Genomic DNA, 72,089 nt, shown 5'->3' with positions numbered 1-72,089 from the left:
ATGATAGTACAGTATATTGATGTGATGGTACAGTTTAGTGGTATGATGGTACAGTATAGTGGTACAATGGTACATTATATTGATAAGGTGATACAGTATACTGGTGTGAAGGTACAGTATACTGGTGTGAAGGTACAGTATACTAGTATGATAGTACAGTATACTTGTGTGAAGGTACAGTATACTGGTGTGAAGGTACAGTATACTAGTATGATAGCACAGTATACTGGTGTGAAGGCACAGTACATTGGTGTGATGGAACAGTATACTGGTGTGATGGTACAGTATATTGGTATGATGGTACAGTATAGTGGTGTGATGGTACAGTGTAGTGGTATGATAGTACAGTATACTGGTGTAAAGGTACAGTATACTGGTGTGATGGTACAGTGTAGTGGTATGATGGTACAGTATACTGGTGTAAAGGTACAGTATACTGGTGTGATGGTACAGTGTAGTGGTATGATAGTACAGTATACTGGTGTAAAGGTACAGTATACTGGTGTGATGGTACAGTGTAGTGGTATGATGGTACAGTATACTGGTGTAAAGGTACAGTATACTGGTGTGATGGTACAGTGTAGTGGTATGATGGTACAGTATACTGGTGTAAAGGTACAGTATACTGGTATGATGGTACAGTATACTGGTGTGATGCTACAGTGTAGTGGTATGATGGTACAGTATACTGGTGTAAAGGTACAGTATAGTGGTGTGATGGTACAGTGTAGTGGTATGATAGTACAGTATACTGGTGTAAAGGTACAGTATACTGGTGTGATGGTACAGTGTAGTGGTATGATGGTCCAGTATAGTGGCGTGATGGCTCGTATCACAGTACACCAGGCAGTGTTGGAGTGACTCCTCAATCTGGAAATTCGCTCCAGTCTGACACGTCATTTGGGTCGTGCTGTGGAATTTATATTAAAAGAATTCTCTACAGATTAATCACCGCCGATCTGTCGCGAGCCATTTGGAGTAACGACTACCAGTCGTCCCGAGCTGCAGTATAAAATCTGCTCATGTTCCACGTCTCTGAGACCCCGTGCAGATGTTCCTCCTCTGGTTAGCTACTCCGCTTCGACTGTATTGCTTCCACTGTTTTTATACACTTTCAGACCTGCATGTGCAGTCCCAGACGGTATCGGGTGGCGAAGATGAAAGCGTGCTCGCGATGGCTGTGTCATATTCTCGCCTCCAGTAATAGACGGCTTTACGAGACTAATAACCCACCAGGAAGACGCTAAATCTTTTTTTAAGCTTTGCCTGAAGGATATTTACACTCCTGGCTCCTCAAAATACACAGACTTCACCTCAAAGAGCATGTTGGAGCTGAAGAAATAAATACTCCATGCTCCATGCTTTCTCCATGCTAATGCATATTATTATTAACGTTTTACTGAATTTATTATTACAAGACAGGATTTCTGCATTTATTACGTATACTGAGATCTGATCTTCATCTGAGGTCTTCTGATAGACTTTAGCGTCTTTAGCCTTTCCAAAACACACATTTATAGCTTTTCATTTGTGTGTCATTCATCAGTTTGGTTTTGGTGATGAAGCTGTACCTGGACCTTCTACCCTAAGATTTCTCCACACAGTCTCATATGAATCTAATGACTCAAGTCCTGGTGCACCCTCCAACATGCTTCACAGATTAAATAGCTGGCGGTCCCGTGCAGGGCACTGGTTTCTTTGGTATGTTTCCATTGAAGCCATTACTGGTGTCACAGGGTTTAGTCTTTGTTTCTGTTTTAAATGTAGGTTTCCTCCAGGTACTCTGGTTTCCACCCTTAAACATGCCCGTGTTGCCACTTCAGCCGAACGTGTTTGTCTATTATTCTGACTGCATTTAAAGTGATTAAAACAAAACAGCAACACGTATTTTGTATAATTGCTGGTCTAATTTTCTGTGGATTTTTAACATACCAGAGAAGCTCAACAGAAGCAGAATGTCGGAACAGCCGGCTGTTTGATCACCTTCTGCTTCCACTTCACTGAACCCACCACAAACAGCAGGTTGCACCTTATAAAAGCTAAAGAAAGGGACGTTATTGTATCCATGCTAACGTGCTCCGCGGGGGGTGTATCAGTGCTCCGAGGGTCCCCCGGTCCTTCAATAAATTTAATTAAGGGAACTCGTGAAAGGTCATGGTTAGGGTCGTTTGGTCACCGAAGGTTGCGGCTCATAGTGCCCCCGGGTGCCAACCAACAATCACGTTCTGAATCTAGTCTGAAAGGCACACGTTTAAATCTGTCCCCCGAATAATGGAACTGATTTACAACTCATTTACACCCCTCGTTGTGATGAAAGCACGACAGCGTTTCTATAAAGACACAGTCAATAACACTTCATTTAATTAAAATCATGACATGTCTTTCTTGCTTTTAAGACGGTTTGATATTTTTAGCTGATATTTGTTTAGATATTAATAATCCAGCTTGATTTTAAATTATTTACTGAACGTTCACCATCAAAATATACATGGACACAGGACACTAGCACTGGGAACAGGACCGGAACAAAAGAACAGTTGCAGCTTAGGATCCTTGGTACATAGGGCAAGCACAGAACTGCAAGAATATAGGGTCCTAAAAATGTAAAGCCCAGGAAGTACACGACCCTGAGACTGTTATCCACTAAGGATGTAGGACCTAGAAATCCTGGAGACTTTAAATATAAATGTTTAGCAATAAAGTTTGGCAGCACATAATTCTAGGAACACAGGAACCTGGGAACACAGCACTGAGAGGGCATAAGAGCCTTAAAACTTAGATTTCTTAAAACCAAACGTCTGTCTGTCTATCAATCTGTCTGTCTGTCTATCTATCTATCTATCTCTCTGTCTGTGTGTATGTCTGTATGTCTATCTATCTGTCTATTTATCTATGTCTATCTATCTATCTGTCTGTCTGTCTGTCTATCTATCTATCTCTTTGTCTGTGTGTATGTCTGTCTGTCTATCTAGCTAATCTATCTATCTGTCTGTCTGTGTGTCTGTCTGTCTGTCTAGCTATCTATCTATCTATCTATCTATTAATGCTTCAGCCTGATTTTGAATCATTTATTAAACCATTTATTTACCATCAAAATATACATGGACACAGGACACTAGCACTGGGAACAGGACCGGAACAAAAGAACAGTTGGAGCTTAGGATCCTTGGTATGCAGGGTCCTGTGAATGTAAAGCACTGCAAACATAGGACTGCAAGAACATAGGATCCTAAAAATGTAGAGCCACAGTTACAGAAAGCCCAGAAAGTACATCAGACCTAAAAACCCTGCAGAATATAAAATGTAAACGTTTGGCATCAAGGTTTTGGCAGCACGTGATTCTGGGAACACAGGAACCTGGGAACACAGCACTGAGAGGGCATAAGAGCCTTAAAATGTAGATTTCCAAAAACCAAACTGCCTCTTGAACTATTTGGCACTGAGAACACCAGCCTGTGGGAACACAGAACTTTTGGAATGTAATGCCCTGGGAATACCAGCCACTGGGAACACATGACCTGGGAACCTTGAGAAAGTTCTACATCGTTCATTCCACATAGGTTATGGTCCTCAAACTAAGCCTTTGCAGTAAGATTTTGGAAAACTGGGATTCTTGGAATATAGGACCTGGAAAGAGGACCCTTGGGATATTAGGCACTGGATAAAATTAGGATACCTGGAACACTAGATCTTGGTAAGAAAGCTCCTTGATTATAGGAACCGGGGAACATACAGGCCAAGAAACACAGCCATGAGGAAGCACTGGATTTTTGGAACCCTGGAAATAAAGAGCCTGGGAACATCGAAGACTTAAGGCAACAATATATGGCCAAAAGTATTTGGACACCTGACCATGAGCTTGTTGGACATCCCATTTCAAAACAAACCTCTGTGTGAGAGCTAGAACAACAGCCACTATTCTGAGAAGCTTCTCACAAGACTTTGAAGTATGTCTGTGAGAATTTGTGCCCATTCAGTGAAAAGATGACAGCAGTTGTATAGCAGGGCACTCAATGATCAGTTGATGTTCCGATTCATTCCAGAGCTGCTGAGTGGGGTTTTTTTTGGTCCCAAAAAGAGGACAAGTCTGGGGAGAAAGAGGACAGACGTATGGACACCCTACAAAAGCTGTTAGAAGCATTTTCCAAGCCCTGTGGGTCACCAGCGTGTTGGTGAACGTTATTCTCATGTTCTTTCCTCTCTCTTGGCGTCCTGCCGCCCTCGGCTGTGATTTGTGTGCTCGGATTTGTGTAGAGGATCTGATAAAAGCATAAACGCATGAACGCACCCCCCTCCGTCGATGCCTCCGCGCTAAACACAATGCAGCAGGGGACGGTGACTTCCTCCATTGTGTGGCGCTGGGTGGAGATCTGTCTCCACAAGGCGCCTCCTTTTTCATCTCAGACGTACACCCACAACACACACACACACACACACAGAATATGAAGTATATGATGCTTAATTGCTAATGCTAATGATTGATTTGCTGATTTGGTTTTGTACTACCCATAATGCAGCACACATGTTAATCAGCGCTGTGTGTTTTTCCTCTCTCAGGTTTATTAGCATTAAAGGAATTTAAACTGCTGAGCGTTTGTTCGTTAATAAATCAAGTGATTAACAACATCAACCAGCGTGCCGTTTTTAGAAGGGGTCAAGTTCTAATAAATCTGCTCATTTTTTATAAAGGTTCACGTTAATAGTAACAAAGTCCCAGTTTGGTTTCCTTCAGCTTTCTTTCAGTACTCTTTACACCGGGTGGCGCTGGATTCCTACACTAACCCCCCACCCCCAAAAAAATGCATTACCGACCACTTCTTTTCACCTGGACTAAGCTGATTCATTTGGAGATCCGTAAAGCACATGGAGAATCATGCACTGATCTCCGTTATCCCCCATCTCCATGCAGTGACATCAATCAGCCAGCAGAGGTTGTAATGGCAGCAGTTATGAGGAATTCTTATAATTCTTTCTCCCTCGAACCAGCGATATAGTGTAACCAGTTAGTCTTCTGCTGCTGGAGGTCCTGATTGCGTTCAAGGAGGAAATATCCTCGAACCCCACGCCTGCAGATTTTCACATGAGTCTCATCCACTTCTGCACAGGCACCTCAGACATGCGTTTGAAGACCCCACCCACTTAGTCTGGTCTTTTCCCACGCAGCAGACTTGGTGGCCAATTTTGTCTGCTGCAGGCGCTGCCAATTGTGCCCGCTAGATGGCGCCCAGCCGACCGGTAGCAGAGCCGAGATTCGAACCGGGGTCTAATCTATCATGCTTTTTAATTTGTATTTAATTTTTTTTTTTTAATTAAAATAAAGCAAATATGTTTGTTATAAAGTTTGTCTTCATTATATATTAAATATCTCATCTATTTTGCTTATTTATTAATAAATTTAAACACATTTGGTGCTTTTGCTGTTGTGTCATACAGACTGTTTGTTTGGAATGATTGTTTGGATGATGACTGATGTCTCTCGACATGGTTTGATGTGAGTGCAGTAATTAAGATAATTAAGGTCGAGTTTCAGTAACTAAAGTACTAAACTGCACCTTTTTTGGGCGTGGCACCCTCAGGGTTTCATGATCTGCAGCTTTAGTTTGCATATTTTGACATTACTAACGCGCCGGTTGAGCTACAGTTATTTAAATGAAGTTCCTCATGTAAACTTTTATAACTGAATGGATTGAACACTAACCCCTGAGGGTCGCGCCACACCCACACCGCTGAGAACCTCCACAGTCTGCACGATGATGAACGGCTGGCTAAACATTTCTAAACATTACTCATGTAGCGCTTCAGACCCCGAGCTACGTCCTGAGCCGTCAGCCGGAGGGGCGAGATGGCGCTGGTTTCATTTTTTTGGGCTGAACTGCCCCTTTATATGAAGCCATTCATTACAATCATGAAGTCATGACGTTAAGTGTGTTTGTTCACCAGCCAACTGACTGGTGTGATGTGATGTGGGTGTGGAGCGGGTGAAGGGGCACATGAGTGTGTTTTTATATGCACAACAAATCACTCACATCTACATGTGCACACACACACACATTCAGTTACACATACTCAGTTACACACATACACACACTCTCAATTACACACACATGCATTCACACACTCAGTTACACACACACACTCACTCAGTTACACACACACATACACACACACTCTCAATTACACACACACACACAGTCACACACTCAGTTACACACACACATACACATGTATACACACACACAAAATTATACAAACTCACATCACACACACAATCACATACAAACATGCAGTCACACACACACTCTCACACACTAAATTACACACACATAGACATGTACTGTATACACCACACACACACACACACACACACACTAACATTCCAGACTCTCTTTACTCGAGCTTTCTCCCCGCAGCTCTTTTATTGTTATAATTTGATCATAATTATTTCTTTTCATGTGGAGCAGTGCAGTAACAGAGCAGACTGAGTGTGTGCCAAGAAAAAACACCTCAGATCTCTATCTGTAAGCGCTTTAGTATGTTCTCTCGGTGTTTACATGGGATCCTCTGACGTGTGTGTGTGAGTGAATAAACATGTAAATGAATAAATGCGTGTGTGTAAATCCTTATTTTATTTTTTAATGTTTCTTTTAGTTTGAAATAAGCTACAAAATTAAATTCTTTGCCACCAACATTAAAGTTCTATTCATGATTTTTTATATAAATTATACTATATATATATATATACATACATACAACTAATTGTTATTATGTGTTATATTATTATTATATAAATATTTTGCATATTTATTTTATTGTTATTATTATTATTACTATTATTATTAATATGATTATTATTGTTGTTATTATTATTATTATTATTACTATTATTGTTATTATTATTATTGTAACTATTATTATTATTATTATCATTATTATTATTATTACTATTATTATTAATATGATTATTATTATTGTTATTATTATTACTATTATTGTTATTGTTATTATTATTATTATTGTAATTACTATGGTAATTATTATTATAATATATAAAATTATTAAAATTATTGTTATTATTATTATTGTTATTATAATTATTGTTATTACTATTATTATTGTTATTACTATTATCACTGTTATTATTATTATTTTTATTATTATTATCATTATTATTATTACTATTATTATTATTGTTATCATTATTATTATTGTAATTATTATGGTGATTATTATTATTATTATTATAATATATAAAATCATATGTATTATTATTTACTATTATTTTAGCATACACATAGTTATACTTTATATTTATTCTGTTGATATGTACAAAATTATTTTTTATATTATTTTAAAACATACGCAATTATATTTATTATTTTTAATATGTACTGTATTATTTTTTAACTGGAGTGTGTGTATGAGGTATGTTTCTGTATTATTTTCTTTATTATTTCTGGAACTATTTCTTTCTGTAGTTTCATCATTTTGCACTAACAATATTTTTCTATCATTAAAGCTAGATCATCTTTATATTTATTTCTCACTGTTCTTTATTTTTACATGAGATTTTTCTTTTCTTCTTAAATCCTTTTGATTTTTTTCCTTTATTTATTTTCGGAGGGGGTCCGGAGCAGATCCCGCAGCTGTGTAGCGCAGATCTTCAGGAGTCAGGAGCTTTCTGAAGGAAACCATCAGGAGGCGAGACAAACACACCTCTCTGTAATTGATGACCCCGGAGTTTGGAAGGCCAAACACACGCTGTGAAGAGCATTTATTAAAGTCTCCCTCCCCGAGTCCCTGCACCGGACGGCTCGCCTGTCTGACAGTGAGATGTTTAGTTAACCCCTCGTTTTTCAGGAACGGGACGGACTGAAACCATTTCTGGGGGCTCGTAATTATATATTTTCAACTATTTCTCTCTGACATGTCAAGCGTGCTGCCCCCCGCCTCCCCCTTCTCTGCCCCCCAATGCAAAATATACACGGCATGAAGGTAAATTGGAACCTTCTGGCCCTGGAAACTCATTTAAACACACATGGCTCTGTACACACACACACACACACACACACACTATACAGGGAGTGAGTCAAGTGCAAGTGCACACTACAGAGTGAGTGAGGGTGAGTGATGTGGACGTCACACGTCTGAGTCTTGTCTAAAGGATGAACATTAAAGAAGATGTCTCACCCCAAAATGAGGAATGGGATCAGCGCTGTGTGTGTCCCGGCCTGCACGCTCACTTAAGGAATTGTAATGAGACAAGAACATCAGTGAGTATCAGTACAGTCAGCTCCAGAAGTATTTGATCTGCATCAGTGTGGAATAAGTGTCAGATCCAGGGTTCCAGCTCCACATGTATCTGTGTTGATCTGGATTCTCCTCCCTGTTTCACTTTTAAACTTGTGTTACAGCTCCAGCTTCTGAGAAATGATGAGAATCAGAATCAGCTTCTCCCAGAGTCTAAAACGCTTCTGGTTGAAAATAAAGCTTAATGTGGTTTAATGTAGTAAAAGAAGGAGACAGGAGCACTAAACTTCTCTTCATTATTACTGCTCATAAGTTCCTCCACTAATCACATTCCTCACTCGCTGTTTTACTACAATAAGTCACGGTGAGTTTTGTGCACCGCCGTCACACTTCATAGGAAATAACGGCACAGCGGCGCAGAAGCGGTTTTGTCACTTCTCATGTGAATGCGCCGGTACTGAAGGGAATACGGTATTCCAACATCAAGCATCTCCACCATTAAGAAGCGTCAGGAAACAATAAAGAAGTAAAAAAGTGCAGCTTTTATTGTATTTTTATTGATGTGTAACTGTTAGTAATTGTATTTCAGTGTGTTAATATTATATTTGTGTTATTTTCAGTGTTTAAGAGTCAAAAACAACCTCATTATTTTACATGAGACTAAAATATCTGCAGCTCCACGGGACCATGGACGCATTAACAGGTTCCCCAAACATCCTTATGGGAAAAAATACCTCGAAACTCAACGTCTTTAAAACTCGACGCCCCTCCCAGAACCGTCTGATGTCCAATTTCAACAAATTGTTATTATGTGTTATTATTTTAATTTTATACACAATAATATTTCGCATATTATTATTATTATTATGTTTATTATTATTATTTTAATTGTTATACACAATCATATTTTTCATATTATTATTATTATTATTATTTTAATATTATACACAATCATATTTTTCATATTATTATTATTATTATATTATACACAATCATATTTTTCATATTATTATTATTATTATTATTATTTTAATATTATACACAATCATATTTTTCATATTATTATTATTATTTTAATATTATACACAATCATATTTTTCATATTATTATTATTATTATATTATACACAATCATATTTTTCATATTATTATTATTATTATTATTTTTATATTATACACAATCATATTTTTCATATTATTATTATTATTTTAATATTATACACAATCATATTTTTCATATTCTTCTTCTTATTATTATTATTATTATATACAAAATAATATGTATTGTTATCTAGGAAAAAATACCTTGAAACTCAATGTCTTTAAAACTCAACACCTCTCCCAGAACCGAATGACGTCCAGTTTCAAGGTACCGCTGTATTAGCAAAAGCAAAAATCTTTCAAGCTCGTCAGTGGGGTATAAATATGAAGTTGTTTTACTGTATGTGTACTGGAGTATTATAAGAGAAGACTCAGTTCTCACAGGGTCTCACAGAGCGCAGTATCGCCATCCGTATACATGCAGACACCTCGACCGGTCAGCAGAAGCCGCACTTACACTAATAACAAGGAACCCAGTTTCAGCCACTATCCTGCCCCCTACAGACCACAATCGTGTGTCTGTGTAGGTGCCCGTCCGGCTGATAGCAGAGCTGGAGATTCCAGCACTGGTGTGCTAGCATGGACGATCGAGCCTCGCAGCGTCACATTGGGCTAATTTATCACACACTATTGTTTAGTGATTTATTTTAATCTAATCGTCACCTGTGAGGTGATTAATGGAGACTCATCACCGTCCGGGGGAGTGAAGCGTCAGTGGATGTGAAGAAGGAAAATATATGTGGGGGTAGAAGAAGAGAAGGAGGGGTGCAAATGATCAAAGCCTGGCTGATGTCACCGCGAGGGCGAGGGGTTCCCCGCCGAGTCCGGCTCCTCGTCAATTTTCCCTTTTCCACTGTCGACACCTCGGTCCGGGTCGGGACTTTCACACCCCTGAAAGACATGCGGAAGGTGGACTGGCTGTTGGTGAATGTGCGAAATGAGCGAAAGTGCTAACATCATAAGAACGCTTAACATACTTGGAAGAATGGCTGATGCTAATGGAAAGCCAACTACGCTTGGAGGAGAGCACTAACATGCATTAGCATCTTCGGACTGATGGGATTGTTTGGTTCGTTTGCATACAGCTTATCAACATGGAAACTAGCGCTTTAATAAGCAAGCTAACATTATTAAGAGAGTTGAACAGCCATTAACACTGGACTAGCCATTACTGTAGCTTGCTAGCGTAATAACTTATAGTCAGTGGATTACATAACATAGCTAAACGCTTTCTTTTAATTTAATGCACTCAATAAAACGGTCAGGCTTAAAAAAGTTAGTATCTAACTAAGCTTACAGTTGTTTCTATGGTGGAGATCAGTATATTTCCAGTCATTAATAGCTAGCATCCTGTACAGTGTAAAAAATCCAGCGTTTGTCACCTGAGCTGATAAAATAACAGAGCTACGATTGTGAGAACGGTTGAGAATTTCCCTTAAGGTGGAACGGCGAGACAAGAGCGCATTAAATCAGGACTGGCCCCGAGCCAGAGACGCTCGCGGCCGACCTCACGCCTCGCCGTAAATCTCCCCTAAAGCTGATTAAAGCAGTAAGTCACCCGTAGCGGCCGACGTAGCCGAGGCTAAATAAAAGCTAACGTTTACAGATCTGCGCGTTCCGATTTGCATGGTGATCGTCAGGTGTATTTTTTTCAGCCGCGTCCTCAGACGAAGATCTGGTGTTTGATGCGGGGCGCTCGGCTCCGGGGGAAAAGCCGTAAAGATGATCTACGCGACTCCATCCAGCTTCCAGACGAGCCGCGCTGACTTATGAAGTCATGTCGGTGAAGCGTGTCACAGGAGGTGATATTTCTCACCCCAGAACGAACAAATGCTTTCCTGTCCTTCAGCTCGCCAGCAGCCGTGCAGCTCACTGCTAAGCTCGAGACGATGGCGAGTCTTTGTTCATTTTTAGCTTTTTTTTTTATCAAAATGTACAACATTGTTTTTTTTATTTTATTTCTGCATTTTCTCCCAATTTACTGGAGTTAATTTGTCTCCCCGTGCTGGTGGATCCCTGATTGCACTTGATGAGGGTTTATTGCTGCTCAGGCCTCCTCTAACCCGCACTCAGCCCTTAGCGGAACACTTTTTCACCTATGATTCGCCAATCAGGGTCCTTACACAGGGTTTGAAGACCCCACCCACATAGTCCGGTCATCCCGCCCTGCTGCAGGCACTGGCAATTATGCCCGCTAGATGGCGCCCAGCCGACCGGTGGAGTTCAGAATCTCGGCGCTGGTGTGCTAGTAAAATATGATTTCCATTTTGTGGACTTTCAAATGTGTCCAAATAAGGTACCTGAGAAGATCCACAGACTTAACTAACAGCCCTGTCCATAATAATGTTGTTGCATCCATAACAGGACTCATTGCAGCTCTGCATTCAGAACGCCTGTTAGTTCCCATGGTACAGTGATGTGTACACAACATGGACAAAAGTATCGAGACGCCCCTTCTAATTATTGAATTAACGTGTTTCCGCCACAACAAATGCAAACAGGTGTAATAATCAGTTATATAAAAGAAATGATACTCCTCCGGCTTTGCAGAAACAGTTTAGGGAAGGTCCTTTCCTGTTCCAGTGTGAAGCAAATCTCTATTAAAGAAACTCCAGTGTCCTGACCTCAACCAACTCATCAGCTCTGGGATGAACCGGAACATCAACTGATCGATCAGCACATTTACATTTTCGGCATTTAGCAGACACTTTCATCCCAAGTGACTTACAGTACTGTGACAGTATACTGTCTAAGCAAGGGCCTTGCTCAAGGGCCCAACAGTGGCAACCTGGAATTAGTGGGGCTTGAACCAGTGACCTTTCAATTACTAGTCCAGTACCTTAACCACTAGACTACAGCTGCCTCAGTCAGTGCCCAGATATACAAATGCTGTCATATTTTGACTGAATGGGCACAAATTCCCACACACAGACACACTTCATAGTCTTGTGATAAGCCTTCTTAGAAGAGTGGCTGTTGTTCTAGCTGAAAAGATCACGTCCAGCAAGCTCGTGGTCAGGCGTCCCAATACTTTTGGCCATACAGTGTACAGTCAGTGTTTTGCCATTCTGCTTTGACCCATTTGTCAACAAGGCATTTCTGCCAACACCACGCCACAGTCTGATGTTTGATGTTAACGTGAACCGACGCTCATGTCTATATTGAAGAGCAGTTGTAGCCTAGCGGTTAAGGTACTGGACTCGTAATTGAAAGGTTGCTGGTTCAAGCCCCACTGTTGGGCCCTTGAGCGAGGCCCTTAACCCCCAATTGCTTAGACAGTATACTGTCACAGTACTGTAAGTCGCTTTGGATAAAAAATGTTGAAAATGTAAATGTCTATTGCAGTGCTGCCACATGATTGGCTCATTGGATGAATGAGTTCAGGTGTTCCTAATAAAGAGGCCGGTGAGTCTATAAACTGTACATTGTACCTTATATCTTACTGATTTTAGGTATCGTTCCCAGGGTAGCCTGGCCAAGTGGTCTAAGGTGCTGGATTTAGGCTCCAGTCTCTACAGAGGCATGGGTTCGAATCCCTCAAGATGTTTACCAGTTTGGTATAGCGTCTACTCAATCAGAAGTGTGGCACTTCTCAATCCGCAGCCCCTTTTGGGACAGTATACAGAACTTTGAGCTCAATTAAAAGGTTGAGAGTTCGAATCCCAGCTCCACCATGCAGCCACTGTTGGGCCCTTGAGCAACCAAGCTGGGATATGCAAAGGAAGAATGTAATTGTATGTACACGTGTATATGTACAGTATATATGATAAATAAAGGCGTTCTGTTCTATTCTATGTATAGCTGTATCCCTGGAGCCAAAAGTCTGGCTTGTCTTGATCCACAGTCAAAACTCAAGGAAGACGAGCATCAAGACTCCTCTCTGTACCAACCCCCAGGACCTTCATCACTTCTGAGATACGCAACTATAGGCAAATGTTTATCTATATTTACAAGGTTTCGGCAGATTTGGGTTCTGCAGTAAGGAAATGTTTACTAGGGTCACCCTGGAGAGAAGCGTCTGCTAAATGCTGTGAATGTAAATATTATATAATTATAAATTATATTCAGTAATAAATAACCTGAACTAAAGCATCAATCTCTGGAATTAGATCATATTTATCTGATGAGTCTGATAAACCCATCACTCACGTTGCTAAACGGGTTTTTAGTGACACGTTTCTGACTCCCGGCCCGTACTGCGAACATGGAGAAGCGTGAATAATTCAGACTGGCGCCGTGCCACCGGGAGTCTCCGGGGACGCCGTGCGGTCGGAAGGACGGGCCCGATGTCAGATGAATGTGGAGCGGATGCGCTGATGTGTCCTGGAACACACGCGTCGGGCTTCACGCAGGACTGTCGGGGTGGCAGATTGGCTGAACTAATGCAGGATTAATTGCATGCTTGTCGCGACTGGGCGCCCATATGGTCTCCGGCGTACCCGAGCGGCACTTCTGCGGCAGATCCGACACCTCTAACACCTCTGAGTAAAGAAAGGACGGGCGGCTCGGAGAGGACGGACCGACTTTTGAGCTCTTTTGAGGGTGAAGAGCTGGGAGATGGACCAACTGCAACTACATTTGATTTTTTTTGGCATTTAGCAGATGTCTTTATTCAAAGCGACTTACAGTACTGTGACAGTATACTGTCTATAAAATTGAGGGTTAAGGGCCTTGCTAAAGGGCCCAACAGTGGCAACCTGGCAGTAGTGGGGCTTGAACCAGCAACCTTTGGATTACTAGTCCAGTAATGATTGTATATTAATGTGCAATATACACCGATCAGCCATAACATTAAAACCACCTCCTTGTTTCTACACTCACTGTCCATTTTATCAGCTCCACTTACCATATAGAAGCACTTTGTAGTTCTACAATTACTGACTGTAGTCCATCTGTTTCTATACATGCTTTGTTAGCCCTCTTTCATGCTGTTCTTCAATGGTCAGGACCCCCACAGGACCACCACAGAGCAGGTATTATTTAGGTGGTGGATGATTCTCAGCACTGCAGTGACACTGACATGGTGGTGGTGTGTTAGTGTGTGTTGTGCTGGTATGAGTGGATCAGACACAGCAGCGCTGCTGGAGTTTTTAAACACCTCACTGTCACTGCTGGACTGAGAATAGTCCACCAACCAAAAACATCCAGCCAACAGCACCCCGTGGGCAGCGTCCTGTGACCTCTGATGAAGGTCTAGAAGATGACCGACTCAAACAGCAGCAATAGATGAGCGATCGTCTCTGACTTTACATCTACAAGGTGGACCGACTAGGTAGGAGTGTCTAATAGAGTGGACAGTAAGTGGACACAGTTTTTAAAAACTCCAGCAGCGCTGCTGTGTCTGATCCACTCATACCAGCACAACACACACTAACACACCACCACCATGTCAGTGTCACTGCAGTGCTGAGAATCATCCACCACCTAAATAATACCTGCTCTGTGGTGGTCCTGTGGGGGTCCTGACCATTGGAGAACAGCATGAAAGAGGGCTAACAAAGCATGTATAGAAACAGATGGACTACAGTCAGTAATTGTAGAACTACAAAGTGCTTCTATATGGTAAGTGGAGCTGATAAAATGGACAGTGAGTGTAGAAACAAGGAGGTGGTTTTAATGTTATGACTCAAGGAACCAGGGTTCAAATCCCCAACAGAGCTAGTGGCTGGTCAGGCATCTACATACAGAAATGGCTGTGTCTGAGGGAGGGGTAGATTTGCATCCTGTCAGGGGTGTGTTTTTGTAGAGTGACCAGTAATTTCAGGTAAACTGTTACCTGCTGTTTCTATCAAACGTAATGTTGGTTTTAACCAGACACCCAAGCCTTCAGTCCACCAGTCCGCCTGACTCTCAACAGACACGATCAGATGTGTCGGAGGAAGAGAGAGCTGGATGTGGAATCACTTTTCGATGACAGTGACTCCTCGTCTGTGGTTCAGTGGATGCCAGACAGCACCGTGTTCAGGATCTGGTCTGGAATCATCTCCTGCAGTATCTGGGATCAATAAAATTGATCGTGCTGCTCCTTTTTAACGTCCATGATTGCAGAACATTCCTTCCAGTTTCCTGTCAGCTCCTCCAGATTTTCCACAGCAGTTAGGACGGGTCAGCGCTATTAATCAGGCCGTTAGTACAAACCGTTTACCCGAGCGCTGACGATGATCGAACGAGAGGAACCGAAGCCGAGCGTCCTCACCAGAGAAACGTGGTTTTGTTTTGTTCGGATGTTCCAGACGGGACGGGTCGTCAGATACACAAAGCCATTAAAATCAAGCGGTCCCTGTACGCTAGTTAACCCGCGACCCGGCTCCAGCGTCTGGGGAGAACGTGATTAGGATGGAGGATTTAGCGCTCGCCCGGACAGCGCTTTCCTCATCCATCAACCTGTTGATAATCAGTGACGGCCTGCGGGGAGCGACGGTGGCAGCTCACTTCCACTATCAGGGTCCGGAGGTTAAGAATAGAAGCCGATCCGTCAGGCGGCTAAGTGTGTTATGGTGAAACGTGGCGTGCTACGATAACAGGCTGCCTAAAATATGTAGCCAGTATTTCGTGTTTGGTAAAGTGTTTGGTAACTGTGCTGTATCACAGGGTTTGTGAAAAGATAAAACTGTGGAGGACTTCAGCGAGTGTTGGATTCATTATGATTGAAGTCTTTAAGTTACGCCCGTTGCTTACGCTAATTAAAGAGTTTATAAGAGCTCCAGGTTGGACAGAATTTTCTGCCTGTAACTAAGCTGTTTACAAACCAGAGCGGGTCAACGGTCAACAGTTAAGGTGTTCCACAAGGATGCGTGTAGAGCATCAGTGTCACCTTGTTGCCCTTGCTATTTAACTGAACAGCGCAGCTTTTCCTGTTCCTAGGGGCCGCTGCATGACTGTGGACTGTTCTTGGGGGTCACTGCATAACTGGGGGGCGCTGTGTCGCACTGAAACTGTCGTTAAAGCTCTGTATTAAACAAGATGTGTTAAGTTCATCAGAACAACAACATTCCTCAGCACACACTCACAAGAAATTTGGGGGTTTCACCATCTACAATCCATAACATTATTACAAGATTTAGCCATTGGTTCGAATCTCAGCTCTGCTATCTGGCAGGCCGGGCACCCACACAAACAACGATTGGCTGTTGCTCATACAAGGTGGGGAGCCGGACGAGGACTTCTCATAACCGATGCAATTACGACCTCTGCTGGCTGCTGATGGTGCCTGCACAGAGTCGAGGGGTAATGAGTTAATCAGGGTGTGGCTCTCCGTACACAAAGCCGGTCCGCATATGAACTCGCCTTATGCAGGTGAAAGGATGCAGTCGGTGTCGCACGCGTGTCGGAGGGGGCGTGTGTCAGTCTCAGCTCTCCTCAACCAGGGTGGAGATCAACATCAGTGCTGTAGAGAGAAAGCGTAATGCGATCGGGTAATTGGATACGACTCGATTGGGAGGAAAATTGGGGGGAAAATGCAAACAAAAAAAATGTAGAGAATCATGAGAAACCAATAACCAATAACCACAACCAATAAAATAACCCATCACACACAAAACAAAAGCAAAACATCATCAACACTGGTTAAGGGTCTTGCTTCAGGGGCCCAAGAGTGGCACCAGCGCTTTACAAACTGTTCTAATACCTACAGGTTTGCACTTGTAAGTCTATGTGCCTTTTATGCTTAAAGATTTACTAACAAACATGTCATGTGTTGGCAATGCACAACAACATTTACACCCGCGACAGCAATCTGTTACATTTTACAATGGTAAAGTCACGATTACGACCACCACCCCCCACACTCTTTACGCTATTTGTTAATGCGCGTGACGCCTCATACGAACATGCATTTGTGGCTTCATATTGGCGGCTATGCTGGCACGCCAGGACTCGATATCAAAAAACGATATTAATTTTGATGCCTTTCATATGGATGAAGTCATGATTAAAGCAAGAAGTGCTAAACCTGCCGCCGGTGCTAATAATAACCAGCTGTAAGCTTCTCCGTTAGCGTGACCGCGCCCTAACCCTGAGTCTCTCTGTCATGTAAAAAACCCAACCGGATCATCAGAGGAGGTCTAACGAACGAGGGCTAATCTGTTGGATTTTTATGGCCGTTACGCCTAATTGGCGTCGTCTAAAGTAAAATTACTACAAATTGTGCGGCGTCCAACCTTCGACCCGCGTTACCTGATTTTAATCGCTGCAGTCGCCGAATTCACTTCACTTTCTCTCAGCCTGTCAGAGCCGGGAAGCGTCAACGTGCTCCAGATATAAAATACAAATAATAAAAACCCCGTTCATCAGAATGACCGTGTTGAGCGGATCCCTGAAGCTCCCCGAGTGGCTGGAGGAGATTCGGTCTGATTTCCGTTCCCCTAAATTGCGTTTACGAAGCCGAGCGAGCGGCAGGGTGGAGCGTCCGCTGGAGCAAACGTTTGAGATCGTCTTTTCTTTTTTTGTTCCTTTCAGGCTGCCAATTAGCCACGTGTGAAATGCAGCACCTCGAGGGGAGCGATCGGCCCAGCTGGCTCGGAGCAGGAAAGGGGGAACGGAGGTGCTGAAAACTCGAGGTGTTCCTCAAGGCCGCGTGTTAGGTCCTCACCTGTTTCTAGAGCGTGACTGTTGCTGTGTTGTCTTTGCTGTTTGACACGGCTTTGCCTGTTCCTGACTGTCACCTGTCAGTGTGTTTATTTATTTATTTATTTATTTATTTATTTATTTATTTATTTATTTATTTATTTTTTGGGAGAACATCATCATGAACCCTTCAGTCAGATACACATCAGAGCTGCACCGTATTAAACGAGATGTTTGCGATCGAGTCCATCAGCTTTTGTCTCCGGCTCCTTTTCAGGATTCAGCGGCTCAGTTCAGAAATTCGTTCCTTTCACACCGATCACGCCCTATAGCAGTTTGTAACAAAAAGCAATCAGATGCTCGCTAATCCGCGTTTTGTGGCAGCCGGGAGGGTCAGAGTTCATCTCCATGAAGCTTTTCGGGCTCTGAACCCCTAATTGTTTCTTTAGACTCGTGCTTAGGCCGCCCTAAATGACGGCTTTCACTGCTTTTTGTGTTACATCACGGCGATGAAGCGAACACAAAGGACTGAATTAAAGACGCGGACTATTGGAGCCTGGAGACGTGGTGTCGTTCGGGCTCGGCGCAGAAGGGAAAGTCCACAGCCTGCAGCAGAAGGCTCGGCGAGTGCAGACAACGGCACATCTGGCCTCTCGCATGTGTGCGTTCCTCACAGCTTAGCGAATGGCCCTCCTGACACCATCGAGAGGTCCTGCTCGCCCGTCTGCCTGATTTAGCTGGGATTTAAACACGCTTTTAACCCGGGTTCTGCGTAAGGTCACGGTTAAACGAACCGCCTCGCACTTTACGCCGGGCCCAGAAATAAAGCAGGCTAGTTTGAGATATATAGAGAGGGATTAGGTGCGCCGGTGCCAGTGGGAGGTGAAGATGTTGCTCCGAGGAGTCGTAAGTCATCCATGAGAGGTTTTCGGGGTTCTTTCAGGAAGGAGGGTCGGACTGGAGGGGAAGAATGCCCCCCCTCTCTTTTTTCCCTTCTTCCATTACTTTAATTGTTTCCAAACCGTTCGGCCTTGGCGGTGCCCGAGTCCACGCTCGTACGCGCACATGCTCAGACCACACTTAAAATTCCTGGGTGCACAAGCCCTTAATCTTTCCTCCACTTTCGCTGTCACTTGGCCGTGATCAGGGTGATATACGGCACTAAGAGACGTGCCTGGAGGAGGGGGGGTGCTTTGAAGATCGTAGCCAAAAGCAGCTTGTCTGTGTGTGTGTGTGTGTGTGTGTGTGTGTTGGTGGAGGTTCCTATAAAAGGCATAACGTTGTGCACGTCGAGGATATTGCATCGTACACTGTATACATCAAAATACTTATTGGAAACGTCACCATGACTGAAAAGGTCGCGGCTCTTTGTGCTTCTCTCCCTGAACGTAACTTCCCAAATGAAACCGAGGGAAACTGCACGCCCCTGATTCCGATGCGTCTCTTTTTCCAAATCTTTGTCACTGGTTTTAACGCCCCTCGGAGTTACTCATTGTTTTTTCTGGCTCTTCTCGGAGCGCGAGGCTGAGGGCCCGGTTTACAGAAACTTCCTACCCCAGGTCCTGCGGTACTGACAGACGGGTTCAGGAAAGCGCCGGTGCTTCCAGGTGTTCCCAGACCTGCTGTGACCGCGACCGGCACGAAGCGATTACTGAAAATGAATAAATAATAAAAAACATTTTATTTAATGTACTTTTCCCAGCTCCTGTTTCCTGATGCCGATAGATGGATTGGTGCTCTAAAGTGGGTGTATTTATGCTCACACCCAGTGTTTCCCGGTAGACCCTGAGCCACCACGACCCTGATCAGGGTGGAATGGGTACTGAAAATGGATTTTCACACAGACTAAAGCAGTTCTGAGGTAACAGTACTGTGGGAATTGCCACTGAGCTGCCACCCACCTATACTGTACATCTGTGTGTCTGTCTTTTTACTTTCATTCTTCCTTCCTCTTCCTTCTTATAGCTTCCTTCCTCCCTTCTGCTTACTTCCTTTCTTTATTACTTCCTTTTCCTTCTTCTAGCTTCCTTTCTTCACGTCGTCCTCTTCTGTTCCTCCTCTTGCTTCCTTCATTTCTTCCTGGCTTCCTTCCTCTTCCTTTTTTTTAAACATTCTTACTTCCTCTTTTTTCTTTGAGCTTCCTTCATTCACTTTTTCCTCTTCCTTTCTTCCTCTTTTTTCTTTACTCTGACTTCCTTCATTTCTTCCTGGCTTCCTTTCCTCTTCTTTTTTTTCTATTTCACTTTATTTTTTCTAGCTTATCTTCCTACTTCCTTCCAATTTCCTTCTTTTATCTTCCTACCTTCCTTTTCCACGTTCTTCTTTATTCCATCTCTCTGATCTAGACATTAGCGTGTAGCGTTATCGTGATATGAAGATTCCTACATGTGCTGTTGCTGTGAGCTTACAGGGCTTTTAAAGGTAAATGAAAACACACAGAGGCAACGTTCTCCAACCCCACGCTGACCCGGTCGCTCTCAGGCTGATAAGTCAGTGGGCGAATACCCGGGAGGAAAGCAGCTAGCAGGACCGTGTTCACTCCGAAAGGTCAAACACAGAGACCTCGGCGTGGTGGAAATGATTTAAAACACTGAAGTCTGAACCATCTCCACCAGCTCTGAATGTTCACAGCGGTCAGCTAGAGTAAAATAATCCTCTGCAGTGTAAACTACTCAAACTGAAATAAAAAGACGACGTGGGTCATTAACAGAAGTGGCTCTATATTTACGGCTCAGTTTTACAGAAACATGCTGGATAATCGGGCTGGAATGATCATGGGATTTGTTCCTGCTGGAGATTTACTGTAGGGAACTTAATACCTCCCTCCATACTCGTCAGTGTTGCTTTTTCTCTAAATCTGCCCGACTCGCAGGAAATGGTGAAGTTTGGGGTAAAAAAAAATCAAGACATCAGCGCGGCTGCGTTTCCTCTGGACTCGGGCCTGCGGACTGATATAGAGGACCATCGGGGGAGAAGAGAGAGCGAGAGGGGGGAAGGGAAGGTCATCCATCAACAGGGTGGAGAAAGAAAAAGGGAGGAAGGGTTCAGAGTGTTTTTACTCGGAGGGAGAGCCATACATCATCTGGAAGAGCTGTCACCCAAGAGTCTGTTAAAATATACTGGAGTACGAGCGACGGATTCCTCTACAGGCCGAGCGTAACTCAGCGCCGCTCCCAGGATGTGTTTTCACAACCGCTCAAACACGCCACAACCGTAAACGACGACCCATCTGAAAGAGAAAGTCCCAGACAGACAGACAGAAGGGTCGCCGGTTCGGTTCCTACACAAAGCACTGTGGGATATCAGCTCAGGCTCTTTCAGTTCTCATGCCCCCGGTGCCCTCGTGCCCTCCGGCGGGGCACTTCTGTTTTGTTTGGTCTTTATCTAATTCCGGAAACTTTTCCTGACGAGCCACATAAAGAGGAGACGAGTGTGATGACAGGCGTGAATGTTGGTCAGTTAATGATGCGACTTTATTTATTTAATGGTATTTAGCATCATGAGGAAGCTAGCGCGTTAGCACTGTCAGAACTTTAGATTGATGTGTTTTTACTCCACACGACATCAGAATCAGACCTGATTATTAATATTTATACAAATATTATATCAATTAAATAAATAAACTTTATTATTTCTTATTTTAAAATAATAAATTATTCATTTATTTTAGAATGTTTCGCATAATTCAGTTTACAGTGACCTCATTATTAACGATTTAAATTGTATTTCATAATAATGTGGTTTAAATGGAAATGGTTTTGTATGACTTATTTATTTATTTAAAGTTTTTAAATTAACATACATAAATATTTAACAAAATGATGTAATATTTAATGAAAATTTTAATGTTTAATTTTTAATTTTAATTTTTTGTAGTCCAATCTCTAATTATTATTATTTTTTAATTTCTTATTATTCTTAATAATAATAATAGTTTGATAATAAAAATAATAATATAATAATAATAATAATAATAAATGTTTAATAATAATAATAATAAATGAATAATAATAATAATAAAATAATATAGTAATAAATAAAAATTATATAATATTAACAGTAATAAATAAAAAAATAAATGATAATAAATTAGTAATAATAATAATAATTATTATAATAATTAGATGATAATAATTGTTATAATTATTATTATACTATTACTATTATATTCATTAAATTATTGTTATTATTTTATTATCATTATTAGTGGTATTATTTTATTATTAAATTATTATTATTATTGTTATTAATTTATTATTATATTATATTTATTTTTTATTATTATTATATTTTGTTATTATTATATTATTATTTTTATTATTATTATATTTATTTTTATTATTATTATATTTTATTTTTATTATTATTATTTTTTTATTATTACTATTATTATTATTATAACAACATGGATTGAACCTTGGTCACAGGAGCTGTGCCACTTTGCTGCCCATTTGTTACCATTAAAAAAAAAAAAAACATTTCAAATGTACACTACATGGCCAAAAGTATGTGGACGCCTGACTATAAGCTTGTTGGACATTCTAATCTTAGACACTTACATCAGTCAGAAGAGCGTCTGAGGGGTCGAACACTGATAAAACTGAGGAGAAAAGAAAAATACTCATTCTAACCGGTGTTACTTTAGCTTCCACATCACCTTCACCACATCAAACTCGGCTGGTCGACCTCAATTACAATCAAAGTTTTGATTAATAAAGTATTAAAGGTTCTAACGTTCTTCAGAACATCGAGTTATCCCACAATGCCCTGCTTTACATGCACACCTACGTTCCTGGGAATTTCAGATTAAAGCGTGGACCCAGAACTCTCAGCGGCTCCCCTGTGCTTGTGAGGGAGGTGAAAGCCAGAGCCAGTTATCAGGATGAGATCATGAACTTGGTCAGCACCTCCAGAATGAAATCTGATCCGGTTTGTGCTCCCAGCTCAGGGAGCTCATAAAGTGTTCCATATTCCACCCAGCGCCTGCAGAGCCCCGACTACAGGATCAGACCTGCCGTGTTCGTTCCCCTCACCTCATTCCAATCCCACCGCACTTCAGCGCCCCGTCCACTTATCTAACGCAATAAAACAGCAGAAATGAAAGTAAACACCCGGGTGGACAGGACGCGGCCCTCGCCGTGACAGACATGTTTCTTTTGGCAGCCGACTGGAGCTGAAGGATTTTAGGGTTTTTTCTCTCTATTGTTCTGCTCGGAGTAACACAAACACGAGCGTTTCCTGTCCGGCGCTGATAAAGGAACCAGAATTCTGTCACATACAGAGACACAGAACCAACGCCGAGGAGTCACGGCGGGATTAGTGCGGTGAGATTAGAACCGTGTGATGAAGCTGTAACACGCCGAGAGGGTTTAGCACCTGGTTTAAGGGCCCAACGAAGGTCCATCAGATAAAGTTATTATTAATACATTTATGTTACATTTACACGTGCAGCAGCTGGCAGAGAATTTGATCAGATACAGTTATGACTGAATACAATCTGTGCCATTAGGGGTTACGGGCCTTGCTCAGGGGCCCAACTGTGGTACCGTGGCAGTGATGGGTCTTGACCTGGCATGTCATTTATTCAGCCCAGCACAAATATTTATTTTTATTTTAATGATTAATTTTCCAGCAGGAGTTTTTATAATCATAATTATTTTTTTTAATTAATACTAAAAATTTCATCAACCCTTTAAATATTGGCTGATTTTATGAACAGATCAATGTATCAGCCCAGCCATAACATTTATTTATATGTTGTTTTTTTTTCTTTGTATCATGGGATTGTTCCACTTTATAGTTTAGACACTTTAAATGGTCAAGATAATGCAGGTTTTTTTATTATTATAAATAATAACATTATTATTACTATATAATTATTGTTGTTGTTATAGGTATTACAATTATTATTGTCATTATTATCATAAATAATACTACATCTATTATTAATAATATCATTAATATTACATCTATTATTATTATTATTTACATTGGGATTATTTTAATTAAATTAGTTTAAATGAATTTAATTTCAGCAGATTAATGATGTGTAACACGTGTGCCAAAGAATACTGGACTAAACTCCAGATCTCTGTAGGATGTTGATGTAGAAATCGGATGATTGTTGACTTTAGACCTTCATAAGCCTTCATTAGGAGATATTACAGCTTTAGTGCTGAGATCCACCACCAACAGATCCACAGTCTCTCAGCTGGGTTCTACTGACGAGCAGAAGCTCATTAATAATATAAAACTATTATAATAGGACATGAGGCACCAGTTTCTACATCAGCGTGTGTTTATGAAGCTCATGTGGCTGCAGAAGATCTGATTTTAAGTTCTGATCCATCTGACATTAATAAAACTGGACTGAAGCACTTCCTGTTTAACATCACGTACATGAACACGTTTCAGAGCCTTAAACTAACGTAACAAAGATCAGAACATATTAAGAATTCACTGTTATTTTATATTAAATATTACACTTAACAGACTTTAGTTTTATTACATTTTACTTTAGTTTTTACAAAAAGCTCTTTTTCTTTAGCATTTAATTCTGATCTATATTGTGTTTATCATGTTTTTTTTAATCAGTGCTTGTAAATCTGCTCTTAATCTGATAATTTCCTCTCAGATTAACTTTAACCTGCAACTAAACCCTAAATCATCAACTCCAACTGGAACTCCAGAGCAGATGAAGGTGTCGGGGTGTTTGCTGAAGTGTTAGGACAGGAAGTGTGTGTGTGTGTGTGTGTGTGTGTTCGGTGGGGGGTGGTATCAGTGATAAGTGTTAGTGAAGAGTGTGTGTGTGTGTGTGTGTGTGTGTGTGTGTGTTAGGTGTGAATGAAGTGTGTTGAAGGTCAGGAGGTCCGAGAGATTCGTCTGTAACACCTCAACACTACAAGTGTAGAAGTAGTGCAGGAACCAAACTCCCCATCACACCAACCAACCAACCAACCACCCAAACAACTGGTGCTGCTGGGACATTTACCATTTTTACCATTACTATTCCCATCATAACCATTTCTACTATAACCGTTTAATTCATTACCATTTCTATTATAACCATTACCATCATAACCATTTCTACTAAAACCATTTCCACCAGAACCATTTCCACCATTACCATTCCCATCATAACCATTTCTACTATAACTGTTTAATTCATTACCATTTCTATTATAACCATTACCATCATAACCATTTCTACTAAAACCATTTCCACCAGAACCATTTCCACCATTACCATTCCCATCATAACCATTTCTACTATAACTGTTTAATTCATTACCATTTCTATTATAACCATTACCATCATAACCATTTCTACTAAAACCATTTCCACCAGAACCATTTCCACATTACCATTTCTACCAGAACCATTTTTACCATTTTAATATAACCATTTCTACTATAACCATTTCTACCATAACTATTTTTACATTACCATTATAACCATTATTAACATAACCATTTTTACATTATGTTAGTTTTACAGTTACCATTCCCACAGTTTCCATTTTTTTTACTGTTACTGTAGAAAGAATTTGATGTTTGAGTGTTTTGTAGACCGCACAGCGTGTAAACACGTATATGATAACGTATATAAGGGAACAGCAAACATATCTGTATATTTTAGCCTTTTATCGTATCTTCAGAACGTCAGGATTGAATTTGAATAAAGAAGAATGTTCCCGTATCATTCAGTCACAGATAAAGAACAGTCGGGAGGAATTATTATTACTGTATTATTATTATTATGTGTTTTTATTATTTATAGAACGTGAAGGTGTAAATAATCAAACGACAGATGATTCCGTTCTTTCAAACCCAGCGATATTTATTTCATTTGAAGCAATAACAGCAGCAGCTCCATCCTGGAGCCTTCAGACAGAACAGATGATTCAGTATTATGTGGACATTCCTTCAGTGTGTCGTCAGTAACACTGAACTGATCGATACTGCTGATCACAGGGACGTCAGTCCGTCACGTCACGGTGTGGGTTTGAGAAACGACTCTCTTCTTTTCCCATGAATATAAAACCATAAGTTAAAACATAATTTAGAAGCCACAGAGCTGTAGGTAGTATTTACAGTGAGGGGGAAGGAAAGAAGGCGTGGCTTTAGTCCGACCGGAGCCGCCGACGAGGACGGGGGGAACGGGGGGGGAACGTTTTCCTCCAGCCGCACCCTTAAAATCCTGATTCATCAGAACGTTCAACATGGTCCAAATCCTTCATCATCAACTCCTCATCTTCAACTTAACACACGAGCTAAACGGGCTGAGACGTCAGAGTCCGAGCGTGACCTGATCTGCTGAACATGACGCACTCACGATCATCTCAGCGTGGGTTCCAGAACTACACTTTACAGGGTGACGTTCTCATGCAGCCGGTGGGAGTTTTACTCAACCTGAAGCTCTTCCGATCGCTCAGACGTGGTTTATTTCACTGACTGGGTGCTTGGGAATCCGGCTACAGCAGATCTGCACAACGTTAAAGTCGAGTGATCATCACAGAAGAATGCAGCACTCACTTCAGCAGCGTGATCCAGGATCATCTAAACCCGTGATAGATTTCTGTCTCGGATTTTAAACGCTTAGAAACTCTCAACATCAGATTTCATCTAAATGTATTTCATAATTAGACTAACGCGCTAAAAACCCAACTTGGAACCGAATTCCATGTGAGATAAAATATGATAGTATTTTATAATTCCATGAAACAGCTACAGCAGTGTGTGAGGAGGCTGGGTTAGATGTGTGAGCTGGTGTGGCTGGTGACAGCAGTGCCCGAGCTCTGGGGGTTTGAATCCCAATCTGGGCTCACGAATACACAAGGCGCGTGGTGTTACGTGAACCTGGTCAGTGTGGGGACACATCAGTGCACCCTCAGTGCAGGTCCCAAGCCAAAATTCTGCCTAATCGGATATGTGGAGGAATGAGCTGGTGTGTCGATGCCTGACGGGAGCAGCTTAATAAGTAAACTTAGTAGAAACTCCTAAAACATGAATTTTTTGAGAGATATGCGACAATAAGAAGGTCTGATAATGTTACAAGCCTTCGTTTCCACACTAGGCTGTGACTAAACTGTAGACTGAACCCATTTTTTCTGCTCAGATCTTGTATGGTTTAGCATTCTACCGGATCCGCTGTAGCTAGATTTCCACTTCTAATGAAAACGTAGTTTTAACGTCGAGCTTATTTGATAAATGAAAACACTTGGGTATCAGTACCGGAGCTGTAATGAACCCTGAGGGTCACGCCGCGTATTAAAGTGTGTCCGAGGGTTTCGGAAATGAACCCGATCTTCTGTGTAACGCTCGGTAACGTGAGAGAATCCACAGAAACGGCGTGTTAGAAAATAAAGACGAGGTTGGAGTGAAGAAAACTCCCAGCGGTCGTCATTCCGCACGGCTTTGTGGCTTTTCACTTCTGGCCCTGCTGCGAGACCGTGGAGGTTCTCGCGTCTTTATTTCTGCGAGTCTGGCTCGTTTTCCCTCCCCCGAGTGAAGAGCCGTCGTGAATCGATACCGCAGCACCTCGGCCTGCCATCGTGAGTTACGGCGGCGGGAGGCGAGCGGTTCCTCGCTCTGTTCCAGCTCTCGTTCCTCTCCGATTCATCCGTGTCCTCGGTGTGTGGAGCCGGGCTGAAACGTGAGCGCTCCCTGTGACATCCTGATCGGTACAAATCACACCACGTCCAGCTTCTAATACCCCCCCCCCCCCCCCCCCCCCCCCCGACCCCATCCCATCCCATCCCGACCCCGGCCCTCCCCCCGCCTGCCAGCCTGAGAGCGGGCTAAATCGGACCGGCTCCGTTTCCTGGACCTGATTCCAAGAGTCATTTATCTCTGATTCGTTCGGGTGAGCACAGCTCCGATCAAGCGGGACCTCTCGGAGGAGACCGTCCTTCAGTCCTGGATGAGGCTCAAAGCCTGTCGGTGCCTCTAACGTTCAGACTTTGTAGTAGATGTTGGCGGGGTTCTGGGGCTCCATTTCCTGGACGATGTAGACGGGGTGGCCGTAATCGCCGCTCACTTTCTCGTAGTGGGGGCAGTAGTAGCTGTCGGAGGCGCGCAGGGGGAAGAGGACGTCGCTGCGCTCCGAGCCGTTGTTGTTGTCGCCGCGTTTGGGGACGGTGTGCGGCGCCAGCCGGCCTGTGGACTGAGCCGAGTGTTTGCGATGGCGCCGGCGCATGAACACCACCAGCGTGACGATGATGATGAGCAGCACGACGGCTCCTGAGGCCACGCCGATGAAGAGGGCCACCTCCGACCCGGACACTCCCACAGACTCGCCACTCTTACTCTCTGGGACCAATTCTGCAAGAGAACGGAGGAGTCAGATATAGTTCTGTTGTATGTAAGCAGTTGTAGTCTAGGGGTTAAGGTACTGGACTAGTAACCGAAAGATCGCTGGTTCAAGCCCCACCACTGCCAGGTTGCCACTGTTGGGCCCTTGAGCAAGGCCCTTATCTCTCAATTGCTTAGACAATATACTGTTTAGTAACATTTGTGCTTTATAAAAAGTACGTTTGTAATTACAATGTGCAGAATTTCGTTTTTTTGCAAACAATTGTATCATTACTGGACTTTTTTTAGATTTTAGGATTTATAAATAAATAAATAAATAAAATACGTTTTACATCAACACGTTCTGTCAGGTTGAAACGATCACACTGTTTTCCGGCTTTGTTTCATTTCAAGTTGTAACACCTTGTTATAATGGTCAGGGTCACGGTGGGTCAGTTTCTCCCCAGAATTACTGGGCACAATGCCAGTCATGCCTGTATGTAGACACCCGCTTTACTGCTGCACCAAAAATTTAAAGTTCACAATTCACCTCACTTGCGTGTCTTTGGACTGTGGGAGGAAACCGGAGCACCCGGAGGAAACCCACACAGAAAGGACCCCGGACCGCCCCACCGCAGGATCGAACCCAGGAACTTAGTTACCCACCCAGCCACTGTGCCACCCAACAAACTGCTGGTAAAATAATAAAGGAACTTAGTTCTTATCACTTAATTATTAAAATGAATGAATCAGATTTGGACATTTAGGAACTTTATAGTGTAAATTGTTCTAAATGTTTTATATCCCTTTATCCTCAGAACGGATCAGAGTTTCTGAGAGTTTTGCTCGTTTCTACAGAACATGATGAATGAATTTTGGACATGAATGAAACGATAATGTGATGGATCTGACTTCATGGCTCCAGATCAAACCGGGAGAGAAAAATAGAAACATTCCAGTTGAGCTGGACCAAAATCTAAAGCCAGATTTGTAAAAGAATGGGAACGATTAATAGGGATCGAGTGTTACGTACCGACTTTGCTGACATCGTTCTCTCTGCTGGAGGTGCTTTGGTGCTCGTTGTCTGAGTATTTAGGAGAGTGTTCTTTTGTATCATCAGGCTCTGAAATAAATAAAACATAAAGTTATTATTTATTCACGCAGCACTAAAATAAAGCAGCACTGTTATTTGTTCGTCATGTTCAGTGTTGGCGGTAACGGAGCTGAAGCAGCAGAACTTCCTGACCGGGGTTTGTTCTGCTCCAGGATTAACTGTAGAAATTAATGACTTGGCCTGAAGCGGGAGGAAGGGGACAGCCGGCGCAGCGACGGGATTCCCCACTGCACACGACATTTCAATTACACGCTGAGACACGGCTGAGCCGAGCAGCACCACTGCAGTGGAAATGAGACGCTGAATCATGCAAATCTGCTGATGTGTGGAGCCTGAGCGCAAGAGTACATGTGTTCTGTGTGGAACGTGTTCCGTGTGGACCGTGTTCTGTGTGGACCGTGTTCCGTGTGGACCGTGTTCTGTGTGGACCGAGTTCTGTGTGGGTTGTGATTTGTGTGAACCGTGTTCTGTGTGGATCGTGTTCTGAGTGGACCGTGTTCTGAGTGGACCGTGTTCTGAGTGGACCGTGTTCTAAATGGGTTGTGTTTTGTGTTAACGGTGCTCTGAGTGGATTGAGTTCTGTGTGAACCAAGTTCTGTGTGGACCGTGTTCTGAGTGGATTGTGTTCTGTGTTGACCGTGTTCCGTGTTGACCGTGTTCCGTGTGGACCGTGTTTTGAGTGGGTTGTGTTTTGTGTGGACCGAGTTCTGAGTGGACCTTGTTCCGTGTGGACCGTGTTCTGTTTAGACCATGTTCTGAGTGAACAGTGTTCGGTTTGGACCGTGTTCCATGTGGACTGTGTTCCGTTTGGACCATGTTCTGTGTGGATCGACTATTCTGTTTGGACCGTGTTCTGTCTGGACCGAGTATTCTGAGTGGACCGTGTTCTGTCTGGACCGAGTATTCTGAGTGGACCGTGTTCTGTCTGGACCGAGTATTCTGAGAGGACCGTGTTCTGTCTGGACCGAGTATTCTGAGTGGACCGTGTTCTGTCTGGACCGAGTATTCTGAGTGGACCGTGTTCTGTCTGGACCGAGTATTCTGAGTGGACTGTGTTCCGTGTGGACCGTGTTCTGTGTGGATCGATTTTTCTGTTTGGACCGTGTTCTATTTAGACCGTGTTCTGTCTGGACCGAGTATTCTGAGCGGACCGTGTTCTGTTTGGACCGTGTTCTGAGAGGACCGTGTTCTGTCTGGACCGAGTATTCTGAGTGGACCGTGTTTTGTGTGGGCCGTGTTCTGAGAGGACCGTGTTCTGTGTGGGCCGTGTTCTGTTTGAAACGTGTTCCGTGTGGACCGTGTTCCGTGTGGACCGTGTTCCGTGTGGACCGTGTTCCGTGTGGATGTAGTGATTGAATGTAGCTGACATTTCACTAAAGCTGAATTTTGAGACGTGAGGAGACTCACTTTGTCCGACACGGAGGACGAGCTTCATGGATTTGGTCTTGCACACACCTCCCTCCAGATTGTCCAGACCCTCTAAAGTGCTGTTTGATGTGGCTGGTGAACAGAAATAACAAGAAAATAAACATTTAATAACAGAATGGTAATGAATACAGAAAGCAGAATTAATAACGTCAAAGATTAACCGTTAAGAAAACAGGTTCGGTTAATGATGCTGAAGTTCAGTTAGATTCCGTTCCAACAGCTGATGGTTGACTGGAGCTGCTTTATACAGAACACGACTCCAGAACTCAAGATACTGATGTAACCTGAAGGATGTAAAACGTTCCCTGTATGGTAAACGCTAATACACACGTCCTCACGGTATAAACGTAGTGCCATACAGATACCAACACTTATTTCATCCACAAAACAGAACTGATACGTTTGAGCTTGAAAGATCTTGGGAGGCTTCAGCGCACTCACTGCATTTATTCAGTGGAATGCTGGGAAATAGAAAAGAAAAGAGAAAGAACAAAGAGAGAGAGAGAGAGAGAGACGCTCTGAGCTAATTCCTTCTGAGCAGAGCGAGAATTTCCATCCAAATATTTAGTCAATTCCCCCCTAAAAAAGCAGCTAAAGGAAACCGAAATGATTGCGTGTTTATGAGCTGCTGTTGTGTTAAATATCGTACAGAGGAGAGACGAGACCACGTCACCGATTCAGCGCCGGCCAGACATATACGATCACGTCGCGTCTGAGCTTCTCTTCAGGCTCTGAACGAAACGTGAGGTGCACCGACGTGCTCCGTGGGGTGGAACCGTTCGGATGTCGTCCGACAGGCTGCGGTCGACTCTAACGGGGGGGGGGGGGGCGATATTCGAGTTTCCTGGTCTGATGTGATCTCAGTGGGGTCGGACTATCGGTGCCGCTCTCTCCGGGTCGCTGCCTCTCCGAGTTAGTGACCTCGCCGACACTCCGACTCTCTCTCGCTTTAGTAAGATGGATCTCCTCGTCTCCGTGCTCCGAATGAGCCGCCTGATTTATAGGACGGGAAATTTGCCTAGCTCGGCATGAACTTCAGTGTGTGTGTGTGTGTGTGTGTGTGTGTGTGTGTGTGTGTGTGTGTGTGTGTGTGTGGGTGTGTGTGTGGGGAGGGTGTCTAGCACTGCAGGAGTGAAATTTGGGAGCTCCTCGGTAATCGGTGTTTGTTGTGCTATGCGCTTGTAAAGCCTCATGAAAATCATTAAAGCGTAGCTGGAGACAGACATGCTGAGCGTGCACACACACACACACACACACACACACACACACACACACACACACACACACTGTGATGAGGAGTTGTAATGAGGTCTGATGGAGCAGTTAGCATTTCTTAGTGCATTTATCTCACGGTGCAGTGTTGGTGGATTCCTGCTGCACTTATGCTCACTGCACACTTATTTTGGGAAGGTGCCAGAGATCCCTCCATCCTTAATCACGTGTCGCCTGCGCTCACGTAGCCATGAAAAATAATAAACGTTGAGATTATCTGTACCCCAGAGTGCATAACATTTATTATTTTGGAAGTCTCGTTTTTGGAATCTCGGCGTACGGGGCTGCACATGCGGCAGAGCTGCCGTGTCCCAAATACCATCCTGTCCACTAACTCATTATTCAGTCACAAACAGAGTCGTTCAAAGCTGGGCAGTCTGCTCTTGACTTTACTGAAATAAACAGAGAGAAAAAACAAATAAAAAAGGAAGAAAACTAAATTTAAAGAACTTAAAGGAGGAGAAAAAATGAGGAAATGAACTAGACAGATGAAAATTACTGGAAAGATCTTGAGAAAGATTAAAAAAGAACCCCAGAAGAGACAAATGATCGTTCACAAAAATGTCATTTCAGGAGAAATCGAGCAGGCAAGCAAAACTACGGGTTTCCACTTTTGAGTGATCACACTTTACTGTTGGTGTAACCCTTCCGCCTGAGTGAAGGTGCTCACACACACACACACACAAATACACAAATACACTTATATATATACACACACACACACACACACACTCGCTGAGCCTCGGGCAGTGCAGTCGGCCACAAAGCCACCGAGCATGCAGCGCAGCCGCCGTACGCGCACACACACGCACACACGACCACACATATACACAACATGGAAACATGTACTTATACACACACATCTGGGCGGTGAAGATTCATTTAGACTAAACATGTGCGGCCATGATTGTAGCCACAACCTCCAGCACAAAACTGTAGCAGCAGCCACTTCCACACACACACACACACACACACACACACACACACACGACCCACAGCGTGACACAAACCATTCATTTCAACTTTAACCTTTGTAGAGAAAACCCCAGACTATAGCACATTTCACTATACACCATAAACACATGCAGGGTTGCCAGATTTCACATACACCGCACCCGAACCCTTACATCTGTCTGTTAACTAGCTGACATTACCAAGCCATACAGCTAATGTAGCACGCACACACACACACACACTTCAAGACCATTTAGGTCAGATATCCAGAGCCCTGCGGCTGCAGACCGAGCTGCCTAAATAAATCCCATCAAAGCGACCTGGCCATTTGGAGCGTAAAAATCTTCCTCCTCGTACTCGGTTAGGAATGTGCAGCCCAGCCGGCTGTGGACACGTGCTGCTCTTGCAACACACATCGACCGCGCCACTCTACACACCGGAGTCCAGGTGTCCGAACGACTCCGGCTTTCTCTCTCTGCTCACCAGGCTGACCAGGGAGGAAGCGTCCGGGCCGGCGCTCGTCTCCTGAGCGTCGGTTTTGAAAAGACGTACAGCTTTACCGCACGAGTCCGTTTGCGCCAGGTCGAGACGAAGTAGTCGGCTGCTCTCGTTTACCGGCCCTTGGTCATACTGCAGTTGAAAGCAGCAATGAGGAGAAACCTTTCTGACCTTCCCTCCCTCAGACACACCCAGATATGTCAACTAAATGCCAGGCCAGTTCGGTAGCTGAGCTGAGATAAAGTGGAAAGCTTGTGATTTATGATATGAGAGTGCTGCATCGCTCAAGTGCCCATGTCTACACTTTCCAACTGATTATCAAGTTAGTAATTCAACTATTTTAATGCCTGACTGTAACCGTCACTTAGATTATTCCATCCGTCCGTCCATCCGTTTATTCATCCAAGCCCAATAAAGTGTAGTGGAGTTTGGACTGTACATGCTACGGAAGGACTGAGAGCTGCAGACATTAGTTATTATAGTAATGATCAGATTATCGGCGTGCACCTAAGCTCACGGCACGATAATGAAGATGAAAGTTTCCTGAACGTTGGTGATGTGGAGCGTAAAAACGTTAAGCTGGTGGAACGCCTTTGATCAAGCATGGAGCATGCGGGGCAGATGTTTCGAATGTATGCTAAACCTACTAATCATCATCATTATACTAATTGCTGTCCAATCAGAGCTGGAAAATCTGAGCCGAATTAATTGCATCAGAATTTTAAGCGCATTGAGGCTTTCATATTTTCATCTGTCGGCATTATAACGCACCAGACTGACCGGAACGGGTTCGAAGACGTGTTCAAATTGACGCTGTGCTGACAGAATAAAGTCAGAGTTTGAAAGAGTAAATGTTGGTCAAATTGATTGGGGCTGAATGAAATGAAAAGAGGGTAAATTACTAGCATGTTTACTGAGGTACTATGAGCTGTGTGTATTAGCTAACATAAACATAAGCATGCTCGCCAGCAGTTTAGATTCTCCAGAAACGCAACAAGCCTTGGATTAATTTAGAGCCAGAACCGGGGTGCAGTCGACCTTAGAGAAGTTTCTCCTCTCATCCGAGTCGCTTCATCGGTTCTTCAACGGTACAGAACTCAAAACACAAGTCGGCTTTTATTTAGAACGACTCCTGCACAATTCGGCCTGAAAACGTTTATAGACCTACAGCGGCTGAGATGGAATCGGTTTAGCATTTTGGTTTATGGTCTAATCAGTCACATTTGGCTGCCAGTGCACAGATGATGTGGTGCTCTTTGGCCCCACAGAAATACCAGAGTGAGCCCTGGATGATTTTGCTCGGTGTGCTCAGAGCCAGGATGAAGCCATTAGGGTTACGACCAGCCGGGACTTCTTTTGGAGCGATGAGACTTGTGCTATAGTGAAAGCTTTTCTCCACTCATCCCAAAACTTTTTGATGAAATGATGAAGAACTGATGGAGAGCAGATGAGCGGCGGAACATCTCCCAGATGAAAAGGATCTGAGCTAATTAAAAAGATTCCCAGCCAAGCTTTGGAGGCTGGGCTCTTAAACACGGGGCCCTTAATCTTCCACTTCTCAGCCCGACTGTAAGTTGCTTTGGACTGGAACGAATGAAGAAATGCACACGTGAAATTAAGTCAGGACCAGAAGACGTGTCGGTCGTGGGTCTAATCGGGCGGCACGGAGGATGTGGAAGTCCTCGCCTGCGAGCGACTCGAGGCCCCACAGGTTGGGGCTGAGCAGAAATACCAAGCTGAGCCTTGGATTATTTTACTAAGTGCTCTGAGAGCCAGAAACACAGGATGAAACCATCTGGACCTTCATGTCCGCTCTAGCTGAAGAACGCACATGCTCTTAGGGTGGAGCGATACTGCAAAAATAATCATATCGTGATGCCTACGATACATATTTCCTCAAATCTAGCACTACGCACGAGCTATGGTCGAGCACGCGGCACATATTAAAACGAATCGTCAATAAGCTTCCTGTAATCACTTTAACGTTACAGTTCAGCCTTTTTCTGGAAACAGATCATATGAAATTTGCACCAAACCCATGTTGACCACACTGTCCAATCCTGTCAGTGCCCTGTCTCTGTTGACGCGCTGCCTAAACATCCTGTAAATGAAACGATCTATTACAAACTTACTCTAAATAAAACAATTCTGTGTAAACGTTCTGACGTGCAGATGGTGCGACGCTGCTTCTTGACTCGTCTGGATAAGAACTGAGCGTTGATTTCTGCATCTGATGTTCTAAGTTGAAAGTAAGTGGGCGAGTTTGTCATATTGCTATGGTAACAAACGGATGACAACTTGGCACCAATACGGTAAGACTGGCGCCGCCAGATAATCAAAAGCAAAGAAGCTAAAGCTAATCTGTTGTCATATTCGTCAATCAGGTGAGAAAACCACGAGTACAGGTCTGCTTCAAGTGCAAATGCTATCAAACACTGAAACTATCACAACAACCAGGAGTTAAATGGAGCAAGAAATGTTTAACACTATGGAAACGACATCGTACATTTTATATATTACATAATTCAAAAGTATGTGAACTCGTACAGCCCTACGTACGTCCATATTAGGGCTGCACGATATTGGAAAAAACTGACATTGCGATATTTTTTTTTTCCTGCGATTATATTGCGATATTAAAAAAATGCAGGAATTTTCACCACACTATTAATAATAATAATAATGCATGTACAGTATCTTACTCTAAATAAGGGGCTCATCTGTGAAAAAGCGTGGTGCCTACAAGAGATACAAAAGATTATGACCAGCTGCATCTTTGTACTGGGTTGAAACTGAGCATTACACTAAGAAAGCTTCAACATCACATGAGGGAATTATTAACAGGATTGACAAAATGTGTCATTTAATATTTTATTTCACAATCAAAACCTCTTCAAGTAGTAACATTATTTTAAAAAACTATACAAACAAAAGAGCAGCTATATACACCTGTTCCAAATCCCAGATTTCTTAGTTACTAAGCACAATGCTGAGGCAGAACGAGTGAGACTCGAAAGCGTCCTTAGTGAAGAAGGCAATCCCAGAATACACTGCGGCATCTCTTCTCTCAAACGTAAATAAATAATTATTAATTTTTAACGAGTGTTTTTCTTTGCAAGTTTGGGCTTGTCAGCAAATGTAACAGCTTTCTGTACACGAATCGAGATGTTATATTGACATGTTAGCGCCGTCCCACCTCATTCCATTGCTTTTGATGGCAAGATGCTAAATGCTAAACGCGAAACCCGATGGAATCGGGCACGTTCCAATAACCTGCCTTCTAAGTCATTGACTTATTAGGATCCTCTCTACTGTGGCAGCTGCCTATGTACAGGGGTTGGACAAAATAACTGAAACACCTGTCATTTTAGTGTGGGAGGTTTCATGGCTAAATTGGACCAGTCTGGTGGCCAATCTTCATTAATTGCACATTGCACCAGTAAGAGCAGAGTGTGAAGGTTCAATTAGCAGGGTAAGAGCACAGTTTTGCTCAAAATATTGCAATGCACACAACATTATGGGTGACATACCAGAGTTCAAAAGAGGACAAATTGTTGGTGCACGTCTTGCTGGCGCATCTGTGACCAAGACAGCAAGTCTTTGTGATGTATCAAGAGCCACGGTATCCAGGGTAATGTCAGCATACCACCAAGAAGGACAGACCACATCCAACAGGATTAACTGTGGACGCAAGAGGAAGCTGTCTGAAAGGGATGTTCGGGTGCTAACCCGGATTGTATCCAAAAAACATAAAACCACGGCTGCCCAAATCACGGCAGAATTAAATGTGCACCTCGACTCTCCTGTTTCCACCAGAACTGTCCGTCGGGAGCTCCACAGGGTCGATATACACGGCCGGGCTGCTATAGCCAAACCTTTGGTCACTCGTGCCGATGCCAAACGTCGGTTTCAATGGTGCAAGGAGCGCAAATCTTGGGCTGTGGACAATGTGAAACATGTATTGTTCTCTGATGAGTCCACCTTTACTGTTTTCCCCACATCCGGGAGAGTTACGGTGTGGAGAAGCCCCAAAGAAGCGTACCACCCAGACTGTTGCATGCCCAGAGTGAAGCATGGGGGTGGATCAGTGATGGTTTGGGCTGCCATATCATGGCATTCCCTCGGCCCAATACTTGTGCTAGATGGGCGCGTCACTGCCAAGGACTACCGAACCATTCTGGAGGACCATGTGCATCCAATGGCGGTGCCGTGTATCAGGATGACAATGCACCAATACACACAGCAAGACTGGTGAAAGATTGGTTTGATGAACATGAAAGTGAAGTTGAACATCTCCCATGGCCTGCACAGTCACCAGATCTAAATATTATTGAGCCACTTTGAGGTGTTTTGGAGAAGCGAGTCAGGAAACGTTTTCCTCCACCAGCATCACGTAGTGACCTGGCCACTATCCTGCAAGAAGAATGGCTTAAAATCCCTCTGACCACTGTGCAGGACTTGTATATGTCATCTCCAAGACGAATTGACGCTGTATTGGCCGCAAAAGGAGGCCCTACACCATACTAATACATTATTGTGGTCTAAAACCAGGTGTTTCAGTTTCATTGTCCAACCCCTGTAGGTAGTAAGACAGCGAGGCGGCTCACTGGGTTGTTGAACACACTGGTAGATGCGTCATGGAAAATGAGAACGGTGTGAATTTTCGTTTTGTGTCGAGCAGCAAAAGTTCTAGCGTGACGCATTTGATTTAATTTGCATTAAGTGACATCGCACGTCCTGCCATGTGACTATCGCGCATGCACACGTCGCGATGTCGATGCTGAAACGAAATATCGTGCAGCCCTAGTCCATATATATTTTTCTGAGCTTATCGGTACGATAAAAGCCCACGCCGAGCCTAAAATACACACTGAAAAGCCAATTCTGAGGGAACTTTACAGTAATAATTTAAAGCGTGGTGGCGGTTGGTTCTGACAGGGTGTATTAGTCAGTAGTTAGCGTTGTCATTAGCGAGAGATGGCAACCTCGTTCTTCTGGCTGCAACGTTCCAGCATGGCAAAACATCAAACAGCTCACGTCTGTGTTGCTTTGGGGGGGAAAGACGCGTGATGTATCGCCTGCCACGTGCGGAGAACCCAGCACTTGAAACGTTAGACCTGAATCCATATTGTGCTGCACACGCCATTTTTAAAAAAGCGCTAATCAGCAGATTCGCCAGCAGCAGCGCTTGGCACGGTACTCACAGACGATGTGGTAGTCTTCGCCCTTGAGAAACTCCAGTCCCCACAGGTTTGGACTGAACTCCTGGAACTTCAGGGTGAACTTGACGTCCTGGTCGGGCTTGTCGCAGTTTAGCAGCACCACGTTTTTCTTCGATACGCTGCAGCTCTCCAGCTGCTCCGCGGTCACCAGGTAGACGCGGAAGTACTCGATGCGAGTCTGGGCGCCCTGGTCGGGCCTCAGGCGGGGACAAACGATGTCCACTTTGTCCCCGATCTGAGGGTAGAGGGTCAGGCCTTTACCAGGGACGAACCTGAAGAAAACAAACATAATGTTAACAGTGCAACAACAACAATAATGCAAATGGAGACAATTTAACATAATAAAGATGAGCACTTGTGCCAGCAAAAATCCTACGACACAAAGCGTTATTCCTGGATGTAAGATTCTCCACCTCCAGCCCTACAGAGATGCTATTACAGGGGCTGAAATGAACACCCACCGCTTGCTAAATGTTGGATAATTGCTGGATGATATCATTGTCACCCACCAGGTTTCTGTATTACAGTCTTATTTTAAAATCCAGCCTGCAAGTGTTGCAGCATTCTGTCAGCATCGACTGTCAAGGGCTGCATGTAAACACACGCTTACCATCCAGACAGATTAAGCATTAAACGTATTTATACTCGATCATTAGATTTGTTTAACTGTGTCTGCGATCTAACAGAGTTAATGACACACAGTGGACTTAATACAGTCTAAACAGTTTAATGTTTCCTGATGCGTCTACTGTATTGACACTCGGTCAGTAAATTAGTATGTGATTTGGGACGGTTGCCTTAGTCAAACAACGTACATCTCAAAGCCAGACAGTGTCTGGAGAGCTGACTTAAAAGCAATTTGTTTTAGAACAACGGTGCTACCAACCAGTCAGCAAGAAATGCACAAATTAAGAATTCAAATAATAAATAACAAGCAAGAAATGAGCAGCAAAATGAAACAAAAGTTGAGTTGTTCTTGTGCGATGCATAATAACACAGATGGAGGTTTGTGTATTAAAAATAAAGATTACACTACGTCACTACAGGGAAATTTAATCAAGCTGTTAATGACAATTAATTTTTTTAAGAGGCGTTTGAAAGATAAATGTTTATTATAATAGCATTTTCTGTTATCAGATTACTAAAGAAGCAACTTATTAAATAAATACTGATTTATCTCATTACTGACTGACTCATGTAGATGTTTTACTGTCTGATTATGCACTAAATGAATGATTTCTTACAGTTATTTAATTATATGAATGTAAAAAAAACTTCTTGGACATAAAATGACAAAATTTCTGCCAATTATTAGTATTTATTTCAGACGTTCTCTGTCCTGCGTGACTCAACATCAAAAGCTAAACGCCTGCCAGGATGAGAAAACTAAAAGGACATTAGTTTACATGTAATTTGTCTCAAAAGGTGTGGCTGCATCTTCCAAGAAAGAAACCTGATGAGACTGGGTGTTGTGGATACGAGGCCAAGAATGAATAGTTCAATGAGCAAATCAAAAGGTCATAAGAAAAAAAGAAAAGCGTGGCTAAGGAAATACCAACGCATTTCAAGCCAAAAGGAAAATATAATACTAATGTTTATAATTCCACATAGAGGTAAAAAAAAAAATCCTGTTTTGAAGGAAAAGTTCATTTCGGACCCAGAAGGCCTTGATGAGAATCAGATGTGCTGAGAACATGTTCTATCTAACAGGCATGGCGGAACGGTACAGTATGATCTGCACTCGGGGATCGCCCGCTCTCTACATCTGTCTTTATTAAAGTCGGGTTATTAGACGCCGAATCAAACTGGTTCCAGTTCTGTGAGCTGCAGGCATTTGTCAGATCAATCAGATCAATTAATTAGGAATGTAAATAGATCTGAATGCTTCCTAAACAACGGGCTCTAAAGAGGCTTAGGAACGAGCTGATTAAAATTCTTCCCCCAAATCCACTTTGGGCGCTGACCCTGGGGACCGTTACGAGCTAGCGGCTTCAGACAAAGCAGACCGGCTTTTGTTTTACTCCTGGAGGAAGCTGTGCGCTGTAAACCGGCCGGCGAATATCGCCGTGCAATTTCCCTCCGCCGGTTCGACTTTTTGTTCTTGACTGAATTGGAAAGTGGCCGTATAACAATTATGGGAGAGCTCTGGAAAGCGGTCATTTGCAAATCTGTAAATCTTCCCCCAACCTTTTCGTTTTGGTTCCTTATTAAAAAGCATGCAAACCATTAACATTCCTTTACTCTCACGCTGCTCGCTCATTTGCACATGTGGACTGCACCCTAAACGTTTCCATCTAGTGAATGTGACACCAGAGTTCACTAATACAGCGTGAACACATCTGTTTCCTTTTCTATGCTATTTCCTAGACTAACGAGAACGATTAGCTCCGTTAAACACCGAGCTTAATTCTGCCTGAGCCCGTCAGACTCTCGGGGGGCGACTGCTAAAGGACACTGTAGAGGCAAATGGTCTGATTATGATTTCACGCACTTTAAGTCTTACTTGGCCTGTATCTGTTACGTTGTCCTGTATAGTTAACGTGCATGGTGCGGATAATTCATTGTGATGCACTTCAAATATCAATAAAACACAAAACTGCATTAATAATTCATCGCATGCATCAGGACAGCACTCTCACAAGGATCGGCAAGAAGCCTAGTAAGTGAGTCAAATATGATAATGCTGGTAAACTGTGAGAAATCACCAATGCTGGCAGGATATAGTGGATCAAAACATGTAATATCAGTGCGTGGCACATCAGTAATCTTCTTCCTTGTTTTGCAGGCTGGATATCTACCGTGTACGTGTAGGAGGCTGAAAACGATCAGACCTGCAGTAAGCATCTTCTGCACATTTTACGACCCTATAAAACAAACAATACTGAAAGACTTCCACTTTTAAGGCCCATGTGTATCCTCGTAAAACCATCAGGAGCTGGAAACACAAAAACACTAAAAAGTTTCGCTCTCCTGAGGGTCCCTGGGTAGTCAGGAAGTGTTAGGGCCCCTCCTTCACCCCCCTACAGCTTTAACTTGGCTCTACAGACCCTGGCGGGTGGAGGAAGGGAGGTGGGGGGGGGGTGTGGGCTTGGTGATGCAAGGATTGATCTCTGAACCTTGAGAGCCTTTTGTCTTCAAATCCCCGTGACAAAAGAGTTCCTGGAGCTCATGAAAAGCCAACACTGGGATTTTCGGGGGGGTTTGCATTAACAACAAAAACTTATCCCCATCTAAGCCGAGTTCTTGCTTTATTTGACAGCCCAATTACCTGGAAAAAAACGTTATCCTAAAAATCTACGTGCTCAGTCTACAAATGTCTTATTTCGGTCATGGAAATTCTCATGTCAGTGAGCTCTAAATATGGATGGGGTTTAGGGGGCCCAAATGGCACGCTTGAAGCCACCTCGAGGTGTTTTATGCCCAGAACAAACCTTGCCAACAGAGGAGGAAAAGTTACTTACAAAGCCTTTATTTGGTCTCGTAATGACGCATTGTAAAAAAAGTAGCGTTAAAAAGAAACAGTCGCAGTATTTTTCCTCACTCGACACCTCCAAATATTTGACTTGATGGACTAAACAGATGGTGAGAATTATGGGGTTGCTTTCTCCTTGGAGGACACATGCCAGGCTGACTTTTTTCCAAATGTGTCCAAAATAAGGGACGACGGAGACAGCTGTCTACATGCGGTCTTCTTAATGAGAGACCAAATATCTGTCTGAAATTCTACCTGTAAATGTAACCTAGCATAGCAGCGATGTCCGGTGGGTGCATAATTTAACGTGTCAAGGATTAACAATATCAAGTCAGTTAAATATTGTAAAATATACTTTCTTTTTTTTTTTAGCAAATTACTTAACATTTAATCAAAACTTTTTTAATTTGAAATAACAAAGACTTGGAATGTCACACTGTTCTTATAATTTATAAATTTGAACATTAGGCCATATTACACTAAGAGAATCGTCTCGGACGCATCATCGATCTGCGAATTTCAACATGCAATTATAAAAGCTGTGCAATAAAATTATATTTCTACCACACATTTCTGGGGCATGTTTTGACTATTTTGGACTTGCTAATAAGGGCTTATGTAAAAAATAAAATAAATAAACCTATGTTACAAGCATTCAGCATGATCTTACGCAACAAATGTGAATTTTTAATTTTATATTGGATTTTTATTGTAATTAAATGGCGAAATGTGTTTATTAAAGATGTTTAATAAAATTACGGACCTTTCTTATTTTATTTTGACACTTTTGGTAATTAATGTATTGAAAAACGTAACCAAAAATAATGTAAAACGAAATTGTGTATCTTGTTTCCCCAACATATAATGCAAGTGAATTATTACATTTACAAAGAAAATCTGTGGAACGTGGCTCTTTATGACATTAAATAAAATACTTTAATAGATTTAGCTCCTGTAGAAAAATTTATATTATGAAAATTGCTGGCTGGCAGTTTTTTTTCTGAATATTAAACATTATATTAGTAAACTATTTTGTTAAGGTTTGCAAACATTTATTAGACAACATAATAATATTTTTCCAACACTTTTTTTGTTGTTGGTCATTTGTTGTGTGTTACGTATCCTAATATATTATGTGACCATATCATACAGTTTAAATGCCAAACCAGACGCCAAATCACCTCAGATTCATGCACAGTTGGGACACCCGTGGTCAGATTGTGTGGTTATTTTGGATTGAAAGTAACCTAACACGTTCTCCACAGAGAACAAACCTTTACACACATATACAGTTACTACATATTTACAGAACTTACCATATTTTTAAAAAATGAAGATACATTTCTACGTTTCTATTTTGTTTTTTGTATGTTGACAATTGCATTACTTTTACATGCAAATGAAGCAGGGAGGGTAAACTTTTGCACAGTCTTATGAAAAACATTGGGTTTTTCTAACACGCAGCAAGTTTAAGAGGAAAAGTCAGGTTTGGCTATTTTAAGGATATCACTGTCTGTCTCAAACAGGATAAGAACTCAGAGAAGGGCCAAAACTGGGAGTCGAGTTCTGGCCCTGCCTGACATAAAACCAATGACGTCACTGGTCCAAGTTTCTTTCTTTTCTCTATTTCCATTTTATTTTCCATTTCTGGCATTTAGCAGATGCTTTTATCCAAAGAGACTTCCAGTATACAGTCTAAGCAATGAGGGTTAAGGGCCTTGCTCAAGAGCCCAACAGTGGCAACCTGGCAGTGGTGGGGCTTGAACCGACAACCTTCTACTTACTAGTCCAGTACCTTAACTTAACTACTAGGCTACAACTGCCTTTCACATAAATAACTTTGAGGAAAATATATTACAATTTTACCAGGTATTTTCTACTCCTAAAATAGTCAACCAAACATGACTGTGTAGATTTAGGCAACGCAACAGATGTATATTTGTGTGTATATATGCGTGTTTACAGTTTATAATATATATATATACTTATATTTGTATATAATTATCACAACTCTTATAGCATTAGGTCGCACAATATATTATGTTCAATTCTTGCAGAACTTTTCTTGTCACTTTTGCACACTTGGTTCACTTTAAATTGGGCAGCTGTAGCCTAGTGGTTAAGGTACTGGACTAGTAATCAGAGGGTTGTCGGTTCAAGCCTCACCTCTGCCAGGTTGCCACTGTTGGGCCCTTGAGCAAGGCCCTTAACCCTCAATTGCTCAGACTGTATACTGTCACAACTGTAAGTCGCTTTGGATAAAAGCATCTGCTAAATGCTGTAAATGTAAATCTAAACTGCTTCTATTTTTAAATTATATTTTAAGTTTCTTTTTTTCAATTTTTCTAATTTTTCTACACTTTTCAAAACATTTCTATTTTAAGTATGAATATATTTGGTCTATTTTGTAATTACTAATGTGGGTGAGCAGTCACAAAAGCATTTCACTGCCAGCTGTACTGTGTATGATTCTGTATGTGACAAACAAACCTTGATTTGACCGTCAATAAAAGTTTATTTATAATATGCTACACAAATGAACATTAATTATGAATCAGTCCACGGCAGAAACATTAAACTGAGTTTGAGACTACTTGAGATATTAGGAAAAAGTTGTTCTACTCACTTTGTGTTTGATGTGTTCCAGTAAATGGATTCTAGAAGTGTTGACACGGAGAATCTCAGTCTGCACACGGTGACAAAAAGTAAGAGCTGAAACCTCCACATCAGATCCATGACGCTGGAAATCGGATTACTAATCAAACTCGGGATTAAAAACTTGACCAGGTCGATAAACTCGTTAATCTCCGGCTGTGTGAATCAGACCCTGATTATTATTATTATTATTAATTCTGGAACATTCCGGTTATTAAACTGACCGTTATGACGGTTATAATTCAAAATTATTTGAATCGTCGCGAGCTGCAGATATTCCAACTGTCTCTCAGAGCATCTTCTGGTAAAACCAAGTCAAAAACGCGTGTAGTTCAACAACCGGCGTCTCTAACAGACTCAAACCCGAAGATAATCACTGGTACTTGGTAGAAGCTTCAAGCTTTCACGCAGTTAGTCTGTTTTTAAAGGATAAAACAGTTTAAATAAACCAGTACAGCTCCATCAATCCCTCAATAACCTGCTACTGTTTATAACTGCGAGCGGCTCACAGTGCGCTCGAGCCTTCAGAGCTTCATAACCCCGCCCACTGCTTAAAACCACGCCCACCCCCCCCCTCACACATACACGCTTTGTTCTTCACATGTACCGACTTCTACTCTATTTGGGACGCGAACTTTACAGCAGACTTCAGATATTCTGTGACTGAATGATTGGAATACAGAAAACGTGTACGAATTTGAGTTGATTTAGTTTAGTGTTGGTTTTCTTAATGTTATGCATACAGCAATGTGATATACAACATGCTACAGCTGGTGGTAAAGAAGTACAAAATGAATGCACTCCAAGTTAAGTGATTATTGTTCAAATCAGATCAATCAAATCAAAGTTTATACACAATCATACACTGTACACATTAGTAAGTACAAAATGGACAAAATATATATTTACACTAAAACATAGACTTGTAAAAATTGTAAAAAAAGTGTAGAAAAATTAGAAAATTGGAAATTGGAAAAATAGAAGCAATTTAAAGTGAACCAAGTGTGCGAAAGTGACAAATAAAAGTTGTGCAAGAACTGAACACAATAATGTATGTATGTGTATATAAGTATATTCATACACATGCGTATGTATGTCGATGTATATATAGATATGGCTATATTGGCCCAATTCAATTCAATGTGCAATACTCGCCACTCTATCACGTTATTATTTAATATTTAATCTATATTTAATCTGTACCATATACTGTATACTTGGAACTGCACCTTCCTGACTTTTAATTTCATTCGTTTATTTTCACTCAAATCCATCCTCATCATTAATAATAATAATGTTTGTGCTGGGTTGTTTTTTTTTTCGAATTTATATTGTATTTTTGTATATTGTATATTGTATATTGTCATTTTTATAGTGTGTATTTGATGTATCATGCTATCTATCTATCTAAACATATTGTGCAGCATAATACTATGAGAGTTCTACATATATATATATATATATATACAGTGTATCACAAAAGTGAGTACACCCCTCACATTTCTGCAAATATTTTATTATATCTTTTCATGGGACAACACTATAGACATGAAACTTGGATATAACTTAGAGTAGTCAGTGTACAACTTGTATAGCAGTGTAGATTTACTGTCTTCTGAAAATAACTCAACACACAGCCATTAATGTCTAAATGGCTGGCAACATAAGTGAGTACACCCCACAGTGAACATGTCCAAATTGTGCCCAAAGTGTCAATATTTTGTGTGACCACCATTATTATCCAGCACTGCCTTAACCCTCCTGGGCATGGAATTCACCAGAGCTGCACAGGTTGCTACTGGAATCCTCTTCCACTCCTCCATGATGACATCACGGAGCTGGTGGATGTTAGACACCTTGAACTCCTCCACCTTCCACTTGAGGATGCGCCACAGGTGCTCAATTGGGTTTAGTCCATCACCTTTACATTCAGCTTCCTCAGCAAGGCAGTTGTCATCTTGGAGGTTGTGTTTGGGGTCGTTATCCTGTTGGAAAACTGCCATGAGGCCCAGTTTTCGAAGGGAGGGGATCATGCTCTGTTTCAGAATGTCACAGTACATGTTGGAATTCATGTTTCCCTCAATGAACTGCAGCTCCCCAGTGCCAGCAACACTCATGCAGCCCAAAACCATGATGCTACCACCACCATGCTTGACTGTAGGCAAGATACAGTTGTCTTGGTACTTCTCACCAGGACGCCGCCACACATGCTGGACACCATCTGAGCCAAACAAGTTTATCTTGGTCTCGTCAGACCACAGGGCATTCCAGTAATCCATGTTCTTGGACTGCTTGTCTTCAGCAAACTGTTTGCGGGCTTTCTTGTGCGTCAGCTTCCTTCTGGGATGACGACCATGCAGACCGAGTTGATGCAGTGTGCGGCGTATGGTCTGAGCACTGACAGGCTGACCTTCCACGTCTTCAAACTCTGCAGCAATGCTGGCAGCACTCATGTGTCTATTTTTTAAAGCCAACCTCTGGATATGACGCCGAACACGTGGACTCAACTTCTTTGGTCGACCCTGGCGAAGCCTGTTCCGAGTGGAACCTGTCCTGGAAAACCGCTGTATGACCTTGGCCACCATGCTGTAGCTCAGTTTCAGGGTGTTAGCAATCTTCTTATAGCCCAGGCCATCTTTGTGGAGAGCAACAATTCTATTTTTCACATCCTCAGAGAGTTCTTTGCCATGAGGTGCCATGTTGAATATCCAGTGGCAAGTATGACAGAATTGTACCCAAAACACCAAATTTAACAGCCCTGCTCCCCATTTACACCTGGGACCTTGACACATGACACCAGGGAAGGACAACGACACATTTGGGCACAATTTGGACATGTTCACTGTGGGGTGTACTCACTTATGTTGCCAGCTATTTAGACATTAATGGCTGTGTGTTGAGTTATTTTCAGAAGACAGTAAATCTACACTGCTATACAAGTTGTACACTGACTACTCTAAGTTATATCCAAGTTTCACGTCTATAGTGTTGTCCCATGAAAAGATATAATAAAATATTTGCAGAAATGTGAGGGGTGTACTCACTTTTGTGATACACTGTATATATATATATATATATATATATATATATATATATATATATATATATATATATAAAAATATATCTTATCTAAATATCTTATCTATATATATAAAAACTGTATACACACATATATATGTATATCAATTTAGTCCTGATTGCTATTTTGGTTAAAGGTGCGAATAGCTTGTGGGGAAGAAGCTCCTTCTCATCCTCTCTGTTTTGGCTTTCAAGGCGCGAAAACGCTTGCCAGACCGTAAAAGAGAAAATAGTCCATTATTGGGATGACTTGAGTCCTTTACTATCTTCCTGACCCTTGACCAGCCCGTTTCCTATATATGGACTATATACAGTATATACCACAGCTGGTGACCTTTCTCTTTTATGTACCCAATATAAATATGGCTGGTTTGACTAAACCCATTAAAAGTACATTAAACAGTGGACTTTATCCATCCATCTGTCTATCCACTCGTCCTTGTAGCTATCTGTTAATGGATGGATGAAATTAAATAATTGACATAATGGTTTAATTTTATATTTCTACTTATTCATTAATCTATCTGTTTTTGCATTTGTTTATCTGTCTTTGGCTGTCTGTCCACTGACCTAATTAACTACATTTCTGTAATAAACTGACTGTCAACCTTCTTGTTTTAACTGCTGATTTTATTTATTAAACTAATGGCCATTTCTTCCTGTTCATCCACCTACTTTAAGTTTTGTATACCCCCCTCTTTCAAGCTAGTCTGTCTATTTACTAGTTTACATGTCTGTCAGTTCACATACTTGTCAAGTCAAACCAAGTGAAGACTGTACATGCAGCCACCCACCCATCAACCCCCACCCCCCATCAAGCCATCCCTCCCTCCCTCCATCCATCTGTCTATCTATATACCCACCTTCGTCTAATTCTTCATTTAATTAATGTAGACTTCCTAATCATCTTCAAATAGTCTGTGTTTAAATTCAGGCTGATTGAAGATCAAAACCATTCACACACACCACACTTCACAAACACACACACACACACACACCGGTGTGAACAAACGGCCAGTGTTTGTGTATTTGGCAGTGTGTCATGTGTAGCTGTGTGCCGATTGGACAAGGAGGTGTGAGAGGACCCCCAGTCACAGCTGGATCATACACACACATCCATCCATCCATACACATACACACACACACACACACAGAAGTGTGTTTAAGTAAATCAGGTAATTACTGTGAGTTTAATTAGCACTGTGGAGCCAGATCATGTGTATTCTTTACATCCTTAAACCATTACGAGTGTTTATTGTGGAGGAAAACATACTGTTGCTACTCTGGAGTCAAACAGGAAGTCTATAGCAGTGTCTCAAATCAAACATGACTTAATACTTAAAGTATTTACTATTTTACCTACTAATCTAAAGTAAAGATTAGGGTAAATACAGAACACAGTAGCAGCTACTTCAGGATACAAAAACCTCACCATGTAATTCAAACGGCTTCAGTTCAAACTCTTATACAGTGGAAGGGTACAGGGTTAAATTCTCTCAGTAAATGTTTATGCAAAATGTTTTTGGAACACAACAGTTTCATGAATTTCCAGATAAAACATATTTCTATACTTAAACCCAAAAGTTGTAAGTGGCATTTTGGGCAGCTCTGAGAATTTAAGTATTTTTGCAACTTTTCCATTTAGTGTCTAAATGATTGGAACACTTATAAACACATCTTTGTAAAATGGAAAAAAACATTAAGCACTACATAGAACAGTGGTCTCTGCCAAGGTTGAGAAGAAAACCTTCATTATGCACATTATGCTAAGAGAAAATACATCTGGGCTGTCAGATGTGATCCGAAAACCAACAAAAAAGATGTCTGGCATGAACTGTAAGCTAGTGGTACTTTAGTGACGCCATTCAATGTGAAGTGTTCTATAAACCTTCAAGAACACATTCGTTACAGCAGCTTGATGGTAAATGTGACTAATGTCTTTATAGCATAGGGTGGCAATTTGGGCTTTCTTGTGAACATAGTTACTGTCCCATGTACTTTGTGAAAGCTGTAGTCAAACTATCTGCATTTTGTGTTAATAAATGCTTTTGTTTTTTTAAACAATAATCTGCACCTTTTGTACATTTTCTTATATTTGCACAGTTGTTCACTTTATAATTTATATTTTACAGCTGTTACTTGCAATCTATACCAGCCTTACGATGTAAATCGAAATAACACCTCCATATGTACCCTCAGGTCCTGTTGTTATAGTGTTGTTGTGATTAAACAGATACTTGTTTGTATAATGTGAATCTCTGTAGTGTGTACTATTACTTTTGACTTTTGATTCATGCAACTTGCTACTGAGGCCTTAATTTCTTTCTGGATTGATGAAGTATCTATCTTTTAAATATAAAAAATCCTTGATCAGTGATATGCAAATGCACACATTTCCCTTTAAAAAAAGAAGCTAATTTTAATTGCTATTTTTAAAATCCTGCTTCATTTGTTTGTAACATAAAGTCACATATTGCAGATGTAAACCATAAATCACTTTTTTATTTTCCCAAGTAAAACAGGTCAGACTCTCAGCAGCAGAATGTTCATCATTTGGTTCCATCATTAATGTTTATAACCCCCCATTAAAGTCTTTGTTCCTCTCAGTGTGAAACGAGCATGCAAATGTCCACCACATACAGATTAATTACTTAGATTGGGGAAGTTGTAAAAACATGAATAAATACGTTCTCATAAACATTTAAACTATGTTTAGTGTAGGCGCAAATTACAAATTCAACTAAAAGCTAATAATTAAATTTACTGGAATATACAGTATATGGTGTTTTGCTATTTTTAATAATGCAAAATTAAAGGAAGGTTTTTGACAATCAGCAGCTCTAAATGCTGTTAGGAAACAAATATTTCTAGGATATGGTTGAAGTATCTACACGTCCAGGAGTTATTTAAGATCATTAAGCTGATTCATGTGCCCAGACTCAAGTTAAATCCCAATTCTTTGTAGTCTGAGGATAATATAATGATCCAGACTAACTGCTAACTATCCCCCCATGCATTTATGTAAATAAAGTAAAAATATTGATCATAAACTGGCCTGGAAACCGAGCAGGAAAGTTGCTTTGTCTTCACGCTGAACCAGGCCTCGATAACAGCCTGGGATTTTCCTGAGACTGAACACCGTCAGCCTGGATTTAGCTATCTGCTGCCCCCAGCTGGATGAACCGCACAAAAAGAAACCCGACCTGCACCAACCTTTAGCACAATAGCATCTAATTCTAGGGTTGTTTTTTTAAATGTTTGTTTGTTTTTGGTTTTATTAAAAAGTAGTTCTCGACTTAATTGTATGTATTTAAATGTATTTAATCATTATCATTGAAAATCTTTTTACAGTTTTAAAAGGTAATTTTAATACGTATTTGTTAGCATTGTGGCAGAGTGCTGCCAGGGTCCCGAAGACCTTAATTAATTTATTAATTTATTAATTTATTAATTTATTAATTTATTTATTTATTTATTTATTTATTTATTTATTTATTTATTTACTGCTTACACAAGATTCATCAGTTCACAAGTTTAATATCAAGCACAGTCATGGACAATTTTGTATCTCCAGTTCACCTCACTTGCACGTCTTTGGACTGTGGGAGGAAACCCAGAGGAAACCCACGCAGACACGGGGAGAACATGTAAACTCCACACAGAAAGGACCCAGACCCAGACCCAGACATTATCAGATTTACATACTGTATAAAATCATAAACTGAATTATATAACCCGGCTTGCTTATTACAGGTGAGAAATGATTAGTGAATAATGTTGGTGAAACAGGTGACGGTAAAGTCAGGTCAAAAGGTGGCGCTAGAGAGCCATGCTATTACGATCACACTCCACATTGTAGCAGTCACGCTGGTAGCTCCTGAGTGGGTGAAGGTTGTATCATGTACGTATGTGAGGATGGACAACACACCCTGGTATGCTTCTTCACAGGTAGGCTGGATCTGCTCTTCAGGAAGCACAAAGCCGTGCTGACCTTTATCCCGCAGCTCAAACGTGAAGGAGAACGGGATCCCAATGAGACGCGCAAAGTCACGCGATGAGCCCGAGTTAGGGTCTGGAAAAGGGAAATTCAATCAGAATTAAATAGAATTTTTTTTTTATCTACATTGCCTACATTTTATTTTATGCACATTTTATTATGCACTAAACAGACTAAAGTTGCTCTGGATTCTCTGAATCTTTTCACACTATTATGTACAGTAGAGGTACATACCTGTGTATTCTGTGTATATATGAAAAACATGGTATTACCTTTTTACTTTTGGCTCAAAGTATTACAGCCCACACACACTTTAATGAGGAAAAGTTGTAGAACTCACACAGGACGTTGGGTGGCGACCCCACTCTGTATTCCATCCCATGAACTTTTTTGATGGCCTTCGATGCTGCCAAACCCACTTCCATCTACACACACACACACACACACACACACAGTATAAAGTTTAAAGAAAATAAAACACCCTGTGCCTGATCAGAGTTTGATTCTGTATTTATACTCACACAGACGCTTTTTATCTGACCACTGGCCTGCGAGAACCATTCTGCTCACTGACCAACTAACTGATTTCCCAAAACGACCAGAGTCTTAGAGACTGGAAGGAACTGCCATTTTCTGACAAATTCAGTCTGGAGCTACAAATATTTCCTGCCACCGGCACTTGGATTGGCTAGTAGTTCTTAATTAGCTTGACAACTGGATAGTAAAAAAGCCAGATGGAAAAAATTTCGCAAACCAGAAGTATAGAATACATTTACAGAATTTGAACTCACAACCTTCTTTTTGAGGCTAACACACTGACAATACAGTCTACATAGAGCTACAAGTCGGCTAGTGAATACCTAAGTGAATGAACGTGAAGGTGTGGTCTGTTAAAGTCTCTGACTGTACAGTCCTGTTTAACTTTATCATTAAGGTTCCTCATGCTAACATGCAGATCATGCGTCTGTGCATCGTCTCACCAGTTCATCGTAATTGGGCGCCGATATGTTGGGGTGTCCGTAAGGCACCAGGATCAGCTGGCCATAAGAGTGGATGGTGAGGTAGCAGAGCATTTGGTCTCGGTTTGTGCTGAGGAAGTCCGTCACCGCTTGTGCTTCGGGCTCAGACAGAGGCGTTTGTCCGTTATAGATCTCAGAACAGCAGTTTCTGGAAATGCCGACCACTGTGCAGGAAAGAGCAAAATAAGACGTTGAGGATGTACAGCCGAGTGTCCAGACTGACTGGTGCATTAGTCTCAGTGTTTACATACAGCAGCTATATTATTATCACTGGGGGGAATTGGCCCTGCAATGGATTGGCGTCCTGTCTGGAATGTGCTACTGCAATGCATCCAGTGATTTCAATGAAACTGGACCCACAGTGACCTTGTCCAGGATGAAGCAGTGGTGAAACATGAACAAATTAATGAACTATTATTATTATTATTATTAGCATTCAGGTGGTGCAGCAGTTTATTAGGCGGTCCCACCACTGCTGAGATCTGGGTTCGAATCCCAACAGTGCTGTCAGCCAGCCGTGCGTCTACACTCATGTGATTGGACATTTTTGTGGGTGGGGGTCACGGTTGGCCGAAGCCTTATAATGGATTGGCACCATGTCCAGGGTATTCCTGCCTTGCTCTAAGTGTTTCCTAGTGGAACCGGACTCACTGCAGCCCTGAACAAGATAAAGCGGTTGATGGAAATAAAATGAAAACAAAAAAAGACAAATTATTATTTTTCTTATTTAGATATTTAATAAGACAGACGGCTAGTGCATATAAATAAAGATTTAATCATTTTTAAGACTTTAAGCTGTGACTTACTTCCCCAGTTAGCGTAGAAGTTCCGGTTCAGATCAGTCCCGTTACACGTACAGTTACCTGAGCCCGGTGATCTGCTCTTCCTCCATAATCTGGTCTGATTATACACATCAGTACAGTAGAGTTTTAATCATTTAATAATGTGAGTTTATTGTGGGGTTTTAAAAATCAGCAGTTTTGATGATTTATTTGGTGCTGCAGGGAGTTCTGTCATGCTCTGCGACTTTGGCAACACCTTCTCTGTGCCCATATAAATAGGGGTGGCTTAAATCCACCCACTACAAAGTACACGAAACAGTGGTCTCATGCCAAGGTGGAAAGACAAACCCCACATTTAGACGGGTGGTTAGATGTAATCCAAGAACCACCAGAAACAAGTCGGCCATGAATGAGAAGATACTGGTGTAGTTTTGATCCAGTGAATCTTGAGAAATACCAGCAAGCGCTATCAGCCGGACAGACATGGTTGGCTAATGTGTACCAGGTTTGAGTGCTAAAGAAAATCTTTACAAATGCTGTCATTGCGCCCTCATCTGGCTGGTCGAGGTATTGTGCAGAGATGGTAAATATTTGAGAGCAGTGCGTGACTCTGATTTCATTGTAAACTTGCCTAGTGCAGGTGAAAAGAAGCGGTTGGCTGCCACACAGGTGTCAAAGTGCGTTTGACCCTCCTTGGACAGAGCGGGGTCTGCAGCACTGTAGGAGAGATACAACTGGGAAATTGAAACCCAAATGTATTTTTTGCTGGTGTTCCGATCGTTTAGCTTATCATTTTATACACTATAAGATGGTATAAATGATATACCTGTACAGGCTGGTTAATATAACCGAATTATCTGATCATATCTATGAACAGTTTTAACATTTCTATCATGAACGTGACTCTACAGACACGTTATTGGACCCACCGTGTTATCCTTCCACGAGTAAACATATCCGTCCATGTTCAGGACCGGCGTGAGGTGGAAGACCAGGTTTTTAAGCATCTCACCCACTTTTGGGTCCGTTTTGTAGGAACCCAGGATCTGTAAGCAGTGACATTAATAATGACAAATCAGATTAAGACTTTATACATGTAGAGCAATTGGTTAGCTAACACTATATGTAGGCTTTACATGGTTTACTGGGCTGCATCTTTTTCACCTGAAATACTGTACATGGTAGCTGTGATTTGACATACTGCACAGTGTTATAACTTATACATACAGTAAAATTATGTGAAATTAACATTCCAAACACCAAACTGTATAACTAAAGTGATTCACTGATAAATGATTCCACATTAGCATGAACACTGTCAGTATAGTGTTCCAAGAACATGCTTATATCAGAGATCACTGCTTACTTCTGTTCACATGCTTAAGTGGTCTGATAGTGGTGCTATCGGCCAGCTGGGTGTCTACACAGACATGATTGGCGATGTCTCTGGGGAGGGGTGTGTTCGTGCCTCGCTCCCAGTGATTCCGGATGGAATCGGACTCACCGCAGCCCTGCCCAGGATAAAGCACTTGGTGAAGATCAGGTTAAGTTGTGTGTTTACCTCCTTGACAAAGTGCTGACAGAAGGCCGGAGCGATCCACTCCCGAGCATGAATTCCACAATCCATCCAGATGATCTTCTTCTGCTCGGTGCTGCCCAGGCTGATCTGGTGCAGGAGAACACAGTGATTTAGGGTTCTGTTTACCACATCATACCATGAACGCTTTAGTGCTGGAGGTTGTCAGGTAAAATACCTTTAATAGCTTAATGTTCCTCTTCTCGTACGTCGTGCCTAAGATCATGCTGGAGACAATGCCCGGGTGATCATTCTCCGTCTGCTCCATCCACGTCGAGATCTGCAGAGGAATCAACAAATCAACAAAGAAATACAAACACATGAACAAAACAGCAAAAACAATTAAGCTGAGCACCAAAATCTCACTGTACCATGTAGGGTGTGGGTGGGTCAGACAGTCAGTCTGTTTGTTAATCAACTGATCAGTGAATAAACGTGTCATTTATATTCATAATTAAATAAATAAGCAAATGTGTTATGATCATTAACGAGATAGTTATAGACAGACAGTAAATTAATAAATTAATTATTTAGTTAGCCTGTTTGGAAAACCTCTAAAACGTGTCGAATGCTTTTTGGCCGCTAGTTGGTGCTGTTGATCGTTTTAACGAAATCTGGGACCTGTTTAACCTGTGTTTGAATGAATGAATGAATGAATGAATGAACCTCATCCATGTTGTGGTACTTGGTGTAGTCATAAGCTCGCTGATCCATTCCTTCCACCACCCTGAAATACAGGTATCATTTATCATCAGCTCCCAGCATTAATGTTCTATTAGAGAGCTCAAGAGAGGCTTTATGGTCATTTCAGCTTTATATATCGAAACATATAGAAATGAAACAGTGTTCCTCCAGGACCAGGACCAGGACCAGGACCAGGACCAGGACCATCGTGCAGCATAGAGCAAAAAGTGCAAAACAATACAATATACACAGTGCAGATAAACAACAGTACAATAAATACTGCTAAGAAAAGTAATTGAGGATTTATAAAACAGCAGAGATTTAAAAGAGTAAGATGCAAAACATGTAATATTGTGCAAAAATATTAGTGCTTCTACAGTAACACCAGAGTAACTTACAGTGGCTAAGTGGGTAGCACTGTCACCTCACAGCAAGAAGGTCCTGGGTTCGATCCTCAGGTGGGGCGGTCCGGGTCCTTTCTGTGTGGAGTTTGCATGTTCTCCCCGTGTCCGCGTGGGTTTACTCCGGGTGCTCCGGTTTCCTCCCACAGTCCAAAGACATGCAAGTGAGGTGAACTGGAGATACAAAATTGTCCATGACTGTGTTTGATGTAACCTTGTGTGACCTGATGAACCTTGTGTAATGAGTAACTACTGTTCCTGTCATGAATGTAACCAAAGTGTTACTATACACAGTAACTAACACGCTGAATAAATGTGGTTTGTAACCACCCATGATGTCAAAACAGCCTTCCAGACTATATGGACTCCTGAGCATGAGCTTGTTGGACACACCATTCCAAAACCACAAGAGCTAATATGGAGTTCTTCCCCACAAAATGCTAGTGTGTCTCCACCTCAACCTTTTGGCAAATGAGTTTATGATTTCCATTTCAGGGAGTTCTAATCAACGTGTGCTGAGATTGCTTGTAAAAGACTATAGAACAAGGTGGGTGTTTGGGTGGTGGAGCAGTTTAACCCTCTAAACCACCATCGTGGAGCTCAACAGTCACTTTACATTATAGCAGTAATTACTAAAGGTAAATAATATAATTTATTGTTTAATCAATGTTATTATCACCATATTTACCAATAAATCACAGGCTGACCCAAAGAATCGACCACATATTATCATTATTATTACGTCGTAACTATCATCATTTTTGGCATTATTACTCTTAGTACTGTTATTATAGTTATTATTATTTACCTTTCATGGCTTTGCAGAGTTAAAATCAGCAGAAGGATTAAACTGGAGCTGAACATGATCTCGACGTGTTCTCACCCTGACAGAATCTCAGTTTCTGCTCGGCTCTGTTATACAGCGGCTGTAATCAGTACATGGTTCCATCATCTGATAAAAACATCAGTAAAACTGGAGGACTGAAGGTTAATGATGAACTAAACGCTGTTAAAATGATACTTAATTGATTATTTATGAGTCTCTGTTACTCCAAAGATCAGTTTTCATTACACACAGATATTTACAATCCGACTCCATTCAGTATTCTGATAACAACAAACACTACATTAGATAGTGGGTCAGGATGGAACATGTGGGTCAAGTGAGGGTCAAGGGTGGAACAGGTGGGTCAAAGGTGGGTCCAGAGTGGAACAGGTGGGTCAAGGGTGGGTCAAGAGTGGAACAGGTGGGTCAAGGGAGGGTCAAGGGTGGAACAGGTTGGTCAGGGGTGGGTCAAGAGTGGAACAGGTGGGTCAGAGTGGAATAGGTGGGTCAGAAGTAGTACAGGTAAGTCAAGGGTGGAACAGGTGGGCCAGGGTGGTAGGGGTGAGTCAGGGTGGTACAGGTGGGTCAAGAGTAGAACAGATATGGTCAGGGTGGTACAGAGTAGGTCAAGGGTGGAACAGGTGGGTCAAGGGTGGAACAGGTGGGTCAGGTGGTACAGAGTGGGTCAGAGCGGTACAGGTGGATCAGGGTGGTAGAAAGTGGGTCAAGCGTGGATCAAGGGTGGTACAGGTGGGTCTGGGTGGTACACAAGGTATCCAAGAGACATATAAACCCAGCCACTCCTGGGTAGATTCTGATTTTCTTACTTTCATGTGTAAATTAACTGTGATCTGAACTTTTTTGTAGTTCCTGTATGAACCAGCAGGTGGAGATGTTTACTAGTTCCATCTCACCTGTAGCACTAAGAACTCTTCATATAGGAGTACAGATGTCTGATCCACGATCTGGTCCAGCTCCCGATACACATGATCCAGGAACCATATTGTACAGACCTGCATTTAGTAAACATACATCAGAGGCTGCTGGAACACTGGTGTTACTGTCCACAGTCAAACAAGCTTCACACTGTGCAAGAAAGAAGCTTCTTCTGCACCTTTATGTTGGACAACTGGAGACCTTTGCAGTGACACTGGCTCTGTGGGTTTTGCAGCTACATTTGGCCCACAGACCTGCTAGATTAAGGTCCCCCAAGAGTAGTTGAAACCTGGTGGAACCTGGTCTGGTCTGATTCTAACCAGATAAAGCAGATAGAGGACCAGATCTTGATGATCTGAAGATGTAGTGAACTGTATGTGGAGCATTTTGTGGTTCTACTGGTTCTCTGAGGTTGTGTTAAATATTTCCCCCTAATGTCCAATATCCTAATGTTCTCCTGCAACACCTCCATCAACATGTGCTTTTGTTTGACTAGTCTAGCTGGTTGTCCGGCTGGTCACCCTGACCAGAATCCAAAACTACTCCTGAATCATCAAACCAGATCAGCATTAGGAGCCAGAATCAAGCTGACCAGCATCCAAAACCCCTCTCAAATCCAGTAAACCAGACCAGCCTGAGCGTCTGAAGCTGGTGACCAGTTTATTGGCCCAGCTTGGTATTCTAGGAGGAATACGGGCACTGAGACGAGCTTCGTTAATGAGCTTCATTAATGCATGAGTGTGTTTCCATGTTTGGTTCCATGTGCCAGACAATGAGGGTTTGTTTTCTTATGTTGCTCTAAGTAACCAGGAAAGTGTGTGTGTGTGTGTGTGTGTGTGTGTTGGGAGGAACTGCTGGCTTGTCCACAACCAAACTGACCTCTGAGGACCAACCCTGGTGCAGATGGAGATGAGATCCTGTGCTCCCACAGATCTACCAAACAAATCGAAACCTGAAACCTGAAGCATTGATAAGTTTTCACCCCCTGTCGACTTTTAGCAGCTTCTTCAGACTTTCTGGATGGTTTGCACAAGTTCTGCAGGTTCCTCGGGGTCAGGAACACCCTGAACATCGTGGATTCTGTCTCTCCTCGAGTCTCGCCGAGTGTCATGTCAGAGCACAAGCGTCAGTTGGTCTGTAGCCACTGGCACAAACAGGAAGCCACAAGCTCGTGCATGTGAGTGATTTCCTGAAGCGCCGCTCATCCTGGGACGTCTGATTAGATACTGTCCATCAATCCGACTCTGAACCTTCGTGGAGGAGTTTAGTCAACAAGGACCAGAAAATAACCCAATAAAACACGCACAGATCACAACGGTTGCCCAACTAACATGTTAATACAGGTGGCCAAAAGTATGTAGACACCTGAATGCCTCACACACACTTGAGCTGGAGTAAACCAGACGTTCATGCTCACGCTTCACCCTCACCCTGTACATACCGAACATCTTACTCACCGTTATAAACCCGACGCTATTAAAAATCTGACGTTACTCTGACATGTTTAACACAGAACAGTCTGGAATAAATAGTGGATTTTAATCTAAACGACCCGTCAGCGTCTGTAACCAGTCAGCAGCTGTATTAGCATTAAACGCTCGACTCGGTTCAGACCGCCTTGTTGCTGATGCAGTAAAAGTTGCACATTAGCGTGAGGAGTGAAGACGTCAGTGTGACGTGAGTTTGGTGTCGGGGTTTACAGTGTTCTACAGTGGTGCAAGCCATGTAGTTCTATCCAGCCAGACGTCGCCTCCAACATGATTCAACGTCCAGGGAATATCAGCGCAGAAGTTGCTTACAGCACAAAGAGACCCGTCCATTTAATATGTGGCATCACTACAAGGTCATGGCTTTGTGATGGTTGGCTGCACAGATCAGCGTTCTCCAATGCCGTCTGTCTTGTGTTGCCTGTATCAGACTAGCTCCTGAAAATGCCTTCCACATCATGATGTCATCAATCCAGCTTATCCTTGATCTTCCTCGTCTTCAGAGACGTCTTCAGGGGACTTAATGTGGTTCAGAAGCTCCTCTCATCCACTGTGGTCCAGGCCGTCTCATCCACTCGCTCAGTGGTGATCATCTTCTTCTATAAGATTTTCTGCAGATCTTCCTTCAGTGTCCAGGCTTCACAATCATACGTGGCTACTGGTCCAACCAAGGATAACATCAGTCGTAGCTCGGACTCACTCACACATAGAAGCAACCCACAAGGAACCCACAGAGACATGGGAGAAACCCACAGGACATCATACAGACAACGTCCAGAGGTTGCGGATCAAACCCAGGATCCAGGACCTACTTTCTGAGTGGCACCCACACTGCAAGCGGCTCCAGTGCCATCCTTATCAAGTTCATTCATTTATTCATTCACAACCCCTTCGTATCCATCAAAGTCACATAGGTTTGGCACAAGGCAGGGTCACCCTGGTGCAGAGTGGGTGGGTCCTGAGGACCTGGGTTCAATCCTCTTCTCCAGCCTGAAATAACATTTATATTCAGTATTGTGTTGGTGATAAATTCTGCCTTTCTTTAAAGCCAAAATACCTTACAAGTCTCTCTAGGCGTATAGATCCTGTTAGAGAATCCGTGTATCCAGCTCAGGGTCTCTTTGTGTGCATTGTTTTGAAAGTAGGAACCAGAACTGATGTCCTTCTGAACCTAATTCTGGCCCAACGTAATTTTTCTAAGGTCACAAAGTGCCGAGATCTTTCAAAGCCATTGTTTTCTGCTTTGAAAATAAATATCATCCAGAATTCTTTCTTTTCTTTAACACATTGGCCCTCTCTATTCAGGAACAGTCTGATAAGATCTCTGAGGAACCACGGGCAGCTCAGAAAACAATGGACGCTGCTGGAATCCATGCAGCCTGGATGGACTGATTACATTTAGATTACATGGAGAGTGAAAGATCAGAAGTGCCGCCGTCTCCACCGGCGCTCAGAGCAAACACGCCAACAACTGAGATGATATCTTGTTTTTGTTGTGCTGGTTCATTTTCTGAAGCCATGTTCGGGTTCTTTATGCTTTTCATGACTATTGCAGGTGGGTTTTTAAAATAGTGCTTACTCGTGAGGAGATTGTTTGAACAATCAGCTTGATTCGGTACGATGGGTCCCTGAAGGGTCTAAAAGGGTGACCAAGGTTAGAACAGGTATTTGGGTACAGCATGGGTCACGCAAGTTAAAATTAAAAGCCCTCAAAAATTCAGCTCACATTAAAAAAGAATAAATAATACAGAATGTAAAGTTTTTATTGAGATGTTGGTGTTTTTAATAATGTACCTGCTTCACATTTTTAATGCCTGATTGTACCAGACAGACAGACAGACAAACAGACAGATAGATAAACATATAGATAAATAGGTAGACAGACAGACACAAACAACAGATAGATAAATAGACAGACAGACAGACTGCTTCTATAAAGAAATAAAATTAATATTAAGCCGAATAAGTTCAGACGTCCACAACAGTCCCAGTTTCTCATGTGGCCCCTTTAAGAAATGAATCCCCCACCCCTGGTCTGCAGGTTCACTTACTTTTGTTGTTAATTTACTCAGAATGTGTTTGTTTATAATGACGACTTTTAAATAAATAAAGCTGAAAACTATCACCTTCACGATGTATAAACTATCCGCCGAACATCAGCCCGAGCGTTTCACGTCCTGTACTGTACATGAAGGATCGAGGTGATTACCAAACCCCTCCAGGATTCAGTAAACGTCCTGACGTGGGATCTTTTCCCCCATGAGAGGAAGCCAGTGGGATGTGAGAGCTGGATGAGAGAGATTCGGGAAATTTGGTTCAAACGTCTGGAAGCTCTCAGCGGTAAACAGGATGGTTTAGAGAGTCGATTCCATCTCCAGGGATCTCAAACACTCACCAGCAGTTTCTTAATTACAGGTTTCTTCTGCTCTGAATGCACCCGTCACGTGGAGCGAGTAGATGGAACAGTGGTCGCCTGCCAACATCAGGAAGAAGAGCCAAACTGTTACCTTCTGCTGAGGGGCTTTCCAGACATTACAAAGCAGAATGTTTTACCCAAACGCTCTTATTTTAATTTCTAGAAATAAATAAACTGATGGATGGAATTTTTATCTCCTCATGGTTTCCTGAAAGCTGAATCCAGAAGATGAAGCTTCTTTATCTTCACTGCAGCGTGTTTCCGGTGCCGCTCGTATAACAGCTAGTAAACACACATCACATTCACTATACGGCCAAAACAATGTGGACACCTGATGATAAGTTTGTTAGACGTTACATTTCAAGCCGTGGGTCGTCTGTACGAGTGTTTGCAGGTCTGGTAGGTTCTGACGTTGCTGAAGATCTGACCCGCGTTCATCACCACGTCTTTATGGAGCCGCTTTTGTGTACAGCGAGGGTTCCTGATGTGAAGAGAGATAGCAGTGAGTGTGTGTTGATGTGAGGTAAGTGTGTGTCAAGGGCTTTCAGCTTAGACGTACAGGAGTGAGGCTCACGATGAACAGATCCAAACACAGATAGTCAGAGATGGAACCGGCCGACACACGCAGCTACAAGTCACGTCAAATCCAAATCCTTTCATCATTTTTAAATTTTTTACCCTTGAACTGCGCGTGGAAACCATCACGCTGCCTGAATGAATTTAAAAAGACCTGATTCTTCAGTAATTCTATTAGTAACGAAGCTGTTCAGGAACATGCAGAAGGTGGATTATTTCAAACCCGCCCCTGGTGTGTGTGTGACTCCCTGCAATGGTCTCTCATGCTTCCAAACTGCTAATGCACAGGACACACCACGACCCTGACTAGAATTAAGAATTGTCTGTACCTAGACATGACACACACACACACACACACTATCTATCATGATGAAGGAGAGTCATGGGCCAGTGTGTGCACACGATGATTTATGAGGACGAGATAAAGATAAACCCTGCGGTACCACTGACATCATCAGCATGTCTCTTTAATGTGGTGTGTGTGTGTGTGTGTGTGTGTGTGAGAGAGAGAGAGAGTGTGTGTGTGTGTGTGTGTGTGTGTGAGTGTGTGTGTGTGCCTTTGGGGAGACACTGATGGGAAAGGAATTATTGCTAGTAGGATCACTTAGTGCTTCAGGCTGTGTGTGTGTGTGTGTATACATGTGTTTGTGTACATGTTTGTAGTGTGTGTATGTGCATGTATGTAGTGTTTGTTTGTGTGTGTGCATGTATGTAGTGTGTGTTTGTGTGTATGTATACATTTGTTTGTGTACATGTTTGTAGTGTGTTTGTGTGTGTGCATGTATGTAGTGTGTGTTTGTGTGTGTATGTTTGTGTGTATGTATACATTTGTTTGTGTACATGTTTGTAGTGTGTGTTTGTGTGTTTGCATGTGTGTATACATGTGTTTGTATACATGTTTGTAGTGTGTGTATGTTTGCATGTATGTAGTGTGTTTGTGTGGGTATGTATGTAGTGTGTGTTTGTGTATGTGTGCATGTTAATTTGTGTGTGCATGTTAATGTGTGTGTGTGTGCATGTGTGTGTTTTTGTATGCATGTGTTTGTCTGCATGTATGTAGTGTGTTTGTGTATGTGTGCATGTAAGTGTGTGTGCATGTGTGTGTACATGTTTGTCTGCATGTATGTAGTGTGTTTGTGTATGTGTGCATTTAGTTGTGTGTGTGTATGTATGCGAGTGTTTATGTATGTATATATGTATGTGTGTGTGTGTGTGCATGTGTGCATGCAGGTGTGTGTATTCATGTGTTTGTGTGTGTGTGAATGAAAGTGTATGTGTGCACGTGTATATACATGTGTTTATGTGTGTATGTGTGTATGTGTGTGTGTGCATGTACGTATATGTATGTGTGTGTGCATATCTGTAGTGTGTGTTTGTGTATGTTTACATGTGTGTGTATACGTGTTTGTGTGTGTGTATACATGTGTTTGTGTACATGTTTGTAGTGTGTGTATGTGCATGTATGTAGTGTGTGTTTGTGTGTGTGCATGTATGTAGTGTGTGTTTGTGTGTATGTATACATTTGTTTGTGTACATGTTTGTAGTGTGTTTGTGTGTGTGCATGTATGTAGTGTGTGTTTGTGTGTGTATGTTTGTGTGTATGTATACATTTGTTTGTGTACATGTTTGTAGTGTGTGTTTGTGTGTTTGCATGTGTGTATACATGTGTTTGTATACATGTTTGTAGTGTGTGTATGTTTGCATGTATGTAGTGTGTTTGTGTGGGTATGTATGTAGTGTGTGTTTGTGTATGTGTGCATGTTAATTTGTGTGTGCATGTTAATGTGTGTGTGTGTGCATGTGTGTGTTTTTGTATGCATGTGTTTGTCTGCATGTATGTAGTGTGTTTGTGTATGTGTGCATGTAAGTGTGTGTGCATGTGTGTGTACATGTTTGTCTGCATGTATGTAGTGTGTTTGTGTATGTGTGCATTTAGTTGTGTGTGTGTATGTATGCGAGTGTTTATGTATGTATATATGTATGTGTGTGTGTGTGTGCATGTGTGCATGCAGGTGTGTGTATTCATGTGTTTGTGTGTGTGTGAATGAAAGTGTATGTGTGCACGTGTATATACATGTGTTTATGTGTGTATGTGTGTATGTGTGTGTGTGCATGTACGTATATGTATGTGTGTGTGCATATCTGTAGTGTGTGTTTGTGTATGTTTACATGTGTGTGTATACGTGTTTGTGTGTGTGTATGCATGTGTTTGTAGTGTGTGTTTGTGTACATGTATGTAGTGTGTGCAGGTATGTAGTGTGTGTGTGTGTATGCATGTGTTTGTGTACATGTTTGTAGTGTGTATGTGCACATGAATGTAGTGTGTTTGTGTATGTGTGCATTTAAGTGTGTGTGTGCATGTGTTTATGTGTGTGTGCATGTTGACGTGTGTGTGTGTGTGTGTGTGTGTGCATGTATGCAAGTGAGTGCATGCATTTCTGTGCATGTATATTATGTGTGTTTGTGTGTTTGTGTGTGTGTGTGTGTGTGTGTGTGTGTGTGTGTGTGTGTGTGTGTGTGTGTGTGTGTGTGTGTAAACACATTTATGCTTCCATCCTGTATGAATTACGAGGCTCATGATGAGCTACAGCTTTAATAACATGATGAGTTCAGACTGTAAACACATTTAATGTTTCACTTTCTCATCATTCTACATCCGGCCCTCATTTATTCCCTTTTTATTAATATTACCCCAGTTTTAGGATAGATGGCCAAAAGTATGTGGACGCCTGACCATGGACTTGCTAGACAATCCATTCCAAAATCATGGGCTAAAATAATAGAGTCGCCCTAACTTGCAGGACTTTGTTCTGTGGGAAGAAACACACACAGACACGGGGAGAACACCTGGGAATCAAATCCAGGACCTTCTTGATGTGAGGCGACAGTGCTACCCACCGAGCCACCGTACCGCCCGTGGTTACATACTGTTTTTCATAGTTGGATGACGTGACGTTTTGGGACACGACTTCGTGGCTTTGATTCGGTGGATTGAGCAGTTAAAGTCCGTGGTTGGTTCTGTGGTCTGGACTTTTCTCCAGTCTGATGTTCCTCCAGCTTGAACCTGGACGACCGAGTGCGCACACCCACTCACACTCCTGTGAGTGTGAACATGCCGTCAGTATTTGTTCCACCAGCATTTAACCCACCGTCCAAACCCTCAAACCCACTCGTTAACAGAAACAGAAACCAGCTGACTGATCTCATCTACAGATGCTTCACTGAGCAACCAAACCACGTTTACAAGAAACCCCAGTTATTACTGAATCAGGTCCGGTGTGGTTCCAGTAAGAAAACCAGTAATGTCAGCAAAACATACACTGTATGGCCAAAAGTATGTGGACACCTGATCAGGAGCTTGTCTGACATCTCTTTACCTTCTCACAAGACTTTGAAGTGTGTCTGTGTGTGGGAATTTGTGCCTGTTTAGTCAAAAAATTACACTGATTAATCAGTTGGTGTTCCGCTTCATCCCTGAGCTGTTGAGTGAGGCTGTGGTCAAGGCTCTGTGACCCGCAGGACGCTGGATTTTCTTGGTTTTAAAACCGAGCTTTTCTTCATGTCTTTATAGATTTTGCTTTGTGCACAGGGGACAGTCATGCTGCACCAAGAAAGGGCCTTCCCTAAAGTGTTGCTGCACAAATGGAAGCATGTGATTTCCTTTATATGATTGATTTATCACAGCTGTTCGCAACTGTTGTGTCTAAAAGAAATGAATTCAATATTTATAAGGGGTGTCCCAATACTTTTGTCCATACAGTCAATCCTTGTACTGACTTCCAGCAAGCCAAAGACATGAAGCTACCACCATCATATTTTACAGCTGATATAGTGCTTTGGTTTACGCCACACATACGATGTAGTACAGTGGTGACAGTGGTAGCCTAGTAGGTAGAGCATTAGGTTATCAATCAAAAGGTTGAGAGTTCGGATCCCGGCTCTGCCATGCTGTCACTGTTGGGCCCTTGAGCAAGGCCCTTAACTTTCTCTGCTCCAGGGGCGCTCTGACCCCAGCTTCCAAAAAATGAGCTGGGAAATGCAAAAACAAGAATTTCATTGTACTGTACACCTATACACCGATCAGGCATAACATTATGACCACCTCCTTGTTTCTACACTCACTGTCCATTTTATCAGCTCCACTTACCATATAGAAGCACTTTGTAGCTCTACAATTACTGACTGTAGTCCATCTGTTTCTCTGCATGCTTTGTTACCAGGGCCGGCGCTAGGGGGGGGGCTGAGGGGGGCATTGCCCCCCCAAATTGTGTCTTTGCCCCCCCAAGCACAATGCAAGCAACGGCTATTTTTAAAATTATCTCTGAACCAATCACAAAAATGCATTTTGTTTTACAGTGTGAAGATATTTCCTTGCTTATTCCTGATTGGCTCTTTGAGTCATATAAAAATCGGCAGACTGCCCCAAACAGTTCAGTTCGGCAGTATATGTTCTGTTAGTGTGAGCGAGAGGCAGGTATACTGGTAAACACTTTTTTTTTACAGAATTAGTATTCTTTTGTTTTCTTTATATTTTAATTTCCCAATAATATAAATATTCTCACTCATTCCTATTTCCACGTTTGAATATTCTCAGTCTGTGTGTAGGTACATTTGTCAGCTTTGACTTAAATTTGTATTAAAGCCTTTCAAGAAATAGAGTTGTTCTATTAGTAATGGCAATTTAATTAAGGGGGCGTATTAAAATGAAATACAATTAGATAATCTTTTTTCTCCATTTACATAATCAACATGTATTTTTTAATCATTGGGTTTTAAGTTTAAGTTCGAAAACATGCATTTTTATTTCTTTACCTCATACATCACTTTAAGCCAGTATCAATAGCTTGGCTGTCATCATTCATGCACAAATCAAGCCTTGAATATATTTCTGGCTTCAAAAACATGACTATCAACATGCCCCCTCATTAGGTTTTACTGCCCCCCCAAGCAAAGCAGTCCAGAACCGGGGCTGTTTGTTACCCTCTTTCACCCTGTTCTTCAATGGTCAGGACCACCACAGAGCAGGTATTATTTAGGTGGTGTGTTAGTGTGTGTTGTGCTGGTATGAGTGGATCAGACACAGCAGCGCTGCTGGAGTTTTTAAATACCTCACTGTCCCTGCTGGACTGAGAATAATCCACCAACCAAAAACATCCAGCCAACAGCGCCCCGTGGGCAGCGTCCTGTGACCACTGATGAAGCGACCGACTCAAACAGCAGCAATAGATGAGCGATCGTCTCTGACTTTACATCTACAAGGTGGACCGACTAGGAAGGAGCGTCTAATAGAGTGGACAGTGAGTGGACATGGCTGTGTCTGATCCACTCATACCAGCACAACACACACCTAAATAATACCTGCTCTGTGGTGGTCCTGTGGGGGTCCTGACCATTGAAGAACAGCATGAAAGGAGCTAACAAAGCATGTAGAGAAACAGATGGACTACAGTCAGTAATTGTAGAACTACAGAGTGCTTCTATATGGTAAGTGGAGCTGATAACATGGACAGTGAGAGTAGAAACAAGGAGGTGGTTTTAATGTTATGGCTGATCGGTGTATATGTATGTATTCTATTCTAGCATTCAAAATACAAAGGGGGCAATTACTTTTTCACACCTGTATATATCAGCAGTAATGTCTAGTTCTCAGCTGTCGTGCTGCACGTCATTTTTTCCGTTCCCGGTGACACAATCTCAACAATCACAACAATCACAACAATCACTACAATCGTCCTCCTGCACCGACACGATGGAAAAAAGCTGCGGGACGAACCCAAACACGTCCCTGCACACGCCCCCCCCCTCTTAATCAGACCCCCGGCTGCTGGGAACACGGCTCTAATTAGCCAGCGCTCGTGGGCAGACGGTGAATCACGGGAAAGATGGGACAGATGAATTCAGCTTCATCTAGATTCGTGCCACCTCGCCCTTCTGATGTTCCCGTGCCAGCGCCGTTATGACCTGCCTCAGATGACTTCTCCAGCTGAGGGCGGTTCCAAGCTCTGCAGGGTGTCGGCAAAGACAGTTAAAGCCTCGACTCAGACGTTCAGACAAATATCAACAACATCCAGGAATGCCACGACTTCTCCAGGCTGAAAGTCATCTGAGATTTACTGAAGCAAAGCGGAAGCAGCGCCCAGACATACAAATTTATGCACAAATTCCCATACACAGACCTACTTTGTGGTCTTACGTTTACGTTTTTGGCATTTAGTGGACGCTTTTTATCTATTTTAATTCTGCATTTTCTCCCAGTTTATCGCAGTCAATCTGTCTTCCGCTGCTGGTGGATCCCTGATTGCATTCGAGGTGGGTATATTGCTGCTCACGCCTCCTCCGACCCGTGCACAGTCTTAGCGGACCGCTTCTTTTCACCCATGCACTCTATCTGCTAATCAGGGTCCTTACACAGCGTTAGAAGACCCCACCCACACAGTCCGGTCATCCCCCACCTAGCAGACACGGTAGTCAATTAGAGTCTGCTGCAGGCACCGCCAATTATGCCCGCTAGATGGCGCCCAGCTGACCGGTGGCAATGCAGAGTTTCAAACCGAGGAGTTCAGAATCTCGGCGCTGGTGTGCTAGCAGAATATCCACCTGCTCCACCTATTAGTGGACGCTTTTAACCAAGGCGACAGTACTGTGACAGTATACAATCTAAGCAATTGAAGGTTAAGGGCCTTGCTCAAGGGCCCAACAGTGGCAGCCTGGCAGTGGTGGAGGGCAACTGACCCTCCTTGTGAGAAGCTTCTCAGAAAAGAAGAGCGGCTGTTGTTCTAGCTACAAGATCACACAGATGTTGCTCTGTTTTAATATTGTTTGTTTATTAAACGAGACGTACGACAAGCTCACGCTCAGGCGTCCAAATACTTTTGGCCATACAGTGTACTTAAACTCTTAACTGACCCCTGTGTGTCTTGTAACAGCCTTTTGTGTAGCGTACACACCAAGTATTTCTGAGGTTCTTTCATCAGTTTACCATTACACCCCCGTCCCGATCGCCGCTAATAGAGCGGAGCTAATTAGCAGGCTCGCTGATCATGCTAAATGGCCCGTGCTAGCTTTCAGGCATTTTTTGGACGACCTTTAAAACACGGATTCCGAGTGGTCAGCACTGTGGGAAAATCTGCAATCCAAATTAGCCCAGCCCCGCCCGACCGGCTAGCCTGGCACCCGGGAGTGATTTCACGCCAGGGGCGACGCATGCCAGGCTGGACGGACGGGGTCTAGCCAAACCCGCTCGCTGGCTGGCTGGGTTATTAATGGAGTGTGGTATTTCTCAGGGAAAAGTGTGGCAGCCATTCAGGGGGCCTGAGAAATAGCGACGGACGGACTCATTTCCTCCGGCCCTCGGCACCAGCAGAGCGTTTTATTATGGCTACGGATGAGACGAGGAAAAGAACCCGGGAAAGAACGACGAAACTGTGAAAGAACACGATGAAAACACGGAGATAAACGTCTGCGGCGCTAAATCAGCTGCTTTCAGACACCCTCATTGGTCTGTCAGCGTCTGGTCCTTGTTTAGCTAAAGCAGAAATGCTGTGTCGTATTCAGTGTGCTAGTCAACATGATAAAACAAGCGATTCTGTTAAAGATATCGTGACTACTGCTAATTATTTAGCATTCTGCCGATTATAAAGCTTGTTTATAAATCAGGCATGACAGAATGCCAGTCCTATTCAGGGCATCGAACCCTCCTCCTTTCACATATCGGCAATTTAGAGCAGATCAGGATCAAGTCGATGAAGGATTTATAACGTGTGTGAATAAAAGAACTCGTGTACCAAACAGTAGGGAAATAAAATACTCTAGCTCAGCAGGCTGATATCTTGAGTTCTCCAGAGTTCTTGAGTGTGTCTGTAAGGGGCGGGACAACTGCTGCGATTACGACCTCTGCTGGCTGATCGATGGCATTGCACAGAGACGGGGGATAATAATCGCCTCTACTGCTGCAGACCTCCATTCCTGACAGAGGAGGGTCGTAACCAAAACACGCCCCCTCCAACACGTGTGCAGCACGACCGCTTCTTTTCACCTGCACCAGACGGGTTCATATAGAGATCCGTATCGAGTACAGAGAGTCACGCACCGATCTTCTTATCCCCCGTCTGTGCAGCACCATCGATCAGCCAGCAGAGGGAGTCATTACAGCAGGTATGAGGAATCACAACAGCCACTCCCGAGTGCTCCCGAGTGTTGTGCTGGTATGAGTGGATCAGACACAGCAGCGCTGCTGGAGTTTTTAAACACCTCGCTGTCACTACTGGACTGAGAATAGTCCACCAACCAAAAATATCCAGCCAACAGCACCCCGTGGGCAGTGTCCTGTGACCACTGATGAGGGTCTAGAAGATGAGCGACTCAAACAGCAGTAATAGATGAGCGATCGTCTCTGACTTCACATCTACAAGGTGGACCGACTAGGTAGGAGCGTCTAATAGAGTGGACTCCAGCAGCGCTGCTGTGTCTGATCCACTCATACCAGCACAACACACACTAACACACCACCACCATGTCAGTGTCACTGCAGTGCTGAAAATCATCCACCACCTAAATAATATTTGCTCTGTGGTGGTCCTGACCATTGAAGAACAGGGTGAAAGGGGGTAACAAAGCATGTAGAGAAACAGATGGACTACAGTCAGTAATTGTAGAACTACAAAGTGCTTCTATATGGTAAGTGGAGCTGATAACATGGACAGTGTGTGTAGAAACAAGGAGGTGGTTTTAAGGAGGTTGGCTGTGTGTGTGAGTGACGTGCTCATGACGTCTTCTTATGAAAAATTACAAATCAGTACAATTAGGGTTGAAAGTGATATATGACTTGATCTGTGTAAAATCCGATCACATTATTTTTATATTTTCTACACAATTCTGACCAGATTCCAAAATCCTGGTCCAGTCGCGGGACACTCGCTCCTTTATCTCCTCCTGTAGATCCAGATTTAGCTTCTATGTACCGACCGTCTGGTCTAGAAACGTTTTGGTTTCTGACTCATGCAAGAATGCAGAAGCGGCAGCACCTTATACGGTCCTGAAACACACAGACATGCGGCCGAGCTCCAAATGCGGTGTTTGTGTGGTGTGGAGTTTGTTCTATACCGCGCGCCGAGGGAAATACGGTAGCGTAGCTGGCAGCGTGTGGGTTTAATCTGTGCTGAATGAGCATACGAGCCTTGTGCTTTATGAAGGAGAAGATGACGGAAGCTAATCAGGTTGAGATATGAATCGGCTTTTTAGATCTTTGAGGTGCAGCGAATATCCTGACGCGTTAAAATCAGCGGCATTAATCAGATAGACTTGGATTTACGTTTTCAGGGAGGAGAAGGACAACCGCGGTCTAAGCGCAAACCAGTGGTGATTCCGTACGTGGTGGGAGTAGCAGAACGATTGAGACGGATATTCTCCAAACACCGTGTTTCAGTTGCTTTCAAACCTCAGAACACGCTACGCCAGAAATGAGTTCACCCTAAGGACCGGGTTCCTCGACA

The 72,089-nt window shown here is 42.5% G+C and overlaps 2 protein-coding genes across 2 annotated transcripts; both read right to left on the bottom strand.

The window, feature by feature from the left end:
• Positions 1–27,694: 27,694 nt before the first annotated feature.
• Positions 27,695–45,106, bottom strand: efnb2b (ephrin-B2b). Its single transcript, XM_063009857.1, has 5 exons — positions 44,792–45,106; positions 38,676–38,965; positions 30,727–30,819; positions 29,239–29,328; positions 27,695–28,235 (listed from the first exon to the last, which is right to left on the bottom strand). The coding sequence occupies exons 1-5, from the start codon at positions 44,899–44,901 to the stop codon at positions 27,868–27,870; spliced, it is 951 nt and encodes a 316-aa protein (XP_062865927.1). The 5' UTR covers positions 44,902–45,106; the 3' UTR covers positions 27,695–27,867.
• A 6,598-nt stretch (positions 45,107–51,704) lies between these two features.
• On the bottom strand, positions 51,705–57,221 carry cpo (carboxypeptidase O). The gene is made up of 9 exons (XM_063010806.1): positions 57,166–57,221; positions 55,939–55,999; positions 55,451–55,552; positions 55,258–55,362; positions 54,626–54,742; positions 53,721–53,814; positions 52,876–53,078; positions 52,236–52,320; positions 51,705–51,970 (listed from the first exon to the last, which is right to left on the bottom strand). The coding sequence occupies exons 1-9, from the start codon at positions 57,219–57,221 to the stop codon at positions 51,705–51,707; spliced, it is 1,089 nt and encodes a 362-aa protein (XP_062866876.1).
• Positions 57,222–72,089: the final 14,868 nt, after the last annotated feature.

The sequence above is a fragment of the Trichomycterus rosablanca genome, chromosome 15 (genome assembly GCF_030014385.1).
Source record: "Trichomycterus rosablanca isolate fTriRos1 chromosome 15, fTriRos1.hap1, whole genome shotgun sequence".
In the NCBI taxonomy this organism is placed as follows: Eukaryota; Metazoa; Chordata; class Actinopteri; order Siluriformes; family Trichomycteridae; genus Trichomycterus; species Trichomycterus rosablanca.
This window is presented reverse-complemented; position numbering and strand designations above follow the sequence as displayed.

Bases quoted from the DNA above. Each gene is read 5' to 3' on its own strand.
- efnb2b (XM_063009857.1), bottom strand. From the start codon at position 44,901: ATGGATCTGATGTGGAGGTTTCAGCTCTTACTTTTTGTCACCGTGTGC. The intron at 38,966-44,791 runs GTGAGTAGAACA...TGTTTTCTTCAG, and splicing joins TGGAACACATCAAACACAAA to GTTCGTCCCTGGTAAAGGCC. The intron at 28,236-29,238 runs GTACGTAACACT...GTTCTCTTGCAG, and splicing joins GAACGATGTCAGCAAAGTCG to AATTGGTCCCAGAGAGTAAG.
- cpo (XM_063010806.1), bottom strand. From the start codon at position 57,221: ATGTTCAGCTCCAGTTTAATCCTTCTGCTGATTTTAACTCTGCAAAGC. The intron at 55,363-55,450 runs GTATTTTACCTG...CTCCTGCACCAG, and splicing joins GGAACATTAAGCTATTAAAG to ATCAGCCTGGGCAGCACCGA. The intron at 52,321-52,875 runs GTGAGACGATGC...GTGTGTGTGTAG, and splicing joins CGCCCAATTACGATGAACTG to ATGGAAGTGGGTTTGGCAGC.